The 71,372-nt window shown below is 35.8% G+C and overlaps 7 protein-coding genes and 1 long non-coding RNA gene across 13 annotated transcripts in view; 3 read left to right on the top strand and 5 right to left on the bottom strand.

Annotated features, from left to right (window-relative positions):
* The first annotated feature begins 14,070 nt into the window (after positions 1-14,070).
* Positions 14,071-14,622, top strand: LOC130743763 (uncharacterized). Its single transcript, XM_057595992.1, has one exon. The coding sequence runs from the start codon at positions 14,071-14,073 to the stop codon at positions 14,620-14,622; it is 552 nt and encodes a 183-aa protein (XP_057451975.1).
* A 9,646-nt stretch (positions 14,623-24,268) lies between these two features.
* Positions 24,269-25,308, bottom strand: LOC130748449 (uncharacterized). The gene is made up of 2 exons (XR_009022683.1): positions 25,067-25,308; positions 24,269-24,802 (listed from the first exon to the last, which is right to left on the bottom strand). It is a non-coding gene; the product is annotated as an uncharacterized LOC130748449 (long non-coding RNA).
* A 9,754-nt stretch (positions 25,309-35,062) lies between these two features.
* On the top strand, positions 35,063-35,873 carry LOC130748208 (uncharacterized). The gene is made up of 2 exons (XM_057601373.1): positions 35,063-35,254; positions 35,443-35,873. The coding sequence occupies exons 1-2, from the start codon at positions 35,169-35,171 to the stop codon at positions 35,669-35,671; spliced, it is 315 nt and encodes a 104-aa protein (XP_057457356.1). The 5' UTR covers positions 35,063-35,168; the 3' UTR covers positions 35,672-35,873.
* Positions 35,874-36,611: 738 nt separating this feature from the next.
* Positions 36,612-39,060, bottom strand: LOC130709531 (uncharacterized). Of its 2 annotated transcripts, XM_057558916.1 has the most exons (3): positions 38,566-39,060; positions 37,558-38,418; positions 36,612-37,470 (listed from the first exon to the last, which is right to left on the bottom strand). In XM_057558916.1, the coding sequence occupies exons 1-3, from the start codon at positions 38,909-38,911 to the stop codon at positions 36,749-36,751; spliced, it is 1,929 nt and encodes a 642-aa protein (XP_057414899.1). In that variant the 5' UTR covers positions 38,912-39,060; the 3' UTR covers positions 36,612-36,748. The 2 variants fall into 2 exon arrangements, with proteins under 2 accessions (XP_057414899.1, XP_057414897.1); XM_057558914.1 differs by having other exon boundaries at positions 36,612-38,418; positions 38,566-39,058.
* LOC130743762 (uncharacterized) lies at positions 39,011-42,343 on the bottom strand. Its single transcript, XM_057595991.1, has 8 exons — positions 42,280-42,343; positions 42,098-42,151; positions 41,885-41,965; positions 41,706-41,777; positions 41,429-41,512; positions 40,912-41,350; positions 39,892-40,820; positions 39,011-39,783 (listed from the first exon to the last, which is right to left on the bottom strand). Exons 1-8 carry the CDS (start codon positions 42,341-42,343, stop codon positions 39,011-39,013), a joined length of 2,496 nt encoding a protein of 831 aa, XP_057451974.1.
* Positions 42,344-54,240: 11,897 nt separating this feature from the next.
* On the bottom strand, positions 54,241-56,141 carry LOC130748380 (uncharacterized). Its single transcript, XM_057601602.1, has 3 exons — positions 55,326-56,141; positions 54,785-55,225; positions 54,241-54,709 (listed from the first exon to the last, which is right to left on the bottom strand). Exons 1-3 carry the CDS (start codon positions 55,395-55,397, stop codon positions 54,419-54,421), a joined length of 804 nt encoding a protein of 267 aa, XP_057457585.1. The 5' UTR covers positions 55,398-56,141; the 3' UTR covers positions 54,241-54,418.
* An 8,205-nt stretch (positions 56,142-64,346) lies between these two features.
* LOC130748498 (uncharacterized) lies at positions 64,347-67,782 on the bottom strand. The gene is made up of 10 exons (XM_057601727.1): positions 66,920-67,782; positions 66,581-66,848; positions 66,362-66,458; positions 66,159-66,280; positions 65,971-66,055; positions 65,737-65,872; positions 65,502-65,656; positions 65,300-65,417; positions 64,998-65,186; positions 64,347-64,870 (listed from the first exon to the last, which is right to left on the bottom strand). Exons 1-10 carry the CDS (start codon positions 67,055-67,057, stop codon positions 64,625-64,627), a joined length of 1,554 nt encoding a protein of 517 aa, XP_057457710.1. The 5' UTR covers positions 67,058-67,782; the 3' UTR covers positions 64,347-64,624.
* Positions 67,783-70,195: 2,413 nt separating this feature from the next.
* The window catches only part of LOC130745952 (E3 SUMO-protein ligase SIZ1-like), a 12,020-nt gene continuing 10,843 nt past the window's right edge, over positions 70,196-71,372 (top strand). For 2 of the 5 annotated variants that reach the window (XM_057598415.1, XM_057598413.1), the window contains exons 1-2: positions 70,198-70,394; positions 70,578-70,683. In XM_057598415.1, coding sequence (XP_057454398.1) covers positions 70,660-70,683 — 24 coding nt within the window. In that variant the 5' untranslated portion in view covers positions 70,198-70,394; positions 70,578-70,659. Of the gene's footprint in view, positions 70,462-70,577; positions 70,684-71,372 lie in introns of all 5 variants that reach the window. The other 3 variants (XM_057598417.1, XM_057598416.1, XM_057598414.1) reach the window with 3 other exon arrangements.

The following is a 71,372-nucleotide window of genomic DNA, read 5'->3' as shown; positions in this document are numbered from 1 at the left end:
CGGGATACATGCTGGGCGTTGCCCCTCTAGGGGCTCGCCCAGTCCACTAGTCCACAAGACACCGAGCTCGAGGTACGAGAGCTAAGGGTGTCTTTTAAATGCTTTTACATATGTCTTACAGTACACCAGAATCTGCACTGCCAACATGGCTTGAGAAAAGAGAAGTAAACTATATCGCCAACATGGCGTGAGCAAAAGGAAACTTGCATTTTCAGTTACCCAGTCCACTGACTTGACGAGCAACCCGAGCTGGCAAGTCCACTAGTCCACAAGCGGCGAGAACGATTACTTCATATTGGCGATAAGTTGGAGCAGGTGTATGATCGTTCGCCGGCGGAAAAGGTGGCAGGCATGGGTCATGTGCTGATCATTCAATCACCGACTGGCGGTAACCCCGGCGAGCTACTGAACTTTGTTGTTGGTGTCACCTGCCAGGCGATGGTGTTTGATCTTTATAATGGCGAGGCTTTTCGCGCTTTCCCACGAACAATAACAATTGGGTTTGACAGCCAAAAGATGAAGGGCGAGCGCCCTTGGTCCGCAAGTCCACAAGCTCGAAGCAGGAGAGCGAAGTGTGTCTCCAAACTGTGACCGTCAATCTCTGTCCCCTTGTGATTCCCCTAGCAAGTCGCCCGTTGCCACTTTCCACTTGGTACGGCGTTCCTCGGCTGGCGGTTTCGACCAACGCGCAGGAACTATTCCCAAGTTTCTAGTTGCAATAGCTTCCCCGCCTAGAAGATCACCTAGCCACGCTACTTGGCGGGATCAACAAAGGATGTATAAAGCGTGTAGGTCGCCGACATGGCGCAAATGAAACACAAACCGCCAATAGCGCAAGGAAATACGCAAATACATGAATCTCCGATTGACGCGGGACCTAGAAAGATGGTGTACAAACGCCTACAAGATTAAGGAGTCGTGGTGGCCCGCCTTATATGACGTGACTCGCTGAATAGAAGCTGGCTCGCCTGATGACATGGTCTCCCGCAAATCTCCCCCGCATCCGCCCCTCGTAGCATCTTCATGGATCAAGTTGCTTCCTGGGCGAGCCCCCTAATATGGCGAAGGGACTCAACCAGTCCACAAGACACCGAGCTCGAAGCATGAGAGCACAATGTGTCTTCAAGCTGAAGTCGCCGCCGCATCGTCCCTAGGAGAAGATCCGCCCAGCACGCATGCTCCTTCACTCGCCATAGTCTACAAGTCCACCAGACTCTGTGTCCAAGTCATGAGGAGTAGGAGTGTCCTCACTTGCCGCATCGCCATCACCATCTTGCTTTAGCCTTATAAGAAATTAGTTTGACTTGCTCGCCACTCTCAGCGTAAGGCCGCCACCATTTTGCGGTAGGTCGCTACCCTCATTTTTGGCGGTAGGTCGCAACCCTCTTGCGGTAGGTCGCGACCCTCTTGCGGTAGGTCGCCACCATTTTGCGTTAGGTCGCTACCCTCATTTTTGGCGGTAGGTCGCGACCCTTTAGCGGTAGGTCGCCATCCTCTTGCGGTAGGTCGCGACCCTTAGCGTGAGGTCGCCACCCTTTTGGCGACTTTTGTGTGTCTAAAAACTGAGTCTTACAGGTCGCCACCCATAGCGTTTGGTCGCCACCCTTTGGCATGAGGTCACCACCCTAGCGGTAGGTCGCCACCCTTGGTGTGATCGTCCCATTTCGGGACTCAAAGTGCTTTGGGTTCCAATGGCCAGTTGGATTACCAAAGCGGTACTCAGTAGAATGGGCAATTTGTACCCCACACATCGCCAATGAATCCGGTGGTTACGTGGGCTTTTCCGGGGCTAATTTAGTTCATCGTGAAACTTGTTTCACTTTGTAACTAAATCGCGCCATCAGGAGCTTGTCCCACCCAATAACAAACCGCTTATGGAAGAGTCTTCCAAGTTTCATAAAACTTTAATGGTGTGCCTCAATTCACCCACTCCTTCTCTTTGATCCGATTTGCTCCTCTCTGTCTGAATCAAAACCAGTGAAGACAATATAACTTCTAATATCAACTTCAAAATAAGAAAATTAGGAAATACAACAACTGAGAAGGGAATCAAATGAAAGATGGAGGAAAAGTTTGAAGGAATTGGAAAATTTGTTGCCAGCGATCTTAACCATAGCAACGCTTTACTCGCCAAACTTCCACGGCCAAAACAAAACGTGCCCGCCAGAATTCCGCCGCCAGAGTAAAACGTGCTTGCCAGATTCCAACGCCAGCGACGTTCTCCCGCCGCCGAACTCCATCGCCAACAACACTTGCTCGCCGCCTAACCTCAAAACGTGCTCGCCAAAGCCAACGCGTGCTCGCCAAAGCAAACGTGCTCGCCAAAGCAAACGTGATCGCTAGAATTCCAACGCCTCATAAAAAAAACGTCTCGGGATTGGCTCTGCTCTTCATGTATTGTGCTCTGGACAGATTCCTCGCCTTCGTTCTTTTCTTCGTCATTACCAATCTGCTCTCCCTCGCCTACATGCTTCCTCGATCTGAAGCTTCACCTCTGTTGACGCTCTTCATTGTCGGTCTGAACCGTGCTGCTCCGATCTGCCATCGCTGGATGCGCCTTGAAGAATCTCGATCTGTCATTCTCTCGTGAACGCACCTTGTTCTTTCCCCTCCGCCTTGCCACCGATCTGAAACTCCTCCTTTTATCGCTGCTTGGGCGACGTGTCGCCCTTTTCCAACTTCGCGCGCTTTCTTTTGAAAGCGTCGTCCTCCTCATCAAGAATATAAGTGCTGGCGCGAGCACGCATCTCCTCCATCGAACGCGCCGGCTTACGTGTCAATTTGCTGTTCAACCCTCCCGGTAGCAAACCGTTTTTAAATGCTAAAGCACAAGCTCGAGGCTCCTCGATCCCCACAGACGGCGCCAAATGTTCCGGAGCAGGTGAATTCTCTGGTGAGCGCTCCAGAGATCCCACCTGTGAAGGCGATGGAGGAGGTGGTGGTACAGGAGGTGATGGAGGAGGAGAAGGCGATTGTACTCCTGTCGTTCGTACCGGAGAATCCAGGACCACACGATGAGGTCGCCGAGGCGGCGAAATCCGCTGTCGCATTGGTGAATGATGTTGCCTCCTGCGTCGAGTCTCCATCCAAACCAGAAACGATGCAAACTCGATCGGAAAACCAATCACTAATCACAGAATCAAAATCAGAAAACCAGAGAATTGCCTAATCACAATCAGAGGTAACTTCATGCACAATCATTCCACGTGAATGGGAGTAGAGAGTTTACAGTCCCCACAGACGGCGCCAAATGTTCCGGGAATGGACATTCAAGAGAGGTATAGTACCCAGAGGTAGAGGGATTGTGCTAAGAGAGAATCAGAATGAGAGAGAGTGTGCTGAATTTCGAGTGTTATTTCATCCAATGAGCCAAAAAGTCCCCTACACTTGATAACTACCTCCTATTTATAGAGCTTGGGTACTACCTATTGGGCCAATTGGGCCTCCGAGGTCAAGGCCCATCTGAAGGCCAGGGCCCCGCCTCAGGGCGGGATACATGCTGGGCGTTGCCCCTCTAGGGGCTCGCCCAGTCCAGGTGGAAAAGCTGACGTGTAAATTATTAAATGAGAATTAATAGGTGGAAAAGCTGACGTGTAAATAATTAAGTGAGAATTAATCTCGGCTGAATTAATTATTAAATGAGAATTAATAGGTGGAAAAGCTGACGTGTAAATTATTAAATGAGAATTAATAGGTGGAAAAGCTGACGTGTAAATAATTAAGTGAGAATTAATCTCGGAACGACACGTCACTAACTTGGCCTGTGAGAGCGACACGTCATGCTAGAAGTTGTTCTTTTCTAATATATATAGATAGATACCACATAGGCTAAATGTGTTTCCTATTTGAGTTATTTGTTACATTTTTATTTACATTTTAGTTTATGATCTTCCTCATTTTTCCTTCATGCCAACCGATTCACAGTAGAGACATGTAGTGGAGGAGGTGGCTGATGCAGTATTAGTAAGGAGAAATTTAGGTAAATCTTAGATAATTAAGACAAATCTTTTAAGATTTTAATATTTTATGAAAAAGTTTATCAGATTTAAAATTAGCTTTAAAAAACCGGTTTCAAGATTTGTTATGGAAATAAATTTTAGGTGAAGAAAAAGTTTATTTTTAGAGTATTAATTAAATTAAATTTTATGTTATTTTTATTTAATTAAGGATTTTATGAGTTTTTATTGTGATTTGGTAGTTTTTATTAATTAATTTTTAAGGCATTTTTATTGAATTTTTAGTTTTTTATTTAATCTAGGTAAATCTTAGATAATTAGGGCAAATCTTTTAAAATTTTATGAAAAAAAAGTTCAGATATTAATAATCTATTTAAATCATGATGAAATAAATTTAGTAAGGAGTAATCTAGGTAAATCTTAGATAATTAGGACAGATCTTATAAATCAAATCTAAAATTTTAAAAGGTACTAAATAAAGATAGATAAAAACTACAAAAATCTAGCAAATCACAATAAAAACTCATGAAAGCTTGAATTAATTAAAAATCCGAAAATTCAATAAAAATACCATAAAAATTAATTAATACTCTAAAAATAAATTAAGATAAAATCATGAAATAAACAACCTAAATCCTAATCAAATCTAAAATTTAAAAAGGTACTAAATAAATATAGATAAAAACTATCAAAATCTAGCAAATCACAATAAAAACTCATAAAATCCTGAATTAATTATTAAATGAGAATTAATAGGTGGAAAAGCTGACGTGTAAATTATTAAATGAGAATTAATAGGTGGAAAAGCTGACGTGTAAATAATTAAGTGAGAATTAATCTCGGCTGAATTAATTATTAAATGAGAATTAATAGGTGGAAAAGCTGACGTGTAAATTATTAAATGAGAATTAATAGGTGGAAAAGCTGACGTGTAAATAATTAAGTGAGAATTAATCTCGGAACGACACGTCACTAACTTGGCCTGTGAGAGCGACACGTCATGCTAGAAGTTGTTCTTTTCTAATATATATAGATAGATACCACATAGGCTAAATGTGTTTCCTATTTGAGTTATTTGTTACATTTTTATTTACATTTTAGTTTATGATCTTCCTCATTTTTCCTTCATGCCAACCGATTCACAGTAGAGACATGTAGTGGAGGAGGTGGCTGATGCAGTATTAGTAAGGAGAAATTTAGGTAAATCTTAGATAATTAAGACAAATCTTTTAAGATTTTAATATTTTATGAAAAAGTTTATCAGATTTAAAATTAGCTTTAAAAAACCGGTTTCAAGATTTGTTATGGAAATAAATTTTAGGTGAAGAAAAAGTTTATTTTTAGAGTATTAATTAAATTAAATTTTATGTTATTTTTATTTAATTAAGGATTTTATGAGTTTTTATTGTGATTTGGTAGTTTTTATTAATTAATTTTTAAGGTATTTTTATTGAATTTTTAGTTTTTTATTTAATCTAGGTAAATCTTAGATAATTAGGGCAAATCTTTTAAAATTTTATGAAAAAAAAAGTTCAGATATTAATAATCTATTTAAATCATGATGAAATAAATTTAGTAAGGAGTAATCTAGGTAAATCTTAGATAATTAGGACAGATCTTATAAATCAAATCTAAAATTTTAAAAGGTACTAAATAAAGATAGATAAAAACTACAAAAATCTAGCAAATCACAATAAAAACTCATGAAAGCTTGAATTAATTAAAAATCCGAAAATTCAATAAAAATACCATAAAAATTAATTAATACTCTAAAAATAAATTAAGATAAAATCATGAAATAAACAACCTAAATCCTAATCAAATCTAAAATTTAAAAAGGTACTAAATAAATATAGATAAAAACTATCAAAATCTAGCAAATCACAATAAAAACTCATAAAATCCTGAATTAATTATTAAATGAGAATTAATAGGTGGAAAAGCTGACGTGTAAATTATTAAATGAGAATTAATAGGTGGAAAAGCTGACGTGTAAATAATTAAGTGAGAATTAATCTCGGCTGAATTAATTATTAAATGAGAATTAATAGGTGGAAAAGCTGACGTGTAAATTACTAAATAAAGATAGATAAAAACTACAAAAATCTAGCAAATCACAATAAAAACTCATGAAAGCTTGAATTAATTAAAAATCCGAAAATTCAATAAAAATACCATAAAAATTAATTAATACTCTAAAAATAAATTAAGATAAAATCATGAAATAAACAACCTAAATCCTAATCAAATCTAAAATTTAAAAAGGTACTAAATAAATATAGATAAAAACTATCAAAATCTAGCAAATCACAATAAAAACTCATAAAATCCTGAATTAATTATTAAATGAGAATTAATAGGTGGAAAAGCTGACGTGTAAATTATTAAATGAGAATTAATAGGTGGAAAAGCTGACGTGTAAATAATTAAGTGAGAATTAATCTCGGCTGAATTAATTATTAAATGAGAATTAATAGGTGGAAAAGCTGACGTGTAAATTATTAAATGAGAATTAATAGGTGGAAAAGCTGACGTGTAAATAATTAAGTGAGAATTAATCTCGGAACGACACGTCACTAACTTGGCCTGTGAGAGCGACACGTCATGCTAGAAGTTGTTCTTTTCTAATATATATAGATAGATACCACATAGGCTAAATGTGTTTCCTATTTGAGTTATTTGTTACATTTTTATTTACATTTTAGTTTATGATCTTCCTCATTTTTCCTTCATGCCAACCGATTCACAGTAGAGACATGTAGTGGAGGAGGTGGCTGATGCAGTATTAGTAAGGAGAAATTTAGGTAAATCTTAGATAATTAAGACAAATCTTTTAAGATTTTAATATTTTATGAAAAAGTTTATCAGATTTAAAATTAGCTTTAAAAAACCGGTTTCAAGATTTGTTATGGAAATAAATTTTAGGTGAAGAAAAAGTTTATTTTTAGAGTATTAATTAAATTAAATTTTATGTTATTTTTATTTAATTAAGGATTTTATGAGTTTTTATTGTGATTTGGTAGTTTTTATTAATTAATTTTTAAGGTATTTTTATTGAATTTTTAGTTTTTTATTTAATCTAGGTAAATCTTAGATAATTAGGGCAAATCTTTTAAAATTTTATGAAAAAAAAAGTTCAGATATTAATAATCTATTTAAATCATGATGAAATAAATTTAGTAAGGAGTAATCTAGGTAAATCTTAGATAATTAGGACAGATCTTATAAATCAAATCTAAAATTTTAAAAGGTACTAAATAAAGATAGATAAAAACTACAAAAATCTAGCAAATCACAATAAAAACTCATGAAAGCTTGAATTAATTAAAAATCCGAAAATTCAATAAAAATACCATAAAAATTAATTAATACTCTAAAAATAAATTAAGATAAAATCATGAAATAAACAACCTAAATCCTAATCAAATCTAAAATTTAAAAAGGTACTAAATAAATATAGATAAAAACTATCAAAATCTAGCAAATCACAATAAAAACTCATAAAATCCTGAATTAATTATTAAATGAGAATTAATAGGTGGAAAAGCTGACGTGTAAATTATTAAATGAGAATTAATAGGTGGAAAAGCTGACGTGTAAATAATTAAGTGAGAATTAATCTCGGCTGAATTAATTATTAAATGAGAATTAATAGGTGGAAAAGCTGACGTGTAAATTATTAAATGAGAATTAATAGGTGGAAAAGCTGACGTGTAAATAATTAAGTGAGAATTAATCTCGGAACGACACGTCACTAACTTGGCCTGTGAGAGCGACACGTCATGCTAGAAGTTGTTCTTTTCTAATATATATAGATACCACATAGGCTAAATGTGTTTCCTATTTGAGTTATTTGTTACATTTTTATTTACATTTTAGTTTATGATCTTCCTCATTTTTCCTTCATGCCAACCGATTCACAGTAGAGACATGTAGTGGAGGAGGTGGCTGATGCAGTATTAGTAAGGAGAAATTTAGGTAAATCTTAGATAATTAAGGCAAATCTTTTAAGATTTTAATATTTTATGAAAAAGTTTATCAGATTTAAAATTAGCTTTAAAAAACCGGTTTCAAGATTTGTTATGGAAATAAATTTTAGGTGAAGAAAAAGTTTATTTTTAGAGTATTAATTAAATTTAGTTTTATGTTATTTTTATTTAATTAAGGATTTTATGAGTTTTAATTGTGATTTGGTAGTTTTTATTAATTAATTTTTAGGGTAGTTTTATTGAATTTTTAGTTTTTTATTTAATCTAGGTAAATCTTAGATAATTAGGGCAAATCTTTTAAAATTTTATGAAAAAAAAGTTCAGATATTAATAATCTATTTAAATCATGATGAAATAAATTTAGTAAGGAGTAATCTAGGTAAATCTTAGATAATTAGGACAGATCTTATAAATCAAATCTAAAATTTTAAAAGGTACTAAATAAAGATAGATAAAAACTACAAAAATCTAGCAAATCACAATAAAAACTCATGAAAGCTTGAATTAATTAAAAATCCGAAAATTCAATAAAAATACCATAAAAATTAATTAATACTCTAAAAATAAATTAAGATAAAATCATGAAATAAACAACCTAAATCCTAATCAAATCTAAAATTTAAAAAGGTACTAAATTTTATGTTATTTTTATTTAATTAAGGATTTTATGAGTTTTTATTGTGATTTGGTAGTTTTTATTAATTAATTTTTAAGGTATTTTTATTGAATTTTTAGTTTTTTATTTAATCTAGGTAAATCTTAGATAATTAGGGCAAATCTTTTAAAATTTTATGAAAAAAAAAGTTCAGATATTAATAATCTATTTAAATCATGATGAAATAAATTTAGTAAGGAGTAATCTAGGTAAATCTTAGATAATTAGGACAGATCTTATAAATCAAATCTAAAATTTTAAAAGGTACTAAATAAAGATAGATAAAAACTACAAAAATCTAGCAAATCACAATAAAAACTCATGAAAGCTTGAATTAATTAAAAATCCGAAAATTCAATAAAAATACCATTAAAATTAATGAATACTCTAAAAATAAATTAAGATAAAATCATGAAATAAACAACCTAAATCCTAATCAAATCTAAAATTTAAAAAGGTACTAAATAAATATAGATAAAAACTATCAAAATCTAGCAAATCACAATAAAAACTCATAAAATCCTGAATTAATTATTAAATGAGAATTAATAGGTGGAAAAGCTGACGTGTAAATTATTAAATGAGAATTAATAGGTGGAAAAGCTGACGTGTAAATAATTAAGTGAGAATTAATCTCGGAACGACACGTCACTAACTTGGCCTGTGAGAGCGACACGTCATGCTAGAAGTTGTTCTTTTCTAATATATATAGATAACTTATTACAAAAACAGAAGATTCAATCCAATCACTTTTAGGGATTATAAAATATACATTTTTTATAACTCCCAAAATAAATAATTTATATTAGTAAAGTTTTTAATTTTATTTTAAAATAAATTCAATTAAAAATAAATTAATTAATTAATATTTAAAGCTTTCATTAAATTTTATTTTTGCGTGAAATTTATTTCTAAAATTTCTAATTAATTAAAAATATTAATACTAAAAAAAGGAAAAAAACGTTAGAAAGATTTACATTGAACAAAAGAGTACTCATAATAGTACCAAGCTCTGAATGAGAAATATAACATTAGTAAAATGCTATGGAATTATGTTGACTTTTGTCTATCTGAAAAAAGAAAACCAGTAAAAAATAAGAAATATGAATTTTAGAATGCTTGGTTAGTGAAACATGAATAAAAGAGTGAACCAAAAGTAAAATATAAAAGGCATAACAAATTAAATTTGTAAATTAGTCTGCAAAATAATTTTGGTTTGGGGTTCTCTTACCACAAGTTATTGAGTCATCCCTCCTCGTAAAAATAGGCACAAAATTTTGTAAGTCTAGTTGTTTTCATTTTTTTTACAACAAAAAGATAATTTATTGAATGATTGAAAGTACATGATAACAAAACACAATACACCCCATAAAGTAGCCAAAACTTAAGGATAGTTGTTTTCATATTGGACTCCATGGATGTAAATATGTTGTGTACTAAATAGAAAGAGAAAGAAAAAATGGAGCAACACGTTAGAAACACCCACATTGAATAAAAATGATACTCATAACAATATTAACCTCTAAATGAGAAATAGTAGTAAAATTATATGGATTTATGTTGACTTGTTCACTCATTTAGCATATGAAAAAAAACAGTACAATAATAAGAAATATCGAGACAATCTCACATACACATAATGGAGGAGATGAATCCACCATGCTTCACATGCAATAATTTTGGTGATTCACAAATTGCCTGCCGAAGAAGTAAGCAACCTTTCAATCACCTGAAAAATAAAAAATAAATAGCATAAAAGGTGATATTCACATTTTTTATTTGAAATCGATAATCTGATTTTAGATTTAGTCAATATTTTTAATCTAATAAATAAGGTTATAGGTTCAAAGAATCATAAAAATTTGGTCATTGTTATTACAACTTAATTTTAAAATACAATAACGTGCACTTTTTTATATATGATGGGTTTTTGTTCAATATTTGGTTTTAAGATGAGTTTTAAAATGTTGAAACAAATATAAATAAAATATTCACAGCACTTTTTTATAAAATTAGTTTTAATATTTATAAAAAAATATGTATTTCAAAGTTAAGAAAAAAAATTAAATGCAGATTTAGTAGTGTTTTAATTTAATCCTTGTGATTTGTGAAAATGTCAAGCCCTTTCTTTCCCTTCTACAAACAACCTTCAGCCAAAAACATTATTTTAACAACTCTACTCCATAATTTATTCAAGGAATCAGAGTACCTCTGACTATTTAGGATCAACTTCATATTGAACTACCACGACATATTCCTTATGTTGAATATGAGCAAAGACACTATTAACCAAGTAAACTACATTTTGACTATCTAGCTCAATTGCTTCTACATATAGACCATCTGCTTGGACATTTTTGGACCTCAAAAATTAGGGAAAAGTGTAATAGTGTACGTGATCATTTTGCTTTGTATTGTTTATAGAGCAATATAGATTATACCTATATAAGACTGAATAGACTTTATAAATGACATCAACAAAAAAAAAATAAATGAATTTGACCATTCTTTCAAACTTAACCAAAACCGAAAAATAGTATGAACTTTTGTGATTATCAATTAGCTCCTAAAAATGCTACATATACTACATATCCTGAATTAGTTTAAATTTAACATGATAAAGATGGCGCCTGATTAATGTGCATTGACTTGTTAGATCAAACATAATCAAAATTGCCACAGAATGTGTTAAAGAAGTAGCAAAGTAAGCATAAAAAATTTCTGATATTTGCTCAACAATGGTGCACAAAAGTTCTACTAATCATATTGAGTGAGTCAACTTTGTTGAAAAATAGCTAGGAAGAGAAACAAAAAGAATATAAGAGTCCAAGAAATTCATTTACTTAATTCTCTCGAAATTGATGGCCACAGTGGGTGCATGTGTAGAAAGTAGTTTTCCCTTCATCTGTTGATCTCATATGAAATTAGAAAGATTCAACTACATATGTTGAAGTACTCATAGAGTTACAAATAAAATTGGCAAAACTATAACATAAAGTTCTCATTGTACCTCTGGTCACCTTTAATATGAAGCCTCTGAATCGATACATGTTTATTCACCCATAAGGATTCCTAAACAATAAAAACAATTCAGGCCAACCATAAAAAAACGAAGAAAACACCAATTTATATATCACTCATGAACGAAATAACATAACAATGAAGAGAGAAAATATCAGCATTGTAGTGGCAGATTCTTGAAACACATGGTAGTCCTGCCCCACGAAGTAAGTCCAAACCTGAACCAACTCAAAACACAAAGTACAGAGAAATCAGATAGATTTGACTATTTTACAAAAGCAAGAGAATGAAAAGATTCAGAACGGGGGAACACCAATTTCAATGAAAATTAATTTCAAAATGTGAGGACTTGGAACTCTGATGGCAACAGTTAGATAAGAAGGGAACCTAAAGGCAAGCGCACTTACTTAAACCTAGCGGTGAAGGGATTCTTTATGATTCGACGGATGTAGGTCATAGGGAGGTACATCGGATGTTGGAGCGAGGGTTGTGGTTGGTGCTCTAAAAACATAATGCTGTAAAAAAAATCTAATATTTCATTTTTAATCTAAATAATTATGATTATTTTAATAAAATTTTTGAAAATTTCAAAATTAAAAAAATAGTGATCCTGAAAATTGAAAAAATATATTTATTTGATATACAAATATTAATTTGCTCATTATACACACTTGAAAACCAATATAATATTAATCACACAATAAAGAAAAAGAAATCAAATGTAATAATGTTGTAAATAAAATATCTAATATTTCATTTTCAAACTAAATAATTATGATTTTTTTAATAAATATTTCGAGAATTTCAAAAAAAAAATCGTGATCCGGAAAATTGAAAAAATATTTATTTGATATACAAATATTCATTTGCTCTTTATACGCACTTGAAAATCAATATATAATATTAATCACACAATAAAGAAAAAAAAATAAAATGTATTTTAGAAAAATTAAAACAAATTTATATTATTTTGTTAAAATATAAGTAAAAAAACGTGTGATCAATTCATTAAATTATAATTTTCTGTCTGATTTAATTATGTTTAAGAATTAATGTGCTCTTGGTTTTTTTGTTTTGGAAGGAATTTGGATGAAATGGGGGTGCCACGTGACAAAAAAAATTGATATCATGGTCAATCTATAAAAACATTGTCCTAAATTATGTGTACACAATTTATAGCATCATAATAAAATAAAATTAAAAACTCATGGTCAATTTAAAAGATTTTATCTTAAATTACTATAATTAAAGAGATGAGATGTTTACTTTGATACAAAATCATGATTAAAAACACATGATCAATTTAAAAGATTTTATCTTAAATTACTATAATTAAAGAGATGAAAAATTTATTTTGATACAAAATCATGATTAAAAACTCATGATCAATTTAAAAGATTTTATCTTAAATTACTATAATTAAAGAGATGAAGAGTTTATTTTGATACAAAATCATGTTCATCTATTATCTATATAAAGAAATTTTCTTTTAGTATAATGAGATCATTGCTCAAAATATGTTTATTTATTGAATATGTGATTTTATTATATTTCCAAAAAATTATTTTTAATAATTTCTTTTTTTTTAATTTCTTAAAATTAATATTTCAAAACGATGTGGGGGTGCCACGTGGCAAAACCTTCTAGAAAAAAACCTTCTTTTAATATATTATATAGATTCATGTCAAATATAAAATTATTCACAAAATTAATCATTTTTCGGTGATTGTAAATTATGAGCAAATTTTATGGTGAATAAATTAAAAGAGCTATGCTATATTATATAGCTCGAAATGAATATCACAAACCATTGTTAATTTGTTACATAAGGTAATTATTAATTAATCACCATTCAAATGGATTTATGAATTTCGTTTCAATTTCGTTTTGTAATGATAATTATTTCTCAAATTAAAATTAATTAAATATTATGAGTTTCTAAGAAAATAAAGGTGTATATGACCTTCTTTTTTTTTGAAATCTCTTATGACCTTAATTGTTATGAGTTATTATTTGAAATTACAATAATTAAATGATAGTACCTATTATTTATCTTCTACTAAAATAGAATTATATTTGCAATTGAAAAACCTTTCTAGTCTCTTTTCTGAATTTTGCAGGAGGCTCGGACAGATTTTTTTCCTTTTCTTTTTTAATATGAATCATTACCTGATTTACCCCTTAATTTGTTTCCTTAATTGCAAGGATGGATCATGATTAGCAATCAATTTAATTCGTTATTGCTTTTTTCCTTTTCTAAGTCTCCAACTGCGTCAAATCTGGAACCCAATCATTTGTTATCCTTATTCTTCCTCTGCCAACTTGGAAAGTTTGAGCCGGCACAATAAAGTTAAATTGATAAAATATCTCAAATTAAATATAACCCTAGTTTTCACTACTATAAAATCACTCATGCTAAACCAAGCGATCAAAGTAGACAAAATTTGCAATGTCGTCTAAGTATTTCTCAATTCTCTTGCTGCTACTGCTAGTGTTTGTTCTATCTTCCCATGCCGCAAAAGTTGTGGAAGTCGGTAAGATTTGCAAGCTATCCACAAACCCTTCATTTTGTACTGCCCTTCTAAACTCAAACCGAGGTGGGAAAGACCTTGTTAGCCTTACCCAATACACAATTGATGTAACTTGTGCCAACTTGACCAACACAGTGACTCTGATCAAATCGCTCATTGCAAAAAGTGCTCACGATCCAAAGACAAATGATCACTATAAAACTTGCTTGTATTATTTTGAGATCGATGGGGGTGCTCTCGATACCATGGAATCCACTCAACAAAGTTTAAACAAAGGAGACTATAATGGTGTGAATCTTGGTGCAGGTGCTATCCCCAACTTTATGGATGATTGCATTTTAGGAGACGACGGACCGGATCCAAACCTATCTCCTTTTCCTGATACCTCGATACTTCCAAAATATCTTGATGTTATTGAGAAAGTTGCTGAGGTTACTCTTATCCTAACAAATTTATTGCTAGGTGATTGATCAGATGTTGTTGTTCAATGATATTTGGATGAAATTGCAATAAAATGAGTACCATTTGATTTTAGTTTATTTTGAAGAAACAAGTTCTTTTTTATAAATGATTTTGAAGAAATAATGTAAATACTACAGGGGCGGCCAATTCTGGTTCTGGCAGCGGTGTTCCTGTTTTGTAGAACAATTTTGCACGGAAAGAATAATTATATACAGACCTCGAATTTGCGTTTCGTCTTACATTACATTCATATCGTAGCATATGTTATTTTCCAAAACTTATTATATTTTAAATATATAAATTCAAGTTAAAATAATCTATCATATAATCTCATTTGAGATTAATTTCTATACACCGACGTGTAAATAAGTTTTACATCATCATTCAATCACATTCCTTTATTTTGTTAGTTCACAATTAATTTTGAATTTAATAATATCTAAAATAGAAAATGAAAGGTTGTGATTGAATGGTGGTGTAAAACTTTTTACACCGTCGTAGCATAGAAATTAATCTCATTTCGCATATTATAATATCAAAAGAATTTTTATCAATACATTTTAATGAATAATAAACAATATTTGTGTGTATTCTATATATTTTTCAAAACTTTTAAATATTTTGAAAAATATGTAGAATACACACAAAGTTTAGCATGATTAGTAGACAGATGAACTCCTTATACTTCTAGTTGAGAGTTTGATACTTGACGGTGTGTATGGAAAATGATTTGTTGAGAGTTCTACTTCTTTAATGTGATCTCAGGGCCTCAAAGGAATCAGTCTTAAATATAATGTAAGACGAAGTAGAGCAACTTCATTTGTATTAATTAAACGCAATGGGATAAATATCATGTCTAATTGTTATTCAATTGAGCTTGTCTTGTGTAAGACCCAAAATTTTAGAATTAAATAAATAAATAATTTCCAGCTCACGCATAGGATTCTGTGTAAGCGTGAGAGGAACTTGACTTTCGTTTAATGTTTGGATTTATGTTATGAATAAGAAAGTTCAGGAAAGGACTAAGAATAGTACTATAGTCGATATAGTTATAGCACGAGTAGTATTCACTTCCGCCTTAGGGCGAAAACGTTAGTAAACGACTAATTTACACTTAAAGACACGATGGAAACTAATTCCAAAAATCTTCAGAGAAATGTTAGAACTTCTCTTAATCCTTCCATGATAAGCGTTTCGATACGAAACCCTGGAATGTACGAACGTCCGATTCTAATTCTCGGAGGTTTGCCGAAACTAAATCACTGATAGTTCAAGAAACCTAAAATCAACTGACGAAGAAGACTTTTTCTATTCGGAGCTTCAAATGAAGATTCCACACGCGTACACCTATTTCTCTTGATGTTTCCAATCTTTCTTCAGAACGAAGTTTTCTCATCCGACATCAACTGTAAAAAGTAACTTTTCGGGTCAAATCGATTTACACCGACTTTGGATCGTTTGATTTAATTCCAAGAAACCTCTTTTGAGTTTTGGAATTCTGTCGCCAAAACCTATCTTAGAATTCACAGAGGAATGCGCAGGAAAAATCGGAATCGCGAAATTTTCATTGGAATGGCACCTTATGAGGCTTTGTATGGGAGGAGATGTAGAACTCCTTTATGTTGGTTTCAAGATGACGAACATCTTCTCGTTGGACCTGAACTAGTGCAACAAACTACTGAGAACGTAAAGCAAATACAATAGAAGATGAGGACGTCACAGAGTCGACAGAAGAGTTATGCTGACACACGACGGAGAGAGTTAGAGTTTGAGGCGGGAGACCATGTGTTTCTTCGCGTGACACCAACTACCGGAGTGGGAAGGGCGATAAAGTCGAGGAAGCTGACACCGAATTTCATTGGACCGTATCAGATTATCGAGCGAGTCGGTAAAGTAGCTTATCGGATTGCGTTGCCACCATATTTCTTTCCAAGATTCATGATGTGCTACACGTGTCACAATTGAGGAAGTATATTCCTGATCCCTCTCACATCATCAAGGAAGATGACATCCAACTTAGAGACAACTTGTCTTTTGAAGTGGCACCAATGATGATTGAGGAACGTAGGATCAAGCAGTTGAGGAACAAGCAGGTTCCTCTGGTAAAAGTGATTTGGAACCAAGTCACGGGCGATGCTACTTGGGAACTAGAAGAGAGGATGAAGGAACAGTATCCGGAACTCTTCACTGAGCCTTAAGTTTCGAGGACGAAACTTTCTTTTTGGGGGGTAGTATTGTAAGACCCAAAATTTTAGAATTAAATAAATAAATAATTTCCAGTGAAGCTTTAGAGGCTTTCTTTACGATTTCGATTAGTATTATTAGATCGTGTTGCTTCCAGTGAGGCTTGTGTTGATGATTGTGTTTCCTTATTTTAGGTTCACAACTTTCATGCACAACTTCTACTCACGAAGGTAAGGGTAACTCAGTTTTAGCGTGTCTTTGAGTCTTGCATGCTTTTATCGCACTGCATGCGTTTGAGATGAAAATGTTTATATTGATTGGCATTGGATTATGATTATTATGCTTGCTTATGTTGACTGTTTCTGAGGCTTGTGCCAAATGTTTTCTGAAGGCTTCGGCCGAGTAAACTTATTGAGACGTGTGTCTCCGTTTTCTGAGAGGCTTCGACCGTTTACTGGTTTCTGTCATTGAACTGAGTTGGTATGCATTGAATTGATTTATGTTCGTTGAGGTTGTGAATAACATGTGGTTACCCTTCGGAAACCCTATTTTCCATAGTGGCCGAAACCTATTTGTTAGGGTACCGTGTCCAAAAATAATTTTTGGGTCTCTATGACCTGAGCCATTACGTAGCTCTTTCGATTGTCGAAATTTTGGCGTTGGTTTCGTGTCATTCCGAGTTCTGTAGCTCGGGTTATGCTCGTTTTAGCGAACGAAGTCTCCGTTGTCAATTTGTGCCTAAATAGGAACTCTGAAGCTTTAGAGGCTTTCTTTATGATATCGATTAGTATTATTAGATCGTGTTGCTTCCAGTGAGGCTTGTGTTGATGATTGTGTTTCCTTGTTCTAGGTTCACAACTTCCATGCCCAACTTCTACTCACGAAGGTAAGGGTAACTCAGTTTTAGAGCGTCTTTGAGTCTTGCCTGCTTTTATCGCACTGCATGCGTTTGAGATGAAGATGTTTATATTGATTGACATTGGATTATGAGTATTATGCTTGCAATGTTGTATGTTTGCTTATATTGACTGTTTCTGAGGCTTGTGCCAAATGTTTTCTGAAGGCTTCGGCCGAGTGAACTTATTGAGACGTGTGTCTCCGTTTTCTGAGAGGCTTCGGCCGTTTACTGGTTTCTGTCATTACTGCTTCCTAGAGGATGGAACATGTGGTTACTTTGGATTGGTCCTTGGTTGGGCTTTGTTGTTGTCTGACTTAGCATATAGGGCTTGAGTCAAGTGGCGATGAGGAGGTGTGTCCTATCATTGTCCCGTCTTGTGTGACGTTAAGTGGCGATGAGGAGGTGTGTCATATCATTGTCCCGTCTTGTGAGACGGTAAGTGGCGATTAGGAGGTTTGTCCTATGATTGTCCTGTCTTGTGTGACGTTAAGTGGCGATTAGGAGGTGTGTCCTATAATTGTCCCGTCATGTATGACGCTATAAGTGGCGATGAGGAGGTGTGTCCTATCATTGTCCCGTCTTGAGAGACGATATTGATCGATTCATTTTGTTAGCAGCATATAGTTGCATTATAGGAAACTAACACCTGACCCTATGTTGTTGGATTCTAGTTATTGGTTTATTGATATCTGATTTGATGTTACATTGTTGAGGTTATTATTATCTGAGTTAATCTATATTTGAAATTGTTGATATACTAGTGTTTTTTACCCGCGTGTTGCACGGGAAATATGTCTATTGTATTTGATACATTAATTAATACTTTGATTATTAAAAATATATTAAACAACGAATGAAATAGAAAAGTCAGAATTGATGAGTAAAGTGGACATAAAGACTTCTCTTCTAAGCCCGATTAAGACCAAGAGGAACTCGTTTCACATTCTTCGTAAATATGAAGACGATAACACAAATCATAGATATAAGGAATTATCAACATATTAATCTTAAAAAAAAATTAATGTGATAGTAGCACAAATCAGGATTGTGTAAGATATATCATAAAGTATAACATTATTGTGTTTATTCCAACTAAGTAGGGATGACAATGGGTAGGTACTATAGTACCATCTCCATACCCGCGTTTTTAAAAATTACATGTACCCGTCTCCATACTCACGTGGGTAACAACTCGAAGCTCTCAACTTTAGACAATTCAATGTCATTACAGGAAGCTATCCATTTTTGCTAAAATCTAAATCTATGGATGACAATGGGTCTCAAAATCATAGGGTACCCGCAAAAAATACCCACTACGGGTAGGGTACAAAACCGCTAAATAGGTATGAGGTTGAGTATAGATAATTACCCGCAAAAAATAGTGGGTATGGGTGCAGGTATGGGCACTATAGTACCCAACCGGCCCATATCCGCACACATATGTTATTATTATTATTATTATTATTATTATTATTATTATTATTATTATTATTATTATTATTTGGGAATATATTAACAAATTAACTTAAGCGATAGCTTTCAAACTCAATTTTTTTAAAAAAAAGTTTTGGATATATTAATTAATACTCTAAAAATAAATAATAAATAAATTAAGATAAAATCAAGAAATAAACCACCTAAATTCTAATCAAATCTAAAATTTAAAAATGTATTTTTTTTACTCTAAAAATAAATCAAAAATAAATTAAGATAAAATCAAGAAATAAACAACATAAATCCTAATCAAATCTAAAATTTTAAAATGTATTTTTTTTATGAGAATTAATCTGAGAATGACACGTGTTATTTTTTTTTTCAATTAGTGAATATTCTGCACCCTAGAAGATTTTCTTTTCCTCAATCCTTTTGCTTTTGATTAAGAAGAGAAAAGTAGGAATCCTTGAAGCATATGACATCTTACAATTAGTTGAAGAACAAAATCAATTCATGAAGAAGATTGAAACAGAAACCCAAAATGAAGTCTTGAAGAACAAAATACCCTCCTTCACCAATTTGAAAGGACTGTGGTGAAAGAATTGTATTTAGTGTATTTGTGAATCTTGGGGTGGAACCCTTGTGAAACAAAAAATCAAAGGCACATTTCAGTCAAGAGAAACAAAAAATGGTGTATTGCCCCATATGTGCGCACCCCAACAAATTATCTATATATGTGAGAAAAAAACAAAATAATTCTCCCACCCAAAATAATTGTGGTTACTTCACCAATAAACTTATACTAACAATCAATTTAAATTGAACTTAAGGAAATATATAGAGAAAAGTAAGATAAGTCACCCAATTGACATACTAAAACATGAGTATATGCAAAACTAATGAGTTTGAGGAAAACATGAACCAACCTTAAGAATGGGCTAAACATACTCATAAAGATTAAATGTGAGCTCTTCATATGCTTTCATCAATTTGACTGACCTGTGCATCATTAAAAAAAAATTAGTAAGTTGTGCATCATTCACATACAGTGCAAATAGTATGCTTATACACACAGCTCAAACATGATGAATAAAATCGGGCAAAATTTGAGAAATGAATATAAATTCAGGCTATCCTAAGTTTCGTAAATTTCTATAAATTATACCAAAATCTGGTTTAGAATGGCTTCACACGCATGGATTTCTACAAACTATACTAAAATCTGGTTTAAAAAAATACAAAAGCGGAAGAAGAACAATAGAAAAAACATTACATCAGAATCAAAACATTACGTCTTCAACAATGATTCGTTAAAGGGTCTATGCAAAAATTTGTAAACTTTTGGATCAAAACACACAAAATATGTGAAATTTAAGAATCCAGGATTGAATTACGAACAAAGGATAAACTGAAATGGCACAAACCATCAATCACAACATGATAAACTCTTCTTCACGTAACATCATCTTACGACAAACCTCTGTCCTGATCGCGACATGTGGCAGAGGTAGAAATAGCAGCTATCAAATCTCTGCGTGTCCATGGTAGCTTTGTGGACCCTCAGCACCAAATCAACTCCCTTTTCTTAGAATTAGCATTAAATAAATAATAAGATAAATTAAGATAAAATCAAGAAATAAACAACCTAAATCCTAATCAAATCTAAACTTTAAAAAGGTACTAAATAAAGATAGATAAAAACTACCAAAATCTAGCAAATCACAATAAAAAACTCATAAATAAAAATATGAAAATTCAATAAAAATACCATAAAAATTCATTTATACTCTAAAAGTAAATCAAAAATAAAATAAAATATTTCATGAAATTAAAATTAAATAAATAATAAATAAGGATAGATAAAAACTATCAAAATCTAGCAAATCACAATAAAAACTCATAAAATCCTGCATTAATTAAAAATCCGAAAATTCAATAAAAATTAATTATTATACTCTATAAATAAATGTAAAATAAAATAAAATATTTCCTGGAAGTAAAATTAAATAAATAATAAGATAAAATTAAGAAATAAACTATCTAAATCCTAATAAAATCTAAAATTTAAAAAGGTACTAAATAAAGATGGATAAAAACTACCAAGTCTAGCAAATCACAATAAAAACTCATAAAATCCTGAATTAATTAAAAATCCGAAAATTTAAGAAAAATTAATTAATATACTCTAAAAGTAAATCTAAAATAAAATAAAGTATTTCCCTGATTTAAAATAAAATAAATAATAAGATAAATTAAAATAAAATTAAGAAATAAACAACCTAAATCCCAATCAAATCTAATATTAATTAAAAAAAGTATTAAATAAAGATAGATAAAAACTAACAAAATCTAGCAAATCACAATAAAAACTCATAAAATCCCGAATTAATAAAAAATTCGAAAATTCAATAAAAATTAATCAATATATTCTAAAAATAAATTTAAAATAAATTAAAAGACCAAATCTTATCTTTTAAAATAATATCAATCAATTATTTTAGAATATATAAAATTAAAACATATATCAATTGAAAATTATATCTTCTAAAATAATATCAATTAATTAGGTTAGAATATATAAAATTAAAACATATATCAATTGAAAATTATATCCTCTAACAAATTGACACGTGGAATAATTTTTATGAGAATTAATCTGGTGCTGACACGTCACTAAGAATTAATCTGGTGCTGACACGTCACTATGGAAGTTCTTCTTTTCTAATATATATTGATATTGATATTGATGAGTTGAGTTATGTTGCTAGTTATTTACCATGCCAGGTAATTATATTTGAACAGCATGATTTCTTCTTTTATACATGGTAATTGCATGGAGTTAACCCTTTCTGTTTGCTATTTGTTGTTTGGGCGCTTAACGCTATTAGGCGATGGAGATCCTTCCGCCGAGGCTTAGCTGCTCGAGTTGGAGATCGAGTTGTAAGCGGTGGAGTAGAGGTGTGAGAAGCAGCTTTGCTTCTCTTCTTGTGGATTATGGTTGAGTCTCCTTTTCTATATGAGAACTCTTTATTAAAGCCTTGCTTCCGCCACTGTTAAAGTGCGCATGTTTATATTGAACCTTACTTACGGTGTTGTAAACTATTATTACTATATATCGGGAAACAGGTTATTTAAATAAAGTTATCATGTGTTTCCAACCCTATGGTATTCATTCTCATTTTCAAAAAAAAATACCCTTGGATTTTAGGGATTGCAGAATAGTCCTTAGACTTTGTTAGGTTACTAATGTGACTCCTCAGTTGAGAAACCGGGGTGTTACATCTTGACCTCCCATCTCTTTATTCTTTGGAATGGGGAGAGGCTTCGGTCCTTTGAGGCTCGACGTGGTCTTCAATAAGGTGACCCTTTCTCTCCTATCTCCTGTTTTGTATTTTGAGAGGTTTAGCTCCACTATTTCTTTGGAGGTGTGCTTTACGGGAGATGGAAGCCTATCAATGTTGTTTGTAACGGGCAAAGAATTTCTCATCTATTTTTTGCCGACAGTGTCCTTCTTTTTGTGAAAGCGGAGAATAGTTAGGTCAGGTTGTTGAAGGAGGTTCTAGAAAAAAAATTGCATGGGCTCTAGGTTAATAGCGTTAAGTCTAAAATCTTGGGTTATCCTAGCTTGTCTTCGGCCAAGAAGGCCAACATTAATAATGTTGTGGGCCATGTTGCATTTCGTGAACCTGATGTTCGTTTGAGGTTGAAGCATCTTCACCAGAATTCCTCCCATGTTGCTTGTGCCACGCTTTGGTGGGTGTGGCATACTAGAAATCCTTCTATATGGAGAATCAGAGATTGAGTGATCAAGTCCTTTTTGTCAACATCACAACTATGATTTCTGATATTGAGTGTGGTTTTCCTCTTGGTGGTGGTGGGATCCCGAGGCAACCACGGTGCAGCGGTCCCCCTCTCTGTCTGAAGGTGCTATTTTGAATGTTGATGGTAGTGTTTTAGGTAATCCGCAGAGAGGTAGATTCAGGGGTTGTTTGCGTGATGCGACTGGTGCTTGGTTGGGGGAGGGGTTTTTTTGGCTTTCGTGATGACCAAGACATTCTTCACCTTGAGCTTCTTGCTATTTTTCATGGTTTGTGAAGGGCCTGGGAGATGGGTTTGCGCATTGTGGAGTGTCAGACAAACTCGAAGGAATCTTTCTCTTTAGTGAAGTGTGTGCCTTCTCATCGCAATTGTTATGCTTAACTCGTCTGGAATATCTTTGATCTTCTGAAGAGGACTTGGAGAGTGGTGGTGAATCACACCTTGAGAGAAGACAATGCATGTGTCGATTTTCTTGCCAAGTTTGGTGCTTGCCAAGGTGACCCCTCTTGTTATTATTTTGAACTCACCTAAGGGATTGAGCCTCTTGCTACTTGCAGATGCAGTTGAAACCTCGTTTGTGAGGCGTTAGCTCAAGTTTCTTTTTACGTTTTAATTTTGGTCTTTTGTTCCTTTCCTGCTTGTACCAAAAAAAACTAAATATATTAACAGAGTTGGATTAGATAAAGTGTAATAAGATGAAATGTTGAATTGTATATTTGAGAGTATGTCAGATGTGTTTATTTTGCTTGTGTAGTATAGTATGTGCTTTATTTTATCCCAAATAGCTAATGCATCGAGAAAATATAGTTTACATTTTCCGATGTATCAAAAAAAAGAAAATATAGTTTACCTTTTTTTTTATATCGGAAAGATAAATTAGACTAATTAGGAATCGATCCTTGGACCTTTCCCTACCCAACCTATATGTTCCTCAGCTTCTACTACTTGAGTTATGCTAGAGGACAATATAGTTTACCTTTAAAACTAAAGTTCTTTTTTATTCTCTTGAAGATTTAAGAAATTTCACTATATTTTTTTTTACATGGAAAAAATAAATTGCACCCTTCATGAATCGAATTCAATATTGACAAAATTACTAAATTTGCTTTATTTTAATATTGAGGAAACTTATTTTCAACAAAAAAAAAATATTGAGGAAACTTGAATAGAGCTGAAAAGAACTAAATGATCAAGTCCAATTGTGATTTCGATGAGAGGACACTAGTCTATTGAAAAGTCCAAGTATTTGTCCTTCCTTGTTCGACTTTTCAAACTGATGTCATAATGGGAATATTTTAGCTCAATAAGTCATTATCAACTTCATGTAACTGATCCATAGTTATTGGATTGAAGATGCAGTATGGACAATGGAGTGGTTTTCTGCAATTTATCTGCGAAATTCCTTTTCAATTTTTTGTATCTATGGTGAATTTCCAAGATCTTGAGGGTAAATAAAAATACTTTTAGATAAACGTAATAGACATTCAAACATACAGGTGACTCATCATCTTTTCTATTGTCAACTTTGTCTTTGTTTTTCACTCTTGTGCAACTCTGAAATATGGTCCCTGTTTCCAGTTGGAGCTTGTGTTCGTTAGGGGGATTGTGGATGCAAACTTTGACTTGTGAGCTAGAGAACTTAAGTGTTATCAAATAGCCCATATAGAGGTGCTCTAGCGCTGTAGCATAGCATTCTGAGGGCTCACCGCTATTTTCCGTTTATAGGACTTATAACTTTTGGCAATTTTTCGAGATCCACAATTAAGAACACTGATCTTAACAGTGGCGCCACAGATGACATCATGACCCTGAAGAACTAACCCCACCGAAACAAACTGAAGCAATCTGTTAGCCTGATCAAAACAATTTCAAACTGAATGAAAATAGATGCATTCTAGTCTTCAAGAGCTTTTCAGAATAGCAGATAAGACAGCATAACCATGTGATTAAAAAAGTGGAAACCATGAGTTAAAAAGGGGGGAATTTCAATCAAGTGAGGTACTTTCTATTAAGAACCATGGAGGGTTGAGTACACATTTGGAAGCACATATTAGATAATACTGTTTTCTGCAACAATATATGATGCCTGCAGAAGAAAGTAGAATAAGATCACTTACCTTAGCTAATTAGCTTCCATGTTTCTTCACATTTGATCATTTTGCATATGCAAGATTTGCTATACAGGAGATATGATGCAATAGCACCCTTCTCCTACCTAGCCAAGGATGTTAGCTAGAATGGATGCAAGTAAGCTATGGCGCCATATCTCCTGCGTAGCAAACCTTACAATGCCATAACTTCCTTCTTCTATGTTCATCATAATTCACACTAATACTTGTATTGTTATTATATTTTAGGCATCAAGGCCAACCAATAATATATAGACCAGAATTTGCACAACTTTTCATTGGCTTGTCCACATTTGCAGCCCCACAAGGACTATCTCACTAATGTTGCTAAATTCTGACCACAGAAAGGTTACTTGTTTCTGCATAATTATTATTGTCTGCAAGTTCTTTTCTTTATTATATGGTCAGGATTCATTGAATTGATAATGAACAGAAGGTCCTATTTGTTGTTGTTGTTGTTGTTATTGCAAGTGGTCTGGATTCCAGTAATTTAAAGGAAATCCAATTATGATGAGGTCATACTTCTTACGTCAATAATGCGGATGTCATATATGCGGCCACATCGGTGTATATTTGAATACACCGTGAAAAATCAATGTGAGATCAAAATCATGGTGGACAGTCATTAAAGTTAAGAGGAGTTGCTTCCATCCATCGAGTGGCAGAGCTAACACCTTTAGCTGGTATCTTCTGGTCTGTTTTTACTATTTTTAATTGCAGGTTATATATACTGGTTTAGAGGAATGCAAGGGCGGGTAATTTTCGATCTGTCTATGTACTGTGTATTCCATGGGAACAGCTAGTTTTGCGCGCATCTATTTCTCTTTGGCATGAGAGTCGTAATGTTTTGTGGAGCTGATTGTTCTGTTCTACCAGTTGGGAGGAATTTTGTCTTGTGATTTTGCGTTCTCGTTCTCAACAGATGCTGCGGATATGCTTTGGTGGGTCTAAGGCTATTGTATTATTATGGGACTTGTTATCTCACTTGTGGATGGATATCAAGCTGATCATTTCTAGGAGCATTATAGCTACATTCTGGCACTTTTTGGAGCATATCTTGAAGGCTTTAGTGGGTGGTATACTCTTTCAAACAGAATTGTATTGGTTTTGGGGTGTTGGTTTGGGGTGTTACTTTACCTTGTTCTGTCTTTATAGACCTCCTTGGAAGTTTCATTTTAATTTTAGCTAGCGGTACTCTTTTCCCTTAACTAAATTTTCCCAATGGGGTTTTTCCTAGTAAGGTTGTAATGATGTACTTTTCTTTAATCTTTTTTTTTCCCATGCGGGGGTGGGGTGGGTTACCATTTTTAACTTTTATATATATATATATATATAAGGAATTCTCTTAGTGTTTCTCTCTCTAAACTCTCTATCTAAGCTCTACCAAACTCTGCTTAACAAGGTTCAGAATGAGCTTATTTAAAGAAAAAATTGGACACTGTTTGAATAGTTCCGGTTGAATAGTTCCGGTAGACGGTACTATTTGACTGGCACTATTTGCTACAGTAAAAAGTCAATTTTACTATTTGCTATAGTACAAAAATTGAATTATTACAGAATAAAATGATTACAAGACGACAAACTTAGAACCAAGGTGGAGGATCCTTCTTGAGTCTATCATGAAGGGGTTTGATTATGGTACTGAGTTGAGGACAGAAGTCCGCAACATAATTGAGACAACCCAGGAATCTTTGTAGTTGGGTTTTGTCAATGATTTGCTCAGGGAATTTATCCGTGAACTCGATGGCTCTATTGATAGGAATGATGGTTCCTTGGTGGATGTTGTGACCAAGGAATCTGATTTTGGTTTGGAATAAACTGACCTTTGTCTTGGATACAGCCAAGCCATTCCTTTTGATAACAGAGATGAACGTATTGAGATGTTTGAAATGTTGATCTAAAGTTTGGGAAAAGATTAGAACATCGTCAATGTAGACAATAGTGAATTTGGAATAAGGATTGAAGATTTCGTTCTATATATATATATATATCATTGCCTATAAAAAAAAATGGAGGACCATGATTAAAGAGAAAACTGTTAAGAAATATGTCATATTCAGGCTATTTTATATTATTTTTTTTATAGGTAAATGTTAGTTGTTAGAAATGTTAGTGAATTAATCTCTCCTATGAATTCGAATCTGGGACCCTTCACCTTTCACCCCCCAACCCTTATGTCCTTAGCTCTTACCACTTGAGCTATCGTTCGGAGAAACTATTTTATATATATACAAGGAATGTATAATCTTCTAACTTAAGTTTCAAGGTTTTTTTACTGTTCACCCGTGCCATTTTTTTTTTGTTACCACTGCGTTTGCTGTTGGGCCTGTTGGTTTCGTGGGCTGCGTATGGCTAGAAGTAGTAGCCACTTGAAACCTCCTTCCCTCCACAACCCTCTGTCACCGAGGTAGCAGCTCAGACGTCCCACCGGCCAGCTGTTGCGAGGCTGGTGCATCGAAGGCCGATCCCTAAGGAGTTGATCTACTACCTCCTTGGCTACATGATTTCCGTCTATCTCTTCACGTGATTTCCAGCAATTTCTTAGTCATTGACAGCTGCATACTCCAGTTGTTTCATGGTTGTTCTTGATGCTTGAACCCTAAAAGAGAATCTATGATCTATGCCCATGAGCATCAAGTTACATGTTTGTTACTTTCCATATCTTCTTTACCTGAATTCTCGCATAAAGTTGGATCTATACCCCTAGAATGTTATCTAGCACCTGTTCTCCTCTATCTTCCAAAGGTACGTTCAAGCTCTCAAAGCCAACTGTCCATTTTGCTTTACAGCTTCACTGATTTGATGCAGGGAGAAATTTGTGCCTATAAATTTAACCATTGTCTGTGAGGAAGGGAAAGATCGTTGTCATAATCAGAACAAGGTGAGTGAATTTTCTTCTCTTCCCTTCTTGCAATTCTCATCTCCGATGTCATGAACCTTCCTCCTTCACTTTCTCCTCTTTTAGTCATGTTTCTGAGTTCTTAGGTTTTTACTGGGTTGGTTTCCTGCAGTCTGAATTCTGAGTAGTTCTTATAATTGGGGGTGGTTTTTTAGTTATGAATTTGTAGATTTGAGTTATAGAAATATGGCTGAGATGTCTGGACTTCTTAATCTATTATAGCTGTAATAACCAAAAGTTATTTGTGTATGAAAGATTGTCTTATTCTTCTCAGGTCCAAGCATATTGTATTTCACCAGAAGAAGAGCTAAGGTTTTGGAGGGTGAGTCAAAAGCTACTAAGAGGAATTGGAAGAAAATGGAAGAAGAAGAAGAAGAATGAATTGCAAACTATATGGAAAATCAGAGCATTTCACTGAGCCAATACAGGTTTCTCATTATCACTTGTACCTTTGTGAAAGAGTTTTTTCAAGGGCTGTGTGAATGCTTTTACATAATCAGGATATTGAGTGTTCTGTATCAACTATTAAAGCAGAGGCATCCTTAAGAGTTTTATTCTAGCATCCTTATTTTTTTTGCCAGTTTCACTAAGTTTTTTTAATTTTCTCTTTCTTTAACCATTTATTGCATCCATAAAGTAACACAGAGATCATCAAATAGTTAATATTTTTATCACTTGGTCTGAGTCTCTCCTTGACAGGTTCAATTCATTATGCAGTTCTATTAATATGTGGTTGTGCTCATGAATAGATATGATGATGTATATAAACATTTATTTGAACATGCATGCACAAGTGATCCTGGCTTTTTTTTATTATTCTCTTAAATTCACTCTCTTTTATTTTCTCATAAGTTTGCCTTTTGTATGAAATGCAAGTCTAAAAGAATAAGATTTGCAAGAATAAGCAATTTGCGGTGGTTGAGAATCCTGGCTTATGGAATTGGACATTCACCTTGAAAGATATTAATGGTGAGGTGCTTGCTCAAATAGATAGTGATTGGTGGGGTTTTGGCTTTGAGGTTGGTTTTTGACATTTATCTTTTGTGTTTTTAGTAAAAAAAGTTGTTGTTATCTTAGTTTAAAGTGCTTGCTTACCGTCCATTACTGTTATTCTCTTTGGTCATGGTCAGTCATTTTTAAACATTCTTTGTACAGGTTTCACTGAGCCAATACAGGTTTCTCATTACCACAAGCACCTGTGGATTTCAAACAAGTAGATGTTCATGAGCATCAGTACAAAGGAAGCAGTGCTAGGTATAATAATATTAATACTTTATTTGATTGATTGTCTTTGTGTATTGATTGTTGCTGTGACCTGCAAATATATGTTCCTAGAAGAAGTTCTGATTATTTGAGAAATTATTTTGATTAACAGTGTGGGCGCTGCCAGAGTTAAAAATCTCTGCATTCCTTTCAGAAATTTTTGTGAGACTCAGAACTTGGAAGGGAGAGTGCTCTATCATATTCTCCACTTTATGCTATTGCTCAACATTCGTATCTCATATCATGTGAATGAATTATTTTTGTTCTACATTGTTTAGCATTAATGCATTCATTGATTCTTAGTCTTAAGTTTGTTGGGTGGTATGGTTAATAGAGCCTTTACATGTAATTTATGAAGCTTTAACAACATTTGAGGGTTCTAATTCAGGGAAAACATTTAAATACTCTAAGAACAAATTAAATACATCATAAATTAGTATGATTGTGTCATTTTCAAGTTCCTCTAGATTTTAAACTACAGAAATGTTTGGTATGTGCTGCAATTGGGGGTACCTATTTATCCCTTATCTAAAAATCACTTCTTCTACACATTTTGGCTTGGGAGACCTTCACTCTTCACTCTATTTCTAGCAGGACCATGTAGTAAAGTGTTATTTCAGTGACTTTAGATTTCATTGTCTCCAAGATAAGGCTGGGATTATCACTCCTATTTTTGGTAGTTATTATTATTCGTAGTTGCTTTTGGCTGAAAATTTATTGGCTCTTTGGTCTCAATTTTGCTAAGGGTAATCCTTCGCGTATAACACCAACCTTGATCATGAGAAAAGAGGTGGTGGAACCAGAAAAAAAAATCATATTATTTAATGACATGATTCTAAATGCAGTTCAAACTTTATAGACGGTAGACTAAATCCAGTAAGAAACCTTTGTATGATGATTTGGATGCAGCTACTGATGTGAAAATAGTTTTTGATAGCTCACTATTTTTTAAATCATTTCCTTATTTTTCTTCACATTATTATTTCTATTACTCTGATTTGAGTTTTATTCCCTGTTGCTGTCCAGTCTTTGATGATTTGAACTTTGAAGTCTGGACCTGATTTTGAAATTCCAATTTCAAAGGAGAGAGGCTTGGCTGAAGGTACGACCATCAATGTTTCGCTTTATTTTGAGTTTTCTTTAAGAGTACTGGCTAAATGGCTCCTATTATCCTCATTCTCCTTATGCTTGGTCTTGAGAAAGAGGGAGCAGAAGGTAGAGGAGCAGAAGGTAGAGAATATGTGCTATTTGCTTCGTTGATTTGCATTTTGTTACTGTTCCTACTCATTATTTCTTGTGTTTTTCCTTGTATCTTCCATTTTCTCCATTCACTTTTTTTTTTGCAGTTTAGTTTCCTTTATTCATTCTTTTCCTTCATAATCGTAGGTTTGCTTCTCAACTAATGTGGTGACAATTCCATCAAGCATTCAATGGAAGGACATAGCCTCATTATTATCTTTATCACTCAAGGGCTGGCATTTTAATGTTTACTTTAACTATGTGGAGTTATCAACTAGAAGATACGAATCAAAGAGGGTTGGATGAGACTGTTTTGAAATTTTCTTTTCATTAATAAGAGTAAGGTATAAAATGTTATATTTTGGTTTTTTATTATTATCACTTCATTAAAAGACTATGATTTAACTATTTAAATTTAAAATGTGAAACTTTCTTAGTAATGTGTGTAAACAAAGATGGAAGTGCACAATTTTTTTTGTGGAATATTAAACTCGTGATAACACTGATCTTCCCGAACATCAACACACCTGGGAGTTTCAATTTAATTTAGATGTGGTATAGACTAAATATAATTGGAATCCTTCACTTTGGTCATCAACACCTGCTATTGCAATCTGTTCCTATCCTACGATGAGTCTCAAATGATATCTTATGTACAACCTATGTCCCAACTACAACTGAAATTTCTATCTTTGGCATTCCTGCTCCATCTGCTTGGAAACCTCACCCTTTCTCCATCTTATTCTCTTCAGTGGAGGGGTTGTGTCTTTGAAATAATGCAGGTAAGAAGCTTTCGAAATTTGGATCTTATTTGTTGCTTGGGTTGTGTGATTGGATCATGGGCTTATTGGATTAGATCCCAACTGAAAAAAAAAAGCAAGTGCAATGGGATGAATGACAAATTGGTTGTGGATGGCGCTAATGGTTTTGGTGGAGATTGCTCACGAACAGGATCCAGAGAAACCATTTGAGATTTCTTGCAATTAGCATTCTTTTTACTTAGTATTGACTATGCCGTTTTCTTTTCCCATCAATTTGCAATTATTTTCACGTAATATTTGTTCTGTGGAAAAATTTCAGAGATTGAGAAATGAAAAGTTTACCAATAAATGTAGAGAATGAAAATGTTATGTGGTCTGAGAGGAAGAACGGTAAAACTTAAATTGGTTGATTTTGGTTGGAAAAAATTATGGAGCATCGAATGCCTATACTTTGAATATATAAAGAGGGTGGTGAAACTATTCATCTTCCTATTAATATCCATGAGTAATTTAGCACAGGCACGTGAGAGGACACTTGAGTATACATGAAACTTTTTAATATAATATAGCTTCTAATTTCAATTGAATGTCATATAAAATCTTATCATATTATAAAAATTATTTTATTTTGATAATTTTTGTGTGTTACGAACCATGTGTTTTAAAATTCTTGACCAAAAAAAAAACCATTTTTTTAAAATTGATCAAATCAATTGCTGATTAAAATATAGATTAGAGATACTTAAATTTGGAAGGCTTAAATATGTTTTTGTTCCCTCTAGGTTTTGGCCCATCAAATTATTTTTCTTTAGAATACACCCTTATTTTGAAAATAATATAGAGGGATAAGCCTCTGCCGTTAACGGACGCTGACGTGACATATTTTAGAGGCATCTAAACCGAAGAATCATGATTTTAGAGAGACCTAAACCAAAGAATCGTGATTTTGGAGGGACCTAAAACTCAATTGTTATCGTGTCTTAGGTCCCTTTAAAATTATTGTTCTTTGGTTTGGGCCCCTCTAAATGACGTAAGGTGACGGGTGGGGCTCAATATTATTTTGCATTTAGGGGTGTATACCAAAGAAAAATATTTAGAGGGGCCTAAACCAAAAGACCCTAATTTTAGAGGAACCAAAAACATAATTAAGCCAATTTGGAATAAATATCTTATGCGGATAAATTAGGAAAGAATTTTAGAATTTTGATCCATTTAACAATCTTGTACTACTAATCCATTTCAACTTAATTTTCACTCATCGTAACATTATTTTTTTTTTCCAATAAATGAACTATTAAGTCGTGTGTATCAAAATAATCATGTTCAAAATGAAATCCCGGTATCCTTCGTGCAACGCACGGGTATAATCCTAGTATAAGAAAGCTTAATGTATCAGAGGTAAAAAAATTAAACCCTTCTTCCTATATATTGCTCACTTAGTGTGAATGAAAATATTTATTCTCTCTTAAATGTTGGTTCAAATAAAGTTCTTAAAATGAGTGTATCAATTTGGGCTACTTCTAACGTGTCATGGGCTTATAACTCGCTGAGAACAATAATTAACTGGACTGATATGTTATATATGCATGGTATATTGGTATGTATAGATGTAATACTATGGTGTACCAACATAACCAAAAAAAAAAAAACTCTAACAGATATAAAAGTTGCAAAATTTTGGGGTTACCACAAGTACCCTGCTAGTCACCCCTAGTCTCACAATCATATTTTTCATTATGTATCCAAACATGAGGGCAATATCACAAGGAATGAATGACTGCAATTTTGGGAAGGATCCTTAAGAACATATCTTGCCCATAAGGCCATAAACATTGCATGTTTGAGCTTTACTCTTCTTTTAATGTAGGACTTCTGTACCTCACCCCCTCAAATAAGGTCTATATGTTTATATTAGGACACTCAAAATCTTGTTCCAATTTAACCCCTTCTAAACTGAGAACAAAAATCGGAAACAAGATGCTCTGTACCAAAGTTATTTGAAAAGATTAGCAACATCACACACGAAAGTCTTATAAAGCACCTTTGGGAAAATGATCATTTTAAATAGCTTTCTACTGCTTTATAATCCAACAAGACCACCAAAAGGTGGTTGACTGAAGTGGTACCTACTTGATTTTCTCCTTTAACTAATGTCTCGGGCTCAAGTCATTAGTTATCATGTATAGACAAAACTTTCACTAGTTAGCTCAATGAGAATGTGAACTTTTGCAGCTTGAACAAGATTATCTTCTGTGAATGATACTCCACTACAAAAACAAAATTGTTTCTAGTGACGAGTAGTGATGGTTAGGAAAAATGGTTAGGAAAAACCGCTAATATTTAGTCTGTTTTATGGCATTCGTTAATGTTATTTTTTGATTGTTTGCTACTTCATCTAGGAAACCCTTTTTTTTCGTTCAATTGTTAGATGAAGTCACATGGAATCTGAAATCTGAAACTATCGTCGCCATGGATGCATGGTCCATAGCTTCAATTTTGTTTAGTTCACATCTCTTTTAGCAGTTTTTCATCTCAAAGCTCTTTTTGACTGTTGCATTAAGGTTTGTTCTTGTAGGGCTGTCACATCTTTCACCAAAAACCTTTAAGACAATGCATGTAGGGGTCCTTTGACTTATAAAGTGTTCATCACCCTCTAATCATCCAATGTGAGACTTCTTACTCACACTTGAATTCTCAACAATCTTCCCCTCAAGTGTGAGTTCATCTCAAGCGGAAACCTCCAAATACTTGCACCGTTGTTAGCTCTACATCAACGAGACATGCTGCCTAGCTACCATTGCCAAGAAGACTTTCGACCCAATGAGTTGTCACCATGGTCACACTAACCATTAGCTCTGATACCAGTGTTGGGTCGCTAGAGGATAAAACTCTGAGGATCATTACATCGAGCTAACAAGAGCAAACCACAAGTGGATTGGACACCACATCATTCACATTTCAAAAATTTCACTTTATTTTCACTTAAGTACTTTTTTTTCTTTCTTTCTCTCTTTTCCTTTCTTATCATATCACACCCCTCCACCTCTAGAGAGATATAGAAATAAAGGTGAGAGAAATGAGTGATATGATAAGTGATGTGATAAAATAAATGTAAAAAATAGGAGAAAAATATGTGAAAATAATATGTAAGAGAAAAAGGAGTGTGAAAATATCAAAGTTCCCCTTTTCGACTCAAACTAAAGTATGGATAAAACATTATCCATTTTTTCCCTTCCTTCTTCCTTGCATAGGACGTGAACTCAAACTAAAATATAATATATGGGGAAGGGAGCTAAGAGAAATGAAATGATTTGCAGGGTAAAGGGTCAAAATTTAAATTCTGGTGAAAGAATTAATTTACTAATAATAAATTACCTGTAAAAAAATTTAAATATATATATTAAAATAGGAAAACCTCTGCCCGTCTGCCGCATAACATAATACGTTTACTTCAAAATTAATTTATTATTACTACAAATCATTTCAAAAAAATTTACTACAAATAATTAATATATCATTTCCATTTTTTTATAGTAAAGTAAAGAAAAACTTACACGATCAAATTTTAATTCTAAAGATAATATGACAATGCATTCTGCTAGGACACATCAAACTTACATCTTATTTAAGGCACCCTTATTTAATGGTGATGGGGTTAGATGAAGAGATAAGTTCAATGAAAATGATATTGACAACCCTTGAAGAAAAAGACAAATAAGTAGTAACAAAAAATTGGAATGCAAAATAAAAAACAGAAGCAAAATTTTACAGCTTTACAGTGTGTTTGTCGTGGGTGTGTCATAACATAAATGGCTCAGGTCCTGGACACGACAGAGGAAAAGTCACACAAATCAATTCTCATAAAACAAGACCTGTTTGTTCCAAGCAAAGCAACAAAGAAAGGAAGAAAGAAAGAAGCCAAATAATAATGCAGTCCATGTTAAACATCCGTGCCACCCATGGTGTTCCTCTCTGTCTTTCAGGGACAATCCACCCTCTTCCTCTTTCTCACGAGTAACACCTTGATCTCTAGTCTCACTTTTCTAGCTAGCACGTTTGGATCACCTTCTCTTTCATTATAATCAATTCTGAAACTCAGAAGCTGCTCATATAATATCTATCCCTTTTAGAATCAATATTTGCAGAAATATTTCGAAACATTCTGATGTTGACTTGATTTGTTTTGATGTTGGATGTTGTAGGATGGCAGATCATGATCGCAGGAGGAAGGCCATGAGGAGGAAGCAAAGATCACTCACCAGATCAGAGGGTACTATTCATGCAGTTCATCAAGAAATGGGTGGACAAATTATTAACTTTGGAAGAGGCTTTGTGGCGGTCAAAGGTACTGGAACTGATGGAGATCTGGAAGATGAGGATCATGTCCTGAATCATGATCTGTCACACACTTTAACAGCAAGAGCTGCTTAATTAGCTTGAATAATTGATCTTCTTCAAAATCTTATTGTGGACTTCTTGTCTGGCTTCTTAGTTCTTATGTATATTTTGCTACATATGCTCCTAGTTAGTTGCCTCCTCTTACTTTAATTATGTTTCCAATTTTATTTCCATGTGGATCCTCTTCTTGTATACCTACTCCAGTGATTACTATATATTAGCACAATTGCATCAACTTCCCTTTCTGAACAATAATGTTTGATTCACGCATGAAATCCACCTCCATCTTGTGGGTTAAAGAAGAAATGAGAGAGAAATAAGAGATGTGATAGGAATAGAAAATAGAAAGATGAATGTGTGGAAATGATATGGAAGAGAAATAGGAGGGTGAATGAATCAATACTCATTTCTGAATCAATTTTGATATCCAAAGCTGCTTACAAAAGTTTTTTCTTCTCAGAATGATTTTAATTTTAAAATTAATTGTAGAAGAATTTTTAATGTGTAATACAGCTGGTTGATGTAGTAGAGAGGCTCTTCAATTTAATCTGGAAGCTGCATTATCAAATTCTTCCAGATAGGTCCTGTCTGCCCCGAAATAGTTGTACTTGGATCACATTGATTAATTGCATGTTTGTGTGTTAGTTACACTCTATGGTGTTCTGTTTATGCAGATCCAAACTTATAATTCACATGTTGCAATCCTAATGTAATATATCTTCAACCTTAAAGTGTGGTTTGTGGCACTGTTGTGTGGTAAGTTTACTGAGTATTGGTTCCACGTTTTAAAATTAGTCAATCTCCCCCCCCCCAACCTACACTAGCCAACATATATATACTAGGTTAGAGCCCGTTTTCCCGTGCGATGCACGGGTAATTTTTTTCGAAATTTAATACTAAAGCGAATTATTGAGTCCCTCTTTTATTTTTTTTCTTCAGATGTTTGGATTTGTTATTTTCATTTAGACAACAATGGACTAATATATTTATTAAGACATACCATTTGAGTTACTATAACACTGATATTGGTTACAAAATTTTCTTTGTTTCAATGTATCTTTGCTTAATAAATATAAAGTATTACATGTTAAATTTAGGAAATCATACAAACTATGTGTTGTAAATCTTTTGGAAAACTTCCTGGAAGACAATGTTTTTTGTAACATCTTGTTGGCTTGTGTCTTCATTGCATATTAATATCTTCAAACCATCTCTGCTCTTAACTCTAGAAATAGCAACATAGAGCTGGCCATGGGAAAAAACAGGCTTTGGTAGATAAACACCGACTTGAGATAATGATTGCCCCTGACTTTTGTTGATTGTCATTGCAAAGGATGCAATCAAAGGAAATTGTCTTCTTTGAAACTTCACAGGCATGGTTTCATCAGATGGCATCAAATTCATCCTGGAAATATACACAACCTTTCCAATATGTGTGCCAGAAAGAACAATAGCACCAATTACATTTGGACCAAGGTAGTTAACAATAAGTCTTGTACCATTGCATAAACCAGTGGAAATGTCAAGATTTCGCATGAGCATGACGGGTGCACCTTCTTTTAAAACCAACTTGTGATCAGGCATACCAGAACATTTAAGACCATTCAAAAATTCAGTAGTTAACCAATCAGCTTCAATTCCAACATCTACATCAACTCTCCATACTGAATCCGAGCTAAGATATGTTTTCTCATTTCCAGGAAATAATGACAATGCATATTGATTAATTGAATCAACAGCATCTAAAGTGGGAGCAAGAATTGCTTTGTCTGAGTAGTATTTGACACAACCCACATTTTGGACAATGTCAGGGTACATAAAATGAACAATGTCTGCAATAGGATTGGAAGATTGATATATTAACAAATCTTTCGGAATTTGAACATTAGACTCGCCATCATTATAATCACCCAACTTACCATCCCCAATATCTAAAACCCATTTTGCAAAGCGTTTAACTTCCCCATTATCCCCATCACATGCTGTAGTTGTCAACCTCATGTTTTGGGTTAAATTAAGAACTTTGCAAAATCTCCATAGCCTTGAAGAGTTAATGGTTGACATAACAATTTCGGCTCTCCTACCTTTGGGAATGACTGGTAGAATTTGCCTAAAATCACCTCCCAAAACAACAACCTTTCCACCAAATGGTTTTTCAGAACTATTATGGATTTTAAACCTCATGATGTCCCGCAAAGTCCTATCTAACGCCTCAAAAGCATAGCGACTAACCATGGGGGCCTCATCCCAAATGATTAGGCTAGCAAGTTGTAACAGTTCAGCTTTTGGACTTCCTTGAGGTATCCCACAACATGAATCCTCGTTCAAACAAAGGGGAATTGAAAATAATGAATGTGCTGTTCGGCCACCTGGTAATAAAAGGGATGCTATTCCACTTGATGCAACATTTAGTATAATCTGTTTCTGAGATCTTAGTTTATAGGTCAAAGTTTTCCATAGAAAAGTTTTTCCCGTTCCTCCATATCCATATACAAAGAAAAAACCACCATTATTTGCATTGATAGCAGTTATAATTTCTTGATAACTCTTCAACTGGCCATCATTCAACTTGCTAAAACATTCATCGTGTAAGTTGCTCATCTCAACAACATCAAAATTCAGCTCATTGAGTAGCAATACATTGCCATACTCAGTTAATGTATTAGATTCAACATGAGGCATTCCAGAAAAATCCTTTAGAGATTTTCCATTAACCATCAAAATTTTCTCAATCTCCATTAAACATAGGTCCTTAAGACGATGTTCTTCAATAACCAAATCTAAAGATAATTTAAAAGTTTTAGCAACTAAACATGTTCAAAAGAAATCAAAATGATACCAAGGAAAACAAATATCAATAGTTCTATATTAAATTACATGAGATTATATAATATATTATATATAGGTTAAATTCAAAGAATGTGTACCTGGTTTGTTATGAGCTTTCCGTAGATTATAGAGAATTCCATCTGCAAGTTCATGCCATGTTTGATTCCAGACATTCAAAGGATTACTTAGTATGTTTCCCATCAAATATGTAACAAATAAGTTCTTGACATAGGGACCAGATGAACGGGTAGCTACGTCATGTATAGCATCAATGAATTCACGATCATCTTTCAACAAACCCATTGCATCACATGTATCTCTGAAAGTTTCATAGGTCTGGTTTTTATGTGTTTTCAAATCTGCAAAACTTGAACAGCCACGTTGATAACTCAATAGAAGTCGCAAGTAATATAACTCGCCACTTCCTGGAGCAACGAAGTTCATTCGACCAAGGCTAAATCCTTGTTTCCTTGGTCGCCATTCTTTTTTTTTTTCATCAAATACAAATGCTGCTGGAAATTCTGAATATGTTAGCCCCTTTCCCTAAGCATATTTCCCATTTGCTTCCATCCAAGCAGTAAACATGCTATTCTTCCGCTTGTTTCTCTGAAGCACATTCTTGACAGCTTGTTGCTCCTTAAATAGGATTACCTGTTTTTTGGGCAAGTGGTAGATGAGGTTTTTTACAGGTGGCCACTTGACATGGACTTCAAATGAAAATATTCTCCATAGAGCTTCACATGGAGAAAGGTATCTACAATCATAATATTGTTTAATCTCATCCACATCTTCATACTTATCCTTGTTTGGTTGTTGCACTGACATTGACATTGTGACCCTATCCACTCCCTTATTAATGTATTTAAATAAATATTTAATGGAGTTGGATTTGTTGCAATACTCAATGTTGATATGTGCACGATATCTCATCAACAATTTAGGATTATAAGGAACAACAAATCTATTATCAAGAGGAACTCCTTTCCTAAGAGTGGTCACCTTTGTATCCCTCCTTCGGTATATGGGATAACCATCACTATCAAATGTTGTTTTTGAAACAAAATTTTTGGGGAAGAATTTGGAGCACTGACCATTCTTCATGCAAGGAGAATCTCTATTACTCAATCCACATGGACCATGAACCATATAGTTTGATACACATTCAAACAATTCAGGGTACTGTGTAGGATCCGGCAACTCAGCACATATAACAGAATCAATCATAGCAGGAGAACGTAACTTATTTTCCATGCTAAGCCACAATAAGATGTGAGCATGAGGCAAACCCCTTTTTTGAAACTCAATAGTATACGTGCCTAAACAATAAAATAAGTAATTACAATAAATTATGTTTTGTTATAGAAGTGGATATCATATATAATTATATCAAATATTACATTATATAACATAAACATAAAACAAACCTGCCACAACTTTCCCAAAGAAAATGCCCTTCTTGCAATCAACCATGAATTGATTTAATTTCATATGGAAAACACGGCAAGCCAAATCTGGTCGATCTGAAGGATTTAAACCATATGCGAGAACATGGCGTTCAATTTCTGGCCATTTAGGATTACATGTCATTGTTAGAAACAAATCAGGGTACCCATATACTCTAGACAGAGCCATAGCATCCTGACAATTATTGAACATGTAACGCTTGCCGCCCTTAAAGGATGCAGGGAGATATACTCTTGAACCAACTTTGGATGAATCTGTGTCACCACGGGCCATGGCTTCCTCAATTCCTTCCAAAAAATGTCTTCTAATTGTCGATTGGTTGTTGCGGATGTAATACAATCTCTGAGACTCAACCATTGAATAACAATCAACAACAAATTGTTGAAACAATCGTCGAGAAAGAAATATTCTTTTGCACTCAAATTGTCTTTCAAAGAGTCTAAAAACTACCCATTCACGCAAAGAGATATGATCACGCCTAGGATCTGTATTAACATTGAATGAATTTGCAAAATCAATATCCTCTGAGAAACCTTTTTCACCATAAGGGAATAAAATAGGATACTGTAGTGGAAGGAATGAAGAATGGTTTTCATAAATCCTCTGCATTTGACCGTCTCTAGTGCGAAGAATAATATCACGCCCACAATCAGAGCTATCAAAATCACCCACTATTAAGGCGGCAACCTCATCAACACTTGGAAGATTGTAGGTTTTTGGATCAAGCGAGCAACTTCTAAATAACCTCAAAGCAACATTCTCAACATAACCTTGTTCAACATGATCACGTACTTTTCTAAATAATTGAGCTAAACGGTTGAAGTCATCAACCATTTTAATCAACTCGGAAATCAATTCAAGATCAATGGTACTATTTCCATTACCACTCCTATTGTAGGTAAGTAATAATTAATAATTAATAAGGTAAATGAACAACATATGTGAACAAATCTAAAACTAAGTTTAAAAAGATGTTATACCTGAAATGTTTCAATCTATTCTCAACTTCATTCTTTGTGTCATATATGTATAATTGAGCAAACTTGGGAGCATCTCCTTCTTTTGGAAGAAGACTTCCTATACGATGGTAATTTTGCCCACTAATAATGAATTGAGGAGGGCCATGACCATCATTAATGTTGCTAACAACTTTGCCTCCAATAGAGGTAAATGCAAACATACTATTGTACGCTCGAATGTTGTCAAGGAAATTTCGACTCCTCGGATCATTGTTTGTAAGCAAATTAAACAATAATTCCGGTGCATCTTTTAAATAAGGTATGGATATTTTGCCTCTCGCACAACAGATAGAGAAATAAGGATCAACTCGAGATTTGCTCTTTTCAGCTCGTTCTAGGAGCCATAGAGTTGCACCACAATGTTTACAAACCATATCCATGTTTCCAAGATCAACATATACTGCATTATATATGATTACATAAGAGAATTAAAATAACGGTGCTTTTTGAATTTCTATATTAAACCATTAAAACTTACATTGTTTTTCAATTTCAACAAAATCGAAACTGGTATCAAATTGGGTAGAAGCAACGGTCAAAGTAGATGGGCAAGTACTGGATCCTATCAAAAAAACAAAATTCAAGGTACAATTAATATATCATAGAAAATAGCAATTGTTTGCCATGGTTTATACTGAATATATAATAACAATGAATCAAATCAATTGATTGAGTAGAGTAAATTTAATTAAATGCTTATATGAGCCAATTAAATAAAAATAAATGCAAATGTTGTGTTTAGCATAAAAAAGTACTTGTATTTCCACTTGTATTGATTTGAGATGAGTTAGATGTGGAGCTTTCACCTGGTATAGACCAACTTGACACTGGAAAAAAAGGTTAGTGTAAAAATATTAGTAGTACTAAAGTATGTAATGGAATTATTCAAATTAATTAAGATAAAGAAAATGATGTACTAAAATTTATCACTCACTATTATGCGTCCTCCTTTTATGAGGACGTATATTACGATCTTTTGGAGTACATCCACGTTTGTACTTCTTTTTAGGATTTCCTAATACAATTAGATATTTAGAAAATTTAATATAAGAACATCATTATTACAGATTTTTTTTTAAGAATTTGCAACTATCATAAATATATGAGTTACTAAGTTATTAAAAATGAATTAAAAAAAATTAGAAACCTGTTGTCACTTGAGCATTATGACTTGATGATATCCGAATCTGGTTAGTGATATCTGAATTTGGGAAAAATAACAAAATATATTAGTTCTAAACAATATGTAATGATTTGAACCACACAGAAAGTTAAATAAAAATATACAAAATTGATTAATTAATCAAAGAATGTCAAAAACTAAATTACAAACTGTTCTAACAATGTAACAATAAGGGAACACAGCAATTATATAACTAATAGCTAACGCCATCTATTTACTTTTGCTTTTCATGTTAATACATATTTTAAACAACACTTAGAATCTTGTATTTGAATAAGTCTTAACATGAAAGTTAAAGAAATCTAAGGTTTGACACTCCCAGGATGGATAATAAATTGGAAAACAGAAAAATCATTTGGATTTTAAATTTCTATAATTAAATATTGTAGTCAATTAGATATGACTATTATATTATTTACTTTTTTAGATCATTAATATTCTACTATTTATTTATGTAACAAATAGAATGACATGAATAATAAGTTCATATCTAGCTTAAAAATAAAAGAGGAATTGATACCTTGAAGAGGAGTAGACATGTAGTTAATGCTGAAGGAATGAAGTTTGTGAGTAGAAGTATATGAGTGAGAAAGAACTTCATATTTGAAGACTTGGAGACCAACCAATATATAGAACATGATCTACCAACTCATAAAGACATTTCATGCGTTTGGAAAAAAAGAAAATGGTAAAAGAATTAGGTGCCGTAAAGCAGTACATGTATACAAATATATTATACAAAGGAAAAAGGACACAGAATGGGTTTAGTTTGAATAAATGGATATAGTACATTGCATTAAATGAAAAGGAATGATTAGCAAAGTAGTTGCTTCAAGGATGCACACCATATGCTGTCTTCATGAGTGTAGCGTGAAAGGCATGAAACTTGAAAGTACATGCTAAAATTTCAATCTAATTGTATAATGCCTTGGAAATGTGTTTTCATCTAAAAGGTAAGGTAAAATTTGGTGAAGTAACATGCACACATCTCATTAGCATTAAATGCATTCCCATCATAACTGTTCTGGGAATGAACATTGAAGAGAGGCATAGTACCTAGAGGTAGAGGGATTGTGCCAAGAGAGAGTGAGAATGAGAGAGAGTGCTGAATTTCAAGTGTTATTTCATCAAATGAGCCAAAAGTCCCTTACAATTGATAACTACCTCCTATTTATAGAGCTTGGGTACTACCTATTGGGCCAATTGGGCCTCCAAGATCAGGGCCCATCTGAAGGCCAGGGCCCCGCCTCAAGGGCGGGATATACGCTGGGCGTTGCCCCTCTAGGGGCTCGCCCAGTCCACTAGTCCACAAGACACCGAGCTCGGGGTACGAGAGCTAAGGGTGTCTTTTAAATGCTGTCACATGTCTTATTGTACACCGGAATCTACACTGCCAACATGGCTTGAAAAAAGAGAAGTTAACTATATCGCCAACATGGCGTGAGCAAAAGGAAACTAGCATTTTCAGTTACCCAGTCCACTGACTTGACGAGTAAACCAAGCTGGCAAGTCCACAAGTCCGCAAGCGGCGAGGATGACTACTTTGTATTGGTGACAAGTTGGAGCAGGTGTATGATCGCTCGCCGGCGGGAAAGGTGGCAGGCATGGGTCATGTGCTGATCATTCAGTCATTGACTGGCGGTGACCCCGGCGAGCGACTGAACTTCGTTGTTGGTGTCAATCGTCAGGCGATGGCGTTTGATCCCTATAGTGGCGAGGCTTTTCGCGCTTTCCCTTATTTTAAAACCCTTTCAAATTTCTATCTGCCTCACGTGGCTGCCCCACGTGATGTGTTGGTTACATCAATTTCCCTCTTTCTCCGGAACCGTCACTTCACCTTTCATAACCGTCCCATCGTGCGCAGTAACTCCCCTTTGCACGCGACCCACCTCCCCAAAACCATCATGACTTCCAACCTCCCACACGCGTCCAACACGCGTCACCCTTCCAGCTTCTCCCCTTCTCCTATAAAAACCCTTCTTCCCCACTGTCATCCCTTTCCGAGACCCCTCTTCACTTCCCTAATCGCTTACCAAACTCCTTCTGCCCACTTCCGCTCCGGAGCCGTCGCTTATCACCCTTTCCGCTACCCACTCTTCACATCCTACTCCGGTGAGTCCCACTGTCTTTATCTTTACATCGCACACATACTGATCTTTTCTTTTCTTTCACCTCACTGTCTTCTAAAAATGGCTTCAAACCCTACCTCCCCTAATCACTCTTCTTCCTCCTCCGAAAGCGACCCTGACTCCACCGCTGCCGGCGGCCTCCGTTTAGAGGTTCCGGAGATCCCAGCTCACCGATTAAAAACCTACGCCACCCTGCCCCTTCCAGTCCAAGTAGCCCCCAAACACGAGGCTATAGATCAACCTTCCATCTTCCAAGATAGCGATCCCATTGTGCAATTCGTGAACTCCCTGGGTGGCTTGTCCAATGATGATGAGTTTAACGCCAAACTCAGGATCTGGGTTTGCAGTCCCGGGGATCGCCCCTGGCTTCACAAGCCAGACGGCGACGTAAAGAGATCCCATTTTTTCTTTGCGTACGAATACATGTTTAGCGAGCTTGGAATCAGGCTTCCTTTCTCGCCCTTTGTCCAAACCGTCCTCCGCGACATCAACGTGGCTCCCTGTCAACTCCACCCTAACGCCTGGGCCTTCATTCGATGTTTTGAAATCCTAAGCGCCGCTGTCGGCATCGCCCCGTCCCCCACCAGTTTCTTCTACCTTTACGACGTCGACCCCAAGTCCATCAAAAACAAAGGATGGATTTCCTTGAAGGCCCGAGCCGGCTGGAAGTGTTTGCATCCCCACAAAAGTAACGCGAAGTCCTCCTTCGCACGAAAGTACTTCCGTGTGGCGGTTCATCCCGCCTACCCAGAGGCATTCACCCTCAGAGACGGGACCGCCCTCTTTCCTCTTTACTGGACAGAGAAGCCCAACGGGATCACCGATCCTTCAGAGGATTCCTTGTCCGCCAACGATAAAGCCTTTCTTAATCTCCTTGCCCCACTTCCCATCCTTGACTGCACAACAGTCCTTGAGGGCGCTGACCTCTCAAGAACTCCCAAATACTTAGGTTGCCCATAGCTCACTTTTATTATTGACATTTCCTTTCTCGACTCCTATGTTATCACTGATCGTTTTTTTTTATTGTTACAGAAGATATGAATTTCACGAACGCCGAGCTCCTGAAGGCCCGCGAGAGGAGAATGGCTCGCTTCTCCCCAAAATTCAACACTGAGGGCGACGCGAAAAAACGGGGCGGTGCTGAAAACCAAGCCGAGAGCACCAAAGCTCCCAAGAGGAGAAGATTGACCAAAGCCTCCTCCGACGCCGACACATCCAAACCTGGCGCTCAGCCCACCACTGCTGCTGCTGCGCCTAAAGGCAAAAATGTCGCTGAAGCCTCTGTCGCCGCAGCTACCGAGCCAACCGCCGTACCAGCTTCTTCTCCCGCTTCCGCCGGTGCGACCGCTGCTTTTGCCGCTGAGTCCTCTATTGGCGCCACAGCCGCCTCCGCCGGCGTTAACGCCACAAAAGCTGCTGCGTCTTCCGACACTCCTATTGGAGATAAGGAAAAAGAAAATGAAACCCCAAAGTCTCCCCCTCGCCAAGATGCGCCTCCTAGCCCGCCCTCAACACATGATGCGGGCCCCATGCCTTCCCCGCCTCATCAAGGGGAAAAATCCTGTCCTGGCGCTGCCACTACCTCTGAAGCAGCTCAAATTGAACAAGCCCCTGCTCCTGAGGTCGGTTCTTCAAGCTATTATAATATGCTCCCCAACGCCATTGAACCCTCAGAATTCTTACTTGCTGGTCTCAACCGTGACGTTATAGAAAAAGAAGTTTTGAGTCAGGGCCTGAATGTCACCAAGGAGGAGACTCTTGCTTGCCTCCTACGCGCTGGGTGCATCTTTGCTCACACGTTTGAGAAGTTCAATGCCGCCAACGTTGAAGCTGAGCGGTTGAAGGCCAAAAGTGCTAAGCATCAAGAAGCCGCCGCTGCTTGGGAAAAGCGTTTCGACAAACTGGCGACGCAGGCAGGAAAAGACAAAGTCTATGCCGACAAGATGATTGGCACGGCGGGGATTAAAATCGGCGAGCTGGAGGATCAGCTGGCGCTGATGAAGGAAGAAGCAGATGAGCTTGATGCAAGCCTTCAAGCTTGCAAGAAGGAAAAAGAGCAAGCTGAGAAGGACTTGATCGCCCGAGGCGAGGCGCTGATTGCTAAGGAGTCAGAGCTTGCCATACTGTGCGCTGAGCTGGAGTTAGTGAAAAAGGCGTTGGCGGAGCAAGAGAAAAAGTCTGCGGAGTCCTTGGCCTTGGCGAAATCTGACATGGAGGCGGTGATGCAGGCTACGTCCGAGGAGATCAAGAAAGCGACCGAAACTCATGCCGAGGCCCTCGCCACGAAAGATGCCGAGATTGCTTCCCAACTAGCAAAGATCAAAAGTCTAGAGGACGAGCTGGCGACGGAGAAGGCCAAAGCCATTGAGGCGAGGGAACAAGCCGCTGACATCGCCCTTGACAACCGCGAGCGCGGTTTCTACCTCGCCAAAGATCAGGCCCAACATTTGTACCCGAACTTTGACTTTAGCGCCATGGGAGTAATGAAAGAGATAACCGCCGCAGGACTGGTTGGTCCCGACGATCCTCCCCTGATTGACCAAAACCTCTGGACAGCAACTGAAGAAGAAGAGGAAGAAGAAGAACAGGAGAAAGAAAATAATGAATAATGTAATTTTTAACATTACTTTTATCTTTTACTGTCACCTTGTAGTGCATTTTTCCGCCATTCGTCTATGTTTAAGCAACCCTTCGCCATAGCTTTTTATATCGCCGTTGGACATTTTGTAAGTCATATTGGAATGCTTTCGCCGTACACTACTCGCCTTCCCTCCTATTCATTCGCCGACCTTATATCTTGCGCTATTTTTCACGCGTCATATGATTGAATTACGCCTAACGATTTCGTGCGTTAATTTTAACTAGGACTTGTTGCTTGGTATTCCACCACCAAGACTTTAGACGTTTTTTCCCTAATAGGAAGAAACGGCCTCCATTCTCGAGGACTTCGCCCGGGGCTTTGCCCGCTCGGGGCTTACAATGCTTGGATCCCAATGGCCATTTGGGGGTCCCAAGACTTTTGCCTAGTTAACGGCGCTCGTCGTATTCTGGCGAGACTTACCCAGCACATCGTTTACGGGACCGGCGATCACGTCAGACTTTCCGGAGGGTGATTCCCAGGCGTCAAAGGCCATTTGTGGAATCGCCACAACCTTCAGGGTTCCAGCAAGCCCCTTTGGGGATCAAGCTTGTCCCACTTAGTGATCGCCGTAATTCTTTATGTCGATCGTCAGGGAATCCCTGGAATTTTTTGGACACGAATTTCGTGAATTTTCGTCTTATTTTATTGATTTGTCGTTGCAGTACATTGGACAATTTGAGAACACTTCAGAAAATATTAAAGATATCTGGCTCCGGCGATTCCGACTTGTTCACTTTCTCGCCTGCAATCAACTATAAAAGTAGCGCAAGCTCAAACCATTGAACGATCGAGGTAACTGCCTCCCATCAAGCTCTTCTAAGTGATAGGCCCCATTACCAAGAACTTTAACAATGCGGTAGGGCCCTTCCCAGTTGGGAGTAAGCTTGTTCCCCGGGGCTCCCGATCGCCACTTGAGGACCAGGTCGCCAACCTGCATATCTCGGACGCGAACCCTGCTGTTGAACTTTGCCGCCACGCGCTGCTTCATCGCTGTTTCCCGAATGTGCGCCTCGTCGCGCGTTTCCGACAAAAGGTCCAGCTCCACCGCCATGTTGGCCTGATTTTCCTCTTCAAAACCTGGTCGAGTCCGCCATGTAAAGTTGTCAATCTCCACCGGCAACATGGCATCTACCCCGTAGGTCATTCTAAAGGGGGTTTCCCTTGTAGTAGATTGCTCGGTGGTGTTGTACGACCACAGCACCGCCGGAAGTTCATCCAACCAAGCTCCCTTAGCCTCCGCGAGCCGTCGTCTTAGTCCTCGTAGGATTACCCTGTTTGCAGATTCCACCTGCCCGTTCGTCTGCGGATGCTCAACAGAGGCGAACCTCATCTGTATGCCCATTTCCTTGCAGAACTCCCTTGTTTGACTGCTTGAAAACTGGGTCCCATTGTCAGATACGATCGCCCTTGGGATCCCGAACCTGCAAACAATACGCTTCCAGTAGAAATTGACTATCTTTGCAGAAGTAATCTTGGCCAAGGGTTCAGCCTCAATCCACTTAGTGAAGTAGTCCACCGCCACCAATATAAACTTCATTTGTGCCCTGGCGGTCGGGAAAGGTCCAACTAGGTCCACACCCCACATGGCGAAAGGCCACGGGGCGCTCATCGTTACCAACTCTTTTGGCGGTGCCTTAGACAAATCCGCGAACGCTTGACACTCCTTGCACTGCTTCACGAAGTCCATACAATCTTTCCTGAGGGTGGGCCAGTAAAAACCCGCCCTCAACACTTTGCAAGCCAAAGACCTTCCCCCGATGTGGCTCGCGCACACTCCTTCATGTACTTCAGACATTATCGCTTCGTACTTCTCTGGCGATACACATTTCAACAATGGCGTCGAGAAACCACGGCGATACAAGTGTCCGTCAATGAGAGTATAGTGACTCGCCTCCCGCTGCTGCTCCTTCGTGCATTGCTCCACTTCTGCCGGGTCCCCCGCCAAGATAGATATTATGGGATCCATCCATGTTCTCCCTCTGTTTACGCAGGACATGAGCTCGCCTTCGATGCTTGGGTACGCCAGCGTTTCCTGAATCACACTTTTGTTATTGCCGGGCTTCCGCGTGCTCGCCAGTTTGGCTAGCGCGTCCGCCCGCTGATTTTCTGCCCGAGGAACGTACTCCACCACGACCTTTTGAAAGAGTGTCATCAAATACCGTACCCGCTCAAGGTACTTGATCAGATTAGGATCTTTGACCTGGAAAGTTCCCTTCACTTGATTCTCCACCAATTGTGAGTCCGTTCTTATCAACAAACTCCTGATCTTCACTTCCCGCGCCAACTTCAATCCGGCGATGAGAGCTTCATATTCTGCTTGGTTGTTCGTTGCTTTGAACTCGAATTTCAGGGATTGCTCCAACACTAGTTCCCCCGGCCCTTCTAACGTTACTCCCGCGCCGCTGCCACTACTATTGGAGGATCCATCCACAAAGAGAGTCCACTGAGTGTCCACTCTTTCAAACCGATCTGGAGTCAACTCGACCACAAAGTCAGCTAGTGACTGCGCACCAACCGTGCCCCGCTTATCGTATTGCAAACCATACTCTGACAATTCAACCGACCAGGCGACCAATCTACCTGATAAATCCGGTTTTTGTAATACTTGCCTCAAGGGCAAATCCGTCCGCACCTTCACGGGAAAACTCTGAAAATAAGGTCTCAACCGCCGGGCGGTGATGAGGACCGCCAGCGCCGCCCTCTCAATTTTCTGATATCTGACCTCCGCGCCCTGGAGTGTGTGACTAACAAAATAAACAATTCGATGCTCGCCATCTATCTCCTGCAACATCACAGAACTCAGAGCACTATCGCTCACAGCAAAATACAAATGCAGCGGGTGTCCCTGTATTGGTTTCGACAAGATCGGCGGTGACGATAGGAGTTCCTTGAGGCGAACGAAAGCTTCCTCACACTCCGCCGTCCACTCGAATGCGACATTCTTGCGAAGACACTTGAAAAAAGGAAAAGATCTGTCACCAGACTTGGGAAGAAACCGAGATAAAGCTGCTATTCGCCCCGTCAAACGTTGGACTTCTTTCACATTGGAAGGGCTTTTCATCTGCTGAATCGCCTTGCATTTTTCTGGGTTTATCTCGATTCCTCTGGATGTGATCATGAATCCCAAAAACTTACCCCCCTGAACACCAAAAGAGCATTTCTCCGGATTGAGGCGCATACTGTGCTTCCTAATTTCGCCAAATGCTTCCTCCAGATCTTGATGATGGTCTAAACCTCGTACTGATTTAACAATCATGTCATCAACGTAAACCTCCATGTTTCTTCCCACCTGCCCAGCAAAAACCCTATCCATCAATCTTTGGTAGGTAGCCCCAGCGTTCTTTAGTCCAAACGGCATGGTGCGATAGCAATAATTGACTCTGGCAGTCATAAAAGCCGTTTTGTCCTCGTCTGCCAGGTGCATGCGGATTTGATGATAGCCAGAATAAGCATCCATCAAGCTAAGCAGTTCGTTGCCCGAGGCACCATCAACAAGGCTATCGATGCTGGGAAGGGGATACGAATCTTTTGGACATGCCTTGTTTAAGTCTGTGTAATCTACACACATCCGCCATTTCCCGTTCGCCTTCTTTACCATTACGACGTTCGCCAACCACGTCGGATACTTCACTTCCCTGATGAACTCTGCCGCCAACAACTTGTCGACCTCCTGTTGCACCGCCTTCCCTTTGTCGCCACCCAAGCGCCTCCTAAGTTGTGAAACTGGCTTGACACTTGGATTCAATGCTAACCGATGGCATATGAAGTTTGGATCAATCCCAGGCATGTCTTTGCAGCTCCAAGCAAACAAGTCTAAGTTCTCCCCAAGCAGTTTTGTCAGGCGCGTCTCCTGCTCCTCCGTCAGTCTGGTCCCAATCTTCAAAGTGCGATCGCCAAACTTTAGCGCCTTCGTTTCCTCAATTGGCGTGGGCCTATTTACTCGCCCCTCGCCCCGGGGATCAAGATTTTCATCCGAAGCTTCGATTTCATAACATCTATGACCAACCAACGCACTCTTCTTGCCGTACAAGTTAAGGCAATTATTGTAACACTCCCTCGCCATCTTCTGGTCCACCTTCAGCTTTCCCACCTTTCCACTGCTTAGCGGATACTTGACCGCCAAGTGGGCTGTCGAAATTACAGCACAAAGGCGATTCAATGTATTTCGCCCAATGATGACATTGTAGGATGCTACCACCTGGAGAACCAGATACCTTACCTTCAAAACCCTAGCACACTCGTCTTCCCCAAATATTGTGTCTAGATCAATGTATCCCCGCACCATTACTTGCTCCCCCGCGAAACCTACCAAGGTTCCCGCGTATGGAGTTAGATCATTGTCAGTTAGTCCCAACTTGTCAAATGCATCACCATAGATAATATCAGCCGAACTACCCTGATCCAGGAGTACCCTTCTAACGTTGAAACTGTTCATCCTTAACTGCACCACAATCGGGCCGTCCTTATGAGGCTTTATCCCCTCAAAGTCCGCCATCGAGATTGTTATGTCAGGGTGTACGAATCCAAAAGCGACCTCATGAACGGAATTAACGGCACGAACATGGCGCTTACGCGCCGCGTGAGTGTCGCCACCGCCGCCAAATCCCCCGGCGATGGTGTTGATGGTTCCGACGGGCGGTCCAGAGTGTTGAGCGAACGTGTCATCAGCCCCTTTTGTGGCGATAGCCGCTGATTCTTGCTTTTTCTTGCCCTTAGTGTCCGCTCGCTCCTCCTCCCGCTTGTGCGCTTTGTTTTGATCGCCACCATTGCGCCACTGGCCTTGACGATTTCCTTGATATCCCGCCCGAATCAACTTATCAATCTCCCGCTGCAAAGTCCAACAGTCATCCGTATCATGCCCGGCGGACCGGTGGAACTCGCACCACTTCTTGGGATTGGCGTCCCGTGGCTGATACTTTGGGGCCTCCGGCTCATCCACTAGATTGGCGTCGCTTGCCCCTCGGAGCATATCCGATACATCTGTGTTCATCACCATATCAGTTTCCTCCCGCTGGCGATGAGACTTAGATTGCCAAGGCCGACGTTGTTCATAATCATCGCGCCGTGGATACAACTGTTCCTTGGTCGGTTTGAATACCGACTTCCCCTTACCTGGCCTCTGCTGTTTGCCGTCCCCCTTATCCTCGCCGCTCCTATCTTTTTTCACGCGCTTGGGCGACGTGTCGCCCTTTTCCAACTTCGCGCGCTTTCTTTTGAAAGCGTCGTCCTCCTCGTCCAGAATATAAGTGCTGGCACGAGCACGCATCTCTCCCATCGAGCGCGCCGGCTTACGTGTCAATTTGCTGTTCAACCCTCCCGGCAGCAAACCGTTTTTAAATGCTAAAGCACAAGCTCGAGGCTCCTCGTCTTCTACCTTTACCGACGCCGCGCTATACCTTGCCATGTACTCTTTCAGTGACTCCCCTTCCTGCTGGCGAATATTGTATAGGTCATTGATCGTCACCGGCTGATTCTTATTTGCCGAGAATTGCACTAGAAACTTGGATGAGAAGTCTCTGAAATTTGAAATCGATCCACGCGGCAAAGTTGTGAACCACGCCATCGCCGTCGATTTGAACGTCGATGGAAACATCCTGCACTTCACCACATCTGACGCCGCAATTATCACCATCTTTGTATTAAAATACAGAAGATGATCTTTCGGATCGGAATCTCCGCTGTAAGAATCCAGAACTAACGTTTTCATGTTATCCGGAATCGCCACATTCTCAACATCTTCCGAGAACGGACGGAACTCAGCCACGGAATCTGCTTCTCTGCTTCCATCATCTCGCTGCTCGCGACGGTAGAAATCTAACTGAGCCTGTAGATGCTCATTCCGCTGCTGGATGTTGCCAATACTGCGCATCAAATGGCGCCATTGCTCCTGTGTCACCGCCGGCTGTTGTTCCGGAGCAGGTGAATTCTCTGGTGAGCGCTCCAGAGATCCTACCTGTGAAGGCGATGGAGGAGGTGGTGGTGATGGAAGAGGAGAAGGCGACTGTACTCCTGTCGTTCGTACCGGAGAATCCAGGTCCACACGATGAGGCCGCCGAGGCGGCGAAATCCGCTGTCGCATTGGTGAATGATGCTGCCTCCTGCGTCGAGTCTCCATCCAAACCAGAAACGATGCAAACTCGATCGGAGAACCAACACTAGTCACAGAATCAAAATCGGAAAACCAGAGAATTGCCTAATCACAATCAGAGGTAACTTCATGCACAATCAATCCACGTGAATGGGAGTAGAAAGTTTACAGTCCCCACAGACGGCGCCAAATGTTCTGGGAATGAACATTGAAGAGAGGCATAGTACCTAGAGGTAGAGGGATTGTGCCAAGAGAGAGTGAGAATGAGAGAGAGTGCTGAATTTCAAGTGTTATTTCATCAAATGAGCCAAAAGTCCCTTACAATTGATAACTACCTCCTATTTATAGAGCTTGGGTACTACCTATTGGGCCAATTGGGCCTCCAAGATCAGGGCCCATCTGAAGGCCAGGGCCCCGCCTCAAGGGCGGGATATACGCTGGGCGTTGCCCCTCTAGGGGCTCGCCCAGTCCAATAACATTAAATCAAACTACATCCTTGTCATTCAAAACTGGTCATTTCATGGTATACTCAAATAGTTGGCAAAAGATTAAGAGTGAATAAGTGAAGTGAAGATATGCAAACATTTTAATATGAACAGTGTTGCATCTATATCATCTAACAATCTTTTTTCCTATCATTGGACAAATTTATAGATTTAGATCACAATAAGATTTAGATTGAAAATGCATTTTGATTGATTGAAAAGTATTTAAATATAAAAAGTGTTGCATATCATATAACTATCTATCATACTTTTTAATATTCATTCAATCAGATCATGAATCATTTCGAAAGAATTTGTAAACATCTTTCATGAGTTTGAATATTTTTGGTAACGAAAATATTTGACCTAAATTAAATTAAGTAAACTTATTAAAATGAATTATCCATCCATGCTCTATTATAAGTTCTTTGTTATGATCATTTTTTTCGAATATAGAACTTTCCAATAGGATATGAGAAACATCAGTTATTTTTACTAATTTTTACACGTATAACATTTACAATTTTGTATCTCTTCAAATAAAATCAATATTTATTTTTCAATGACACAATCACTGTCAGGAAATATAATTTTTCTTAATCTATGAAAAAAAAGTGATATAAACTTGTACAACTAATATAGTTGTGCATGTTACTGAGAACTTACTATTAAATACTATAATAGCTTGTTATGAAAGAATTCATAATCTGTTTGAATCATATTAAAAATGATGAAAATATTTAACCGTGAATATGAATAAGAGATAAAAAGCATAAGATAGTCCAAACTTGAATTCAAATATCAAAGTCCTGATGATACATAACAAACACCAAACTTAGCATAGTATCCAACAAAGTACTAATAAAAGAAACCAAAAAACAACTAATGGTTCCAGGTTTAACCAAACATAACTCAGGAAAAAAGTTCAAACCCTTAATAAAATTACATGGTAAACACATATACTATGTAGGTATCAGATTCAGATGACTCCCACAACTCAATATTATGAACTTCTACAGAATTTCCAAGCCTAACAAAATCATTCCTATAAAAGTCACACCACCCTGCAGCAATCTCACCTTGCCTCCCACCACTGGAAGATGAACTTGCATTTGAAATATGTGGAGGATACCATGTAATGTGCCACTGAGTGATGGAGTTATCAGGAAGACGAACATTAATGACGGCAGGAAGCTGAGGGAAAAAGACTTGTTGTATATTGCTTGAAATAGTCTACAAAAGAACCATGAATATAATGTCAGCAAAAATAATAATAACACTATATGATGGCAAGAGTAATAGACAAACCACAGTTTGATTATCATGTATGTGTGCATCAGTTATATTAGTTTGCCAAATCATCTCCATCCATGGTGCTGGTTGAATTTCTTCATTGGACTCATTATCACTTGATGTATTAATCACTTCATTCTCTTGCACAGCATCAATGTTAGGATTAAACTGAGGTAGATCTTCAGGAGGAAGGTTGTAATGGATCTCCTGGCCTAATGCGTCAAAAATGTGGATTAAAATTCTAGCCTGGCGATCATAGATAAATTGAATGGCAACAGATGTTTGAATTTGGTGAAATGAACGCAGCAGAAATAAACCAGCCCCAATTCTGTACTCCCCTTGGTTGTAATAGTAAGGCATCTCAAAAGAGTTTCCTACAGGATCTTGAAGCTGAACAACATCATTAATTTCAGCACCTACAGTTTCATGAAATCGTCGCGGAACAACAACATATGTCTGTACATTTAAAAAAAAATTGACATTAAAATCAAAACATTTCTCAAATGAAAAACTTATGTCTATAAATGAGAAATTTGATGTAATCAAACATAATTACCATTTCAAGATGGAGAGGTCTCATGAAGATCCTTGGATTGGTATGAGATGATCTCAAGCGAAATGCATACATGTTGTCGTCGGTTAATAAATAAGTAAATCAATGAAAATAATATTTAGTGAGGTAGATAATACAAAACTGAATTCTTAAATTTAGCAAGTGTAGTTTTTAAAAACCTATAATGAGAATGACAAAATTACAAATTGAGATTTGTAGTGGACACAAAAAGAAGAAATAAGAATACATAAGAGTACATTTGCAAGACGTAATACGCATGAAAATGATTTGTTATCTATCATATTGTTCTGAAATCAACTGAACTCAAACAACACATATTATAACTTCGTCCCTCTTTAACTTATCACTTTCTATTGTTAGTTTTATTTTTTGCTTCGGTTTGTGCTTGAAAAATTTAAATGTTCTTACACCTAGTGGACCTAGAAAACTCTCTGATTTTAATACTTTGGTTCTAGAAAAGTCAGAACACATTACTTGTTATAATTGACCTACCAAAATGTCCTACTTACATTGGATGCTAGCCACAGAAAACAACAAATATACAGCAAGTATGACAATCAGAAGAAAATAATCAAACAGGGCAAATATATGAAGGTAAGGAAACAAAGGAAAAGTGCAAAACGCAGAAATGTGAAGAGTGACCAAGTTGTGTGATTCTAAAATCAAATGGTATATCTATTAAAATCTATACATGTAAATCACTTAACTAAAGAGAGGAAGAAAAAAAAACATAACAACATTCAGCATGCATGTCTATAGATTGGACCAAGGAGTAAGAACAAATCAGAAACTTAGGAGAAGAACTCATACCTGAGATGAATGTGGAATCAAGAGAGAGAGAGAGGTCGGACAGAGAGGAGATTTCAGGATACAATGAGAAGATGATATTGAGGATAGAGAATAGATCAAGATAGAAGATAAAGGGTTGAGGCTATGAGCCTATTGAATGAAGATTGATCAACGCGTGTTTGATCAACTTGGGAAACGAAAAAGTTTTTTTCATTAAACAACTTGTGTAAGTAGAAAAGATCAACAACAGTCATTGTTTTACCTTTTTATTTTGAAACTGAATCCGTTTTTATTTTCTTACTTTTTATTTCAAATTTGAATCTTAAAATATTAGAAAAGATTTTTTAAATAATAAAACTTAAAAAGAATAAATATGAACAAAATTTGTTTTAACTAAAAGAAAAGATAAATGCTAACTTTATAAGAGTGAACTAATCAATTTGCATTCAAATTATTTTCGTCCAATAACATAAAAAAAAATTGGATTCAAATTTTAAAAACAAAAATCTTAAATTGGTGTACAATGAAATTGTGCCACCTCATGCCAAGTGATTTGAAATTTATTTCATCTTATTTTGAAATTTAAAAACTACAACAATAAAGCACTAATGTGAAAAATTATTTATGTACATAGTTACGGAAAACTTAATCTCCAATTAGTCCTTTTGACATAAGTTTCACATTAAAACATAAAAAATAGGTGACCCCTAATGTGGACCACTTTTAAAGTAGTCTAATTTTAGACCACTTTTTTTAACCTGCTATAATAGGTCAACACATCTTTTTTAAAAGAAATTTAATACATAACAAATTTTTAATGATATTTTTTCTTTAAATAAATAATGTGTTGACCTGCTATACCCAGTCAAAGTAGGTGGTGTAAAATTACACCACCTAAAATTGGTGCATATTAGGTTCACCCTAAAAAATAAGGAAGTTCTCAGTAAAACTCATACAAAGAAGCTTTTGATTACTTGTATTTTTAAGGTGAATGAATTTTTTTTTTTGGTTGCTTAAGAACAAAAACAAAACAGAACAGACAAAGAAAGGCAACTAACTGATTTTTAATTAAGTCTGTTGAATAAAGAAAAATTCATTTTATAAAAGATATTGTACCTATAAAATAGGTTAACAGTTTTGGAATAAGCAGTTTCCACCTAAATTATTACTTAGGAGAGGATATTGAACTATATATTCTCATTTGCTATTTCTTGTGCTGCTATGTACACCTATTGAAGTAAGACTAAGGAAATCTCTATCTAATATATAACTTTGTCATATGAAATTGATCAAAATAAGAATATCAGTGGACAGTAAAAATAATTTAAAAGGATGAACATAACAGAATATTATCTTCATTACATAGATTCAGTAGAATTCAATCATACTACAACAACATAACAACAATACAGGGACTCTTCCTAGTCTACTTTGATACACATGTTATACAACAAAAATAACATGGTCCAGTGTAAGATCACAGTTTTGGGACTAAACATAAATACACTAAGGAGAGTCCTAGTAAATTAAACAATATGACATAATATTAAGATACAAAAAAATTTGATCAAGAGATTGATCTTAAGCAGACAGGTCAACAACTTCCCACACGTCCATCTCTTCACCATTCTCATTAGATGTGACCTCAACTTCACCAAAGTCTTTGGTTAAATCAATTACTTCTTTAGATGTAACTTCATCATTCTTGTCCATCTTGGTAAAATCAGAAACCTCAAATGACTGGGTCATAGTACCAATTTGAGTGGGTGAAAGCTCAAATACTTCATCATCACGTGTAAGATCAACAATTTCAATAGACTTAAGCTTTTGGTCAATATCAGCTTTTGTATCTTCAGCCAGATTGGTTGTAGCCTTAGTGATATCTGCACTATTATTAATCACAGCAGCAATTTCAGACTTCTTCATAAAGGTATCAACAATTTGTGCACCAGAAGTTTCAGCTTCAGCTTTGCCACCATACCTTTCATTCACACTCTTTTCCAAAACAGCTTCAATAGCATCAAGATCACCCGATATTTCAGAAACAAATGTATCAAATTCAGCCTCCAACTTCCTCTTTAAAGAACGATGAAAAACAGTAGTGTTGGAACTCTGGCCAACAACTGCAGAAGCTTTTTCTCCCACATTATACTTGACACCAGCAACTTTCTTATACTTTAATTTCCCAAGATGCTTCTCCTCAACGTTGGAATTGTCATGAACATCTTCTAGTTGAGTGAATGGAGGAACAAACTTGCCCTGATGTGTGTTAGGGACATCATAAGTAAACAGAAAACAAAAAGTGCAAAAAATATAAGTGCGAATTAGAAAGGGGTATATTTCACCTTCAAAGGAGTGGTAAACAATTTGTCAGCCATAAACTGCTTAATTGTTTCAGCATCAGCACATATCCTAATAACCTCATAGATTTCTTGACGATTGTAAGTCCTACCAATTCCAGCTCGAATCTTAAATAATAACTCCTTCCCTACTAATTTCTCCTCAACTTGAGGAGGAAAATCAGAACAGGGTGTACCCTATAATAAATTATCAGTTCATGTTAAGACTGAAAATATATAAGGTAATGGAACAACTGAATTACATTATTATTAGATTATTTCATAAACTGAAATTTAGTTAACCTCTTTTGAACTCATTAGTTCTTCACATGGAATGTTGATAAGTTCCATTGCCTCGCGATCATTTAGCACAAACACAGTATTGTCAAGACCATCATGAACTTCTAGTTTGAAAGAATACCTATTAATAAAAACATAGATTATAGTTGTTGACATAGGAAATGAATTTAAAAAATGAAAAAGAAAAAAAAACAGAAAGGGAACTAACATAGACTTACCTATGCATAAATTTCCCAATAGTTCGAAAGCAACGATTACATCTATAAGCATCATCTCCACGTTCAAGTTCGGTATAACAACGGCATGAGGGATAGGACCACCCAGAATTTTTTAGCAAACCCACAATCCAAGCATGAACAACAAAAATACCCTTCTAAAATACAGATCAATAAGTTAGTACATATAAATAAGGAAAAACAATACATTGCAGCAGCATTTATTCACCTCTTTGCTTTCAAGAAGTTGAGGGATTGTTTTCTTGGGATGCAAGTCAAGCATATCCACATGCACATCAACATTCACATCAAGTTTGGGGATATACTCAACATGAACTTTGGGGTTAATGCCATCAAATCTATATAGATGAAGTTATTATATAGATTAAATGACAATAATGAAATGAATAGTACTATAAGAAAGAATAAAAACTCGTAATATTTGACTAATATATGTGTAGAGTAAAGAAAAACAGTACCTATCAGCAAGGACCCAATCTTCTTGAAATTTGTGATTGATAAGGATCTTAGTCACATGAGGTACAGCATGTATACAAATGTTTTCTACAAAGAACATATTCATTGTGAGAAATAAAAATCATGAGTATGAGTTTTACAAATATGATAAGAATTTTAAAATAGCTTTACCATTATTCTGTCTCACTTCAACAAAGCACAACCCAACCACAGGTCTCACAATCCAGTCACAACATAGGTACTCAGAAATCATGTCAACAATATCACCCACCAAGACACATTTAGTCATGCCACTACAAATAAATTAATAACAACATCAGTTATAACACTGAAACATGATATCAAGAAATAAGAATTTAAAATGGAAATGTGATAGGCTATACAAAAGATAAACCTTTGGTCCAGCAGTTCAATATCCATAGTCTTATATATCCTTTTGTCCTTAATAAGAAATTTCTCAGAAGAAGCAGCACTTAAAAGGCCAATTACATCTGAAGATAGGAAATTCCAAAGAAGAATAAATAAAAATGTCATGACATAATCATATATTCAAGTCTAAAATAGAGAAGTGAACATTTCTTAGTTTAGTAGAACTATTACCCACTAAATATCCAAATGTATTTCCATAGAAATTGATATGATCCATATGGAAAAAATCCCATCCGTTCTGAGGAATATTATCCTCCACAGCAGGAATCATTCTAGTACATGAATGGAAAAGGAGCTTGTATTCATTGCTTGTGAAGTGTTTTGTCCCAATGTTGTCAACGATCCGAAAGAAGGCTATTTGATACACCCTACCTTCAACAATCTTGGGCCGAAAAGGGTGTGACTTGCAAACAGAAGCTTCAAATTTTACACCCTATGATTATTTAAAAGAAAAAAATAAAATATCAGTTACAACTTTTTTTTTTGAAACAATCAGTTAGAAACTTAAAAATAGTTTAAGATAATAGTCTAGTTTGTTATTTATTAACATACATGACCAGTTGAGAATAATATTTTTTAAAAAGAATCTTTGTCACACGTAAATAACATGAACATGCAGTTTACCTCATTGTCAATAAGAACCATATCCATGGATGAAGGAGACAAAGGTAGCATGTGTTCAGGAACCCTCCAAAGTGCAATCACACGGGCTCTCAACTTCCATGGACGATGAACCTTTGAAATCTGGCGAATATTATCATAAGTTAACAGAGCAGATTGATTCATGTTGATTAAAAGGCAGTGAAAACTCTAAGAAAAAGATACTGAAGTGGAGTAAAGAGCAATCGGTGGTGAAGGTATTTTGAAGAACTTGAAAGTTGGTTTTATAGACTGGTGAATATAATATTTTAACTATGAATTACTTTACAGTACAATGTGGCCATGCCTTCAGTGCAGAAAAGTTGATTAAATTGGTGATAGAAGTGACAAATCAATATCAACAAAGGGTTTAAAATCAGAAAAAGATTTGAGTGAGCAGTTAAGTAAAGAACAGAAAAAATGATTACATATGAAAGGTTGGACAGGTAATCTCAACAACTACCTCTGCTTTATTTCATAATAAAATGAATTATAGAGATTTTGATTTCAAATAAACTCAAGTTTCAGTTGACTGGAAAAAGAAAATTTTAACAGTACAGGCAACGAAAATATAAAGTCAAAATATAATAGAGAACAAAAAGATTGACAACTAAAATAGAGATTGAAAAAAATTGTAATTTTAGTTTTTGTAGAGATCAAATATAACAATATGAGCAAGGTAAATGAAATGAAAGTAAAATACTCATTATAAGGAAAATTGTTGGATTTTTGTTTCGAGTGGCCTTAGGGAAAAATATACTTCAAAACTAAAATGAAATATAAATGGAAATTACCAAGTAAATAAATAGTGTGTGGTAAAAACTATGACTGATATGTGATAGACATCTACACTCAAAGAAAAAGGTTTGGACTAAGTGTCTACTAACAAATCAATCACTTATTTTTTTCCAGCAACTGAAACAGTTGTCAAGTAATGGAAGTACTTAAAGTTGTTTTGTGATTTATATGTAGTCACAAAATCTGCTTTTAGTTTGCCAAAGTAAACAAAACCAGTACAGTACATTTGAACATAACACTCCAAAATCATTTAACGGTGAAAAAGTTCATGAAGGCTGAAAAATGTACCTTATCAATGAGATATCTAAGAGAAGAAGCATTGAAAACAAACAACTCTATAGAAATGGCCAACCAAACGGCAGATCTGGAAACTTGATGACAACATCCACTGCCGAAACACCATTAGAGGAGGGTAGTAGGAAAAGAGAAGCATTGAAAATTCAAAACAATACGTGAACACTAAACTTGATTTTTCAAATATTGTAGAAACACTCAACAAATGATAGTTACAAAATAGGATTTAGATTGATTCAATTTTAAGACTTCAACTTTATGGAAAGTGAGAGAACATTGATACAAATAGATAGGATAATGGTGAATTGGGTGATAGACATGTGTAGATTTCAAACCAATAAGAAGGAGGTGAAATCAAGAAACAAAAACGAAATCAGACTAAACAAAATTGAATCCAATGGAATTGGGCCAAGTCTGTTTATATATTGGGCCAATTATGTTTAGTAAGCTATTGGATGAAATCCACATATACATTGAAGTAAATTTTTTTTTTGAGAGAATAGACATTGGAATTTAGAACCAACGAAAATAATCTAATTGGAACAGAACAACTGAACATTGAATGTTTAAGATTGTAAGAGATTTAAGAGATTTCATTCAAAATAACAGAATTTGTTTTTCGTTAAACTTCAAATAATTAGATACTTATTTTTTTTTAAACCAATAATTAGATACTTCTCATTGTTGTATTATAAGATTGAGCAATTTTGTATAATTTATTTTAAGTTTAAATTTATAGTACATTGCTATTTACCAATGAATTATAAAAAATAATTGGTTAAAATTTTAGAAATATATGAAACAGAAGACAGATCTAAGCAACAATACTTCAATAGAAAATACACAAAGTTGACAATACATAAAATTAAAACCTAAATACACATACTTGTAATCTGATACATAAGCATAATGAGAACAACCTAAAACACAAAACAATCAAAGAAAACAACAGGATAGATAAACCTGCTCAAGGAAGAGCCTAGTTCATAGTAAACAAAAAACTACACTTGAAACCACCATTATCAAATTGAACACATAAAGTAAACGAACTATTTTAGGTTCAAGTAACAAGTATTTTAAATGTATCAGCTTGAGGACGCTTATAGAACTCCAAATGAGCTGTTGAACGAAGACGTTTAGCTCTACAAAACTGATACCATCCATGTCCAATGCAGCATTGTCGCGTCCTCTTTCGATCCCATATCAGATGCCATACATCCAAAATACCATTTGGTAACATAACGTTGATTGTGGGGGGACGATGGGGAAAGTATTCATCCACAACTGCTGTAGGAACAGGCTGTAGAAAAATTCAAACCCCAAAATTAATTTCAATTAATAATAAGAAATAAAAAATGGACGAAAATAATACTTAAATTACCAAAGATTGCTTCCCAGTGCAGAGAGGAATTGTAAGGTCAGAAATCCAGGCAAGTGGGTCTTCTACTTGCTGCTGTTGATCTATGGGGTTTCCATAATCAACCTCCACTTGATTAACATGAAATATACGCACATTGTATGAGGATTCCTGAACATGTGTGAAGTGGATGTATACAGTCCCCTCAATGTCATGAGTCTCACGCATCAAATCAAACCCACCTTCAAACCAAATTTCGTTTCCATGACCCCTGACTTCAGTCTGGAAGACATTACCAACAGGGTCTGTGAGATTAGCAGTTTGCTCCTCAACCACATATGGATGGTTTCGTAAGAAACTCCTTGGAATAACAACATGTTCCTACAATGATTGAAAAATTGTTAAACACTAATTCAAACAAAAAAGTATGGAAAAACAACAAATCTGTATAAATAATCTTCATACCCTATCCAGATAAAGGGGTTTCAGGAAGCTGTTGTTGTTGTTCTCTAAGTTTGAAAATAGATTTTGTGCCATTTGGTGTGATACCTCTCCAACAAAAAGAGTAAAAACCTGGTTGCAAATTTGTTGCTAAGGAGGAGTGCAAAAACACGTTCTGTGTGGAAGAGTTATTTATAGAGTGAAAATTGGACCATTTATAATAGTAAATAACATTATGTTTTTCTAAAATAGATCATAAACAACTAAACATAGCTGAGACGAATTAAAAAAATTATTTGTATAAAATAAAAGGTGTAGAAATTGATTGTGGATTGTTAACAGTTAAGCTTTGGAATATGGTCTCTGCAAAATAATTGAATGCACCCTAAAACACATTGAAATATGAAACTGATAAGTATTTGGAACAGGTTCTCTGCAAAAGACTTTAAATGCACCAGCTAATGAGACAAAAATTATGCAGATAGATGTGTCAATCAATTATATACATAATTATTCATTTAAATCTGATAATGGATCAAAACAGAAACTTAAATCAAGGGAATAATTTGGTTGACATTTGTTAGAAATGATTATAAATTAATTTAAACCTGAACGGTTTGCAGGAGTTAAGGGATAATTTGAAACAGAAATTGTGGTTGATTTTAAGAGTTTTAATGGGGTTTGATGATAGAAATGAAGGAATTAATATGTTTATACAATTTCTACTTAGTCATAATTTGGTAAAAACAGGTGGAACCCAATATGTTTGAAACAGTGAAACTTTAATACTGAAACCCATTTATTACTCTAATTCCACATAGATCATGCCAAAGTTTTGGAAATTGAAACTTTGCAGCATTCACATGTCCACAGTAACACTGGTCAACCACAACAGTCCAATATCAATAACTAAAGATAATATTAAGATAACAACATAGTTCACATATATTAGAATAAGTTAAGAACAACATGAGTCTAGGATATTACACAACATAAACTCCATAATTCAAATACAGGGACATCTAATATTCTTATATTACATAATAGCCAACCACATAAATGATTGGCAGACTATGATAGTTAGTAAACAAACATAGTCGAAGGAGTTCATAATAGTCATACACAAAAAATATAATCTGATAAGCATCAAGGCACAGGCACAAAATTAATCTAAAGATGTCCCTAATAAATCACTAAGCGGCTTCACTTCTCAGCCTTTACTTGCACCAACCTCTTCTTCCTTGGAGGTTTGCAGATGGTTGCACCATCACCATCAGATTTGGAAGCTGCAGAAGTAACTGATGACTCTGTAAATTGTGAAAGATCATCAAGAGAGAGAGTGCTTTTAGGAACTGCAGATATTTGGCTAGAAGAACCAATGGATTTATCACTGAATACAGATTCTTGGTCATCAGATGCAGATTTGGAACAAAATGGATCAGTAATAAGCTGCAGAAATAAGACCAAATTAAAAATAATTCAAATAAGTATAGTTAAATAAGGAAATAAATTAATGCAGTTCACATAGATAACAGAAAACTATAGTGAGATTGAATAACTTCAAGACATAAGATACCGTAGTTGGTGTTTGAATCTTTGTCTTGTCCTTGAAGAGCTGAATAATAGACAAATCATCGCAAATCTTTTTGACTTTGTATGAATCATCATACTTCATACCATGATCAATTGACTTTTCAACTTTAAAAATAGCTTCCTTCCCAATCAATGCCTTTATTTCATCAGGGTATTCTTCAACAGATTTTCCCTGAAGTATATTTAGAGAAATAGACAAAAATAAAAAATGACATTCCAACATATTTGTGCAGGGCAACAGAATGAAATGAAAAATTGTGTTGCAATTTAAAAACCAATATTCACCTTTGAGCCTAGAACCAACTCCCTGCAGCTCTTCTTTAGCATGTTCTCACAATCAGTGTCAAAGATTGCAAAGGTAGCAACCTCATCTCCATCAGAAACCTCAAATTTTATGCGAAACCTGAACAAAAATAAATAAAGTTCATCACTATTTAATGTCAAAACAAAGGGGATAAAATAATCCTTGATTCTAAGAACTACACACCTAGGAGTAACATCAATAACATGAGTGGAGCAAGAAGCACAGAAATAAATTCCATCCTCAATAGTAACAGATCTGCGGCAGTGACATGAAGTGTACCACCACTTTTCGCCATCAACTAAACCACTAATCTCTGCTAGGATTAAAAACAAACCCTCCTACATTGAAAGAAATTAATTTTAATGATACTACCCAGCAAAGAAAAAAAAATGGGTTAACACAGAGTTCTGGAAATTACCTCAGCTGTGTCATGAAGCTCCACAATGTTCTTCCTAGGAAACATTGTAATGAACTCCTCATTGGCAGGCATGTTGTGGAAGCCACCACCAATTTGCCCAATAGGAATATCAGCATCAAGACCATGTAAGGCCAAACTTGACAACAATAAAACAAATAAAATTAGTTCACAACTATATGACTAATACAGTGCAGGAAACAATATTACCCATTGGTCAAAGAAAACTAATATTACCCATCACGAAAGGCAGCAACTTCTGGAATCTCAGCATTCCACAATAACTTGGTAGCATGCATAACATTCTGAATAACAACTTCTCCTACACATTGGTCAAAGAAAACTAAATAAGTATGAATGTCTGATAACACTAAGAATAAAAATTGACCTAACTAATGATCTCAGAGTGAAATAAGGTATTATACCTCTGTATGTTTTAACTTTGGCCAACTGCACAACAATCACAGCAAGTCCAACTCCATCAGTAGCAAGAAACCCTTTAAGAACATCAACATAGTTTCCAAATAAAGCCATTTTTATCTTTCCCCTGCAGAAAAAATAAAACAGACAGAAAATCAAAGAAGGTAGTAATCAATATCAATTATATGGAATGTTAGAAAAAACATACTTGTGATCAGTAATCTCCAACTCAATCCTTCTAGTAACATTTCCAGATTTAGAGAATTGTTGCTCATCAGAAACACCAGTAACCAAACCAATAACATCTAAAAATTATAGTAATTAACATCAGATATCAACTACTTAATAGATTTACTTCACAACAACTACAAATATCACAGTGACAAAAATCTCAAAGTGCAAAACAAAATTAACATAACAAACTTACCAAGCAAGAAGTCAGACTCCCCCATTGTACTCTGAATTTCTGTTGTATCCTTCAATGTTAAACCAAATCTAGGAATGTCATCACACTGATCAATTTGAATCTTTGTTTTGCTATTGAACATAATTTTGTACTCATGTTCAGCAGCACGATATGCACCATTGTTGTCCACAACAACGAAATATGTAATCTTATAAACACTGCCTTCAACAATATCCCTTATAAATTTACTCATCATGTACTTCTTTATAGTTGCCTCTATTTTAGAACCCTGAAAAATCACCATGAAATTAAATGACATTAACAAAACATCATGAGTTTAATAGCAAACAGGGATATTACTTCAGAATCAATCAAGACGAGTTGTAGAGCATATGGTTTGGAAGGTTCAGAAGTTGGAGCCATCTCCCATTTCCGAATCACCCTTGCTCTGATCCTCCATGCTTCTCTACCAGGGCGTAAGCTTTTAATGGAATTCATGTCTGCAGAATAGTGAAATAGTGAAAATAGTGAAAATAAGGGGATTTCAAAGAGAGGATTGAGATATGGAAATGGAAATGGGATGAATGGAAGTTCACAACATGGGGTAGGGTATTTATAGGCCAAATTTTCAAAATGACCATGATTAAAAATAAATTTACAATACAATACAGCTAAGATAAGTCAGACTTCAGTAGTACAAAATCAATACAACATAGAGATAGAGATATAGAGATAGAGATAATTACTGGACCTCAGAACTGACACTCACCTTTCCTTGAGTGAATCAACCTTTGCTGATGCATTCAAACTCTCCAATATCAATTTTGCAAGAAAAGGTATGACGGCTGAACAGTGAATAATTGGAGGTGTGGAGGTATGAGTGGTAAGACCATAAACGGAAGCAAAGAAATCTTCACCCAAACATCAACCGGCGGCGAAAATAATACCCTCATCAGATCAATCCGATAGGACACAATGGATGGGTGGGTGAAAAGTGGGTCAATTCTTGAACCAAAACACGGCATCACAGCTAAGATTAAATTGGAGAAGAAGAAAACTTTAAAATAGAGATGAATTGAGATACACACAACAGAAGAGTCTGAGTTGTACTTCAGAGTTGGTAGAAAGGGGGAGAGAACACGCGAAAGCAATCTAGGGTTCGTCATGAGAGGAGATGAACAGGGAAAAAGGAAAACGACGGCGTTTGACAACTTCAAACTGAACCAAAAAAAAAACAGTTAAATAAGCAGACACGTGGCGAGCAGCGATTGGAGGTTTTGTAGGAATAGTGAAATGCAAACTTGAGAATAAGAAGTAGTAGATTCACACTTCAATCTCACCACATGTGAATAAAGAAAAAAATTAAATAGAGAGAAATTTAAGATATGATAAATTATAGATAGAAAAGTAAAAGAGAGAAGAGAAGAGAAATTCACTAGAAATTGTATTAGGGTAGAAATATGATGGACAGACTCGGTTTTGCATAAATAAGTCTGACCTGCTTAAAAAATTCAAGGCTTGAGTCTGATCTGTTACATGTGATAGTTTTTTTTTCTAGGATTACTTAAAAACTAGTATGACATGTTAGCCTATTTTAAGCTTTGTTTCCATTATAAAAAACTATTTAGGCCAACAAACTTAGGTGTAAATAGACCACTAAACTTATACTTATAGCCTATTCAATTAAAATACATTAAAACAAAATTATTTATAAATAGACCAACATGATTACATATATGTTACTCCCTTCGGTCCTATTTATAAGCATGAAAGAGAAGAAAAGTTTTGGTCCTTTTTATAAGAACCAAATGAAAAAGTTTGAGCTATATTAATTAATTTTTTCCCATGATGCCCTTATTAATTCTAACTTGTTAAATGTGTCTCATTAATTATTCTTTCTCTTTCCCACTTTCCAACACTGATAACAAAGGGTAATTTTGGAAGTTTATTTTGATTCAAGACATATTTAATGCATTTTATCTAGTTTAACTACATTTCTAAAACTATGTGAATTTTTTGTTGTTGCTTATAAATAGGACCGGAGGGAGTAATAGATAGCATGAGAGTCAATGAGGTTGTGTTAGACTTCTTAAGACTTGAAGAAATTCTTAGCTCTCATACTTCAGACATGTGTCTTGTAGCCTTGTGAATCGGACAAGTCCCTGGATATTGGTGGGCCTCGCACAAAAAGCGACTTGATCTATTACGATGCCTCGAGAAGTGGGTGAATGATGACCATTCTTGGGTGACTTGAGCACTATATCTGGTGTGAGTCCTGATCTGGCGAGTCATCTCACATGTGGTGAGCAGTCAGTCACGACTCCTTCATCCAATGGGTGATCTGATCTCTTTTATATATGAGCAGTCCCACATTAATTTAGTATTTCTCACACATGCTGGCGATTCATTTAATATTTACGCCATTTCAATTATCAGTGGCGGATCTATATTATATTGAGTGGGAGCCTGGGAGGGACTTAGGGTACACCGTACGCGAGAGAAAGAGAGAAGAGTGATTGAGTGAGAGGAGTAAGTGAGTGTGGGTCTTTGGTGCAAAAATGTGCAAAACTTGGTCTACTAGTATAATTTAAAATTTTTCAAGGGTTCAAAAAAAATTATATGGAAAGTTAAGTGCACTTTTTTTCCTAGGGATGAACGATTGTTTAGTTACTTACATTGAGAGTGATGTATTTAATAACATTGACTCTGAGCTTGTTGTTCAATGATTTCAAAATATGAAATCACGTAGAGGACAATTATGACTTGTATAATTTTTGATGTATAAACATATTAAAATTATTTTTAATTATATTTTTACCAATGTGTTCATTTGAAAAATTTGAACCCCCTGACCCCGAGTCCTAGATCCGCCACTGTCAACGATCTGCGTGCTTTATGGGCTTAGCGATCTCACCACCCTTTGTGGGCCGATTATGTTTGTATGATCCATTTAGAACCAAGGCTCAAATCCATGTATTTCAGACTACGCACCTCTGTAAAAGGGGATGGCTTATTGTATTAGGCATGTTCATCTTCATGAGGAGAAAAACAGTCTTTAGGATCCTCTGTAAAAGGGGATGCCATCATCGTTGATACCGTCATTGTTATTGCCACTACTACTACCACCACCGCCACCACCATCTATCACCACTGCTGCCACCACCACCACCACCACCACCACCATGCTCCACCATCGTTGATACCGTCATCGTTATCGACACTACCATCACCGACACCACCACCCTCCACCACTACCGCCGCCACCATCGCCGCTACCACTAATACTACTACCACCGTCGCCGCCGCCATCATCGACCACCACCGCCACTATCATCACCTTCCAATATCACCACTACCACCAATCCACCGCCACCACTGTTGCCACAAAATTATACCAAACAGTGTATAATATTAAGATTTTATCAGGTTTTATCCTATATGGCCCAATACAGTCAGACCTTATACTATACAACATACCAACCAGGCCCTTAGATTGGTGTAGTAAAAGAATAATATAAGTAGTAGATAGTAAAGTGTCGTTGACTCCAAAGCAAATAGTAAGTTGAAAGTAAAAAAAGAAAAGTTGAAACAAAGAAAACCCTGCATAAACAAAACAAAACGGAGAAACTAGCAATGTGTTCCCATTGAACTTTAGACTCGATCACACTGAAACCTAACCCGGACATATCGCCGTCAATAAACCGGATTGGATAATCGGCGACAGGTCCGTATTTTGAAGCGTCGATTTGGTTTTTGTGGGTCAAAGAAAAAACGCACACCACTGAAGGAAGAAGAACACAGTGACTCACGAGTGTAGCGTCGGCGGCGCGTACAAGTAACCTTCCAAAACCCTAACCGTCACCACCGCTCTTTCAATTCGCTTCTATCACGTTGTTTACAGTGTGATTTGCTTTCTGCTAACTTCACCTTCACTGGTTTTCTGTTGTTGTTGTTGCTTTTGTTTGTTGAATTTAGCTTCTGAATTTTCACTGATTGCTGTTGTTTTTGCTGTGTATAGGTTCATTGATCACTGATCAGAGTAGCATGCACTAGCATTGCTTTCCTATTGGTGTTTGTTATTGCTGAAGATTCTGTGCCAAATGGATTTGGTATCAAGTTGCAAGGTATATGTATATATATATATACCATTCAATTTCTGTGTAGTAGGGATTCTAATTTATGGTCAACACTTTTTCATCATTTTTTTTTTATTTTTGAAGATTTTTTTTGTCACCTAGAGTGTTTGTTAATCTAATGTGTATTTCAATGTGGCCTTTTAGATAGCATTGCCACTTTGTGTAGTTTTTTTTTTTGAATTTGAAGTTTTGTTTGAATGGTGCCTAACTTATGCATTCTTTGTTTAACTGTGTTTTGTAAGTTGTGCGGGCATTGTTAAGATGTTAATGCAGAATACAGTTTTTGATTTTCATGGTTATTGGCAATATAGACTGTAGAAGCTAGAAGTATGCAATGTTATCAAATAGCGGACGCCGCTATATCGTAGCGGATTTTTGGCTAATCGCGACGCCGCTATTTCCCACTACAGCGCACTATTCCCGCTATTCACCGCTAAATAGCGGACGCCGCTATAGCGTTGCGGATTTTTGGCTAATCGCGACGCCGCTATTGCCCACTGCAGCGCACTATTCCCGCTATTCACTGCTAAATAGCGGCCGAAATAGCAGATTTTTGGTTAACCACGATGGTCTGCGATCGTGATTTGACAACACTGGAAGTATGTAGGAAGAGCAAGGGATTTTCCTGTTTTAAAAAAATTGATTTTTACTTGGATAGGTGAAAGAATTTTATCGGG

This window comes from Lotus japonicus, chromosome 3 (assembly GCF_012489685.1).
Source record: "Lotus japonicus ecotype B-129 chromosome 3, LjGifu_v1.2".
Classification (NCBI taxonomy): domain Eukaryota; kingdom Viridiplantae; phylum Streptophyta; class Magnoliopsida; order Fabales; family Fabaceae; genus Lotus; species Lotus japonicus.
Note: the sequence above shows the minus strand (reverse complement) of the source record. Positions and strands in the feature narration are given on the sequence as shown.

Bases quoted from the DNA above. Each gene is read 5' to 3' on its own strand.
- LOC130743763 (XM_057595992.1), top strand. From the start codon at position 14,071: ATGTCGTCTAAGTATTTCTCAATTCTCTTGCTGCTACTGCTAGTGTTT.
- LOC130709531 (XM_057558914.1), bottom strand. From the start codon at position 38,911: ATGAACTTCGTTGCTCCAGGAAGTGGCGAGTTATATTACTTGCGACTT. The intron at 38,419-38,565 runs GTACACATTCTT...AATTATCTTTAG, and splicing joins GAAAGCTCATAACAAACCAG to ATTTGGTTATTGAAGAACAT.
- LOC130743762 (XM_057595991.1), bottom strand. From the start codon at position 42,343: ATGGCGTTAGCTATTAGTTATATAATTGCTGTGTTCCCTTATTGTTAC. The intron at 42,152-42,279 runs GTAATTTAGTTT...TCCCAAATTCAG, and splicing joins TTACATTGTTAGAACAGTTT to ATATCACTAACCAGATTCGG. The intron at 41,966-42,097 runs GTTTCTAATTTT...TAATTGTATTAG, and splicing joins TAATGCTCAAGTGACAACAG to GAAATCCTAAAAAGAAGTAC.
- LOC130748498 (XM_057601727.1), bottom strand. From the start codon at position 67,057: ATGAATTCCATTAAAAGCTTACGCCCTGGTAGAGAAGCATGGAGGATC. The intron at 66,459-66,580 runs GTAAGTTTGTTA...TATAATTTTTAG, and splicing joins GGAGTCTGACTTCTTGCTTG to ATGTTATTGGTTTGGTTACT. The intron at 65,657-65,736 runs GTAATTTCCAGA...CTTTCAATGTAG, and splicing joins AGCTTCATGACACAGCTGAG to GAGGGTTTGTTTTTAATCCT.
- LOC130748208 (XM_057601373.1), top strand. From the start codon at position 35,169: ATGCAGTCCATGTTAAACATCCGTGCCACCCATGGTGTTCCTCTCTGT. The intron at 35,255-35,442 runs GTAACACCTTGA...TGGATGTTGTAG, and splicing joins CCTCTTCCTCTTTCTCACGA to GATGGCAGATCATGATCGCA.
- LOC130748380 (XM_057601602.1), bottom strand. From the start codon at position 55,397: ATGTATGCATTTCGCTTGAGATCATCTCATACCAATCCAAGGATCTTC. The intron at 55,226-55,325 runs GTAATTATGTTT...TTAAATGTACAG, and splicing joins GACCTCTCCATCTTGAAATG to ACATATGTTGTTGTTCCGCG. The intron at 54,710-54,784 runs GTTTGTCTATTA...GTTCTTTTGTAG, and splicing joins TACATGATAATCAAACTGTG to ACTATTTCAAGCAATATACA.